Consider the following 65,342-nt stretch of genomic DNA (forward strand, 5'->3'; position numbering starts at 1 on the left):
CCTCTGGACCACTCAGAAATCTGGGCTTTCACTTTTGGAAAAATCATCATCTCTTCCATGACCGGAGTACAGCAAAACCTGAGTGCTTGCTTCTCAAGTAGCCCATGTCTGTGTGGGGCCCATTTTTATGTCAAGGAAACTGAGGCTTAAAAAAATTTATCGCCTGAGGCAAAAAAAACAGTTCAGTATTTAATTCAGGCTGCCTCATTTAGCTTGTTGGTAACATACTTGCATCCCCCAAAATAAGCTGCTTAATAACTTTGTCCATTACAGGTCCTAACATTGCATATCTTCCTAGAAAGTCAACAATGCCAACCAACAATTATTGTAAACTTCTATTAATGACCAATTCCACTTGATGGCCAGAGGCTGGGGTCCACTGGAATGAGACCTAATTTTGAGCTGAGCTTCCTTTCTAGCCTGAAAATACCAGCTGCGGGTGCTTCCATCTCTGCCCAGCCTGCAGTCTGTGATTAGGGGCCCTAATGGCCATAATGCCTCCAATGTGGTGTTTAAGCCAATAAGGCTTCAGAGAAGTTATGGTATGTTTAATAATGGCTTAATGACTCCTTGGGAGATGCAAGGCTTCTGGTTCCTGTTTGGCCTTGATTTACAGCCCAACTCCGGCTGAAGACAGCTAAGAAACCCCTCTAAGCCTCCAACGGAAGAGGGAGGTGTTCACACCAGGGCTCTTGGATTCCTTTAAAAATTGAGGATTCAAATGAAATACAAATGATGCTTGACTCCCAACCTCTCTCGCTAATCCCTGGGGACACTGAAAATATAAATGGTTTAACCCAGACTCAAGGGCTCCTCAATCCGGGTCCTAGGGAGCCTCTGGTATTGCTTCCCAAATCTTAGGTACAACAGGGGTTGTTCACTTCTCAGAATTGCTAAGCTATAGCCCTAATCCTAGGTTTCTCTCTGGCTGGAGGGGACTCAAGACCTCTTAGAAGATGCAGTCCTTCTCATACCCCATTCAAAATGGCAGGCCTGGGGCATCAGAGACCCTGCGGGGGGGGGGGGTACTCTCACTTGTACACAATCCTTCTCCAGTGGTTCCCCAGACTCTCTGAAAGGCATTATTCATTCCAAGGGTTCAGAGGAACCACAGCCCTTCTACTGCTGCTCCACCTGATCCAGTCGGCCTGGGCTGATTCATGTTCAACCCTGGGAATCTCTCTGCTTGGGCTTGCCTGAGCTCTGAAACTCGCCACTAGTGTACAGAAAGATTTCCTGATGCTGACACTAAGTGATGGGTTCAAGGCCCCACAGCTAATTAATGATGGTATCCAGGCCCAAGCTCTTCACCACCCCCACCCCCACCACCCAGCGGGGGGCTCGGTGCTGTTTCCACATAGTGCCCAGTCACTCCTGTCCCTGTGCAAAACATGAGGTGTCTAAGCGACTCGTGCTTCCTTTTTCCCCCCAATTACCAGCAAAATACCCAGGCGGAGGAACAGTACAACTCTTGCCAAAGGTTCTCCTCAGGCTGATGCCCAGAGATCAGGCCTGGAAGAGTTTGCTGTGGGGAAGGGGGGTGGGGGTGCTACCACACTTGCCTCCTCTCTTCAGGGGCAAAAGCCGCTAAAATCGGCATTAGGATCCAGGGCGCAGCTCTGAGCCGGGCACTCACCCTTATGGGTAGACAAAAGGGATCCTGCCCTCCAAAGGGAGCCGTCTTCCTCCTCTCCAACTCTCTGGGACACTGGGGTGAATCCAGGGGAGGTGGGGGTGTTCCTGGTCTCCCAGGGGTTAACCTGAGCGGGGCCGCACGTGACGTGGATGGTTCCAGCATTAAGTCAGAGGCGCGGCCCCCTCTCCTGCCCCCCCAACCCCCCGCGGCGCGCGCCGCTCCCGGGGGCTCCGCGCCCCCGAGCCCAGGTCCCTCCCCCTCGGCGGGCGCTCGCAGGCCGCGCGAGCCCCGGAGCCCCGGCGGCCTGTGCGCCCGGAGCCGGCCATGGACCCCGAGCGCTGCGCGTCCTTCGCCCTGGGGCCGACCGCCGGCCCCTACGCGGCCGCGGGCGACGAGCCTGCGGGACCCCGGGGAACTCCCGACTCGGCGCCTCACCTGCACCCCGCGCCACCCCGCGGCCCGCGGCTCGCCCGCTTCCCGGCCTGCGGGCCCCTGGAACCCTACCTCCCGGAGCCCGCCAAGCCGCCCGCCAAGTACCTGCACGACCTCGGGCCCGGCCCGGCGCTCAACGGCGGCCGCTTCTACGAGGGCCCCGCGGAAGGTAACGCGGCGCGGCGCGGCGGGCGGCCGGACCCTAGGTCCTCTCCCACCCCCGGGGCACCCCGGCCTCCCCGCTTCTCTCTCCCCTCTCCATCGCTTTAGCAACTTTCTGCCCACCTCGCCCTTCCCATCCCCTCCTTCGGCCAGGCAAAGGCCGGGCTGGTGTGGAAGGCAGAGCCACCCACCCGTGACCCCCGGCGGCGGCGGGAACGGGAGGTGGGAGGTCGAGGGAGGGTGCAGCAGCGACATCGCGGGGCCCCGGGCGGCCCCCAAGGACACCGAACCGGGAAGGAGAGGTCATGCCTCCACCGGAATTGGGCCGCAGCTGCCGCAGACCCCAGAAATCCCCGACTGGGCCACGGGCCTGGGAGCCTCGCTGGGCCCCGACGCTACGAGAGAAGCGTTTGGCTTTTGTGTCTGGCGCCCATTAGGGGTGCAGAGCCTGGGTCTCCACTTACATACAGTGGCCAAGCCGGACTCCGTGGATTGCGGCCTGGCCCCACTCACCTCTGCGCCGCCGCCCCGGCCTCCGCGGGAGCGGCGCTGGCCTGACACCAGGGGTGACCGTGGCTGGCTCCCCAGCCTCAAGACCAGATAACGGTGTTCTTATTTCTCAGACTAACCTGGCTTCGCCCGTGCTTAGGCACGGTGACGGTCGCCCTCCGTGCAGTGTTGGCGTCCCAGCGCCCGATGGTCCCCCGCTAGCAGCCCTGGGCAGGTCTAAATCCTGGGGCGCCTCCGGTTACTAGACCAGGGTCGGTGCCTCCTGTGTGCTAAAGGCGAGCTGTACCCTAACTATCACCCCCAGCCCCGAACGCGCCCCCGACAACACCAGCCCCAGGCCTAGCTGACCGATCCGATCCGACGCGCGCTGCATCCGCTGACCCACAGGGATCTCAGCGCCCACGCCCACTCCATCCACGTTTCGCAGCCGAACCGAAAGCCGAATACACCCAACACACACACACACACACACACGCGAGATCCGCCCAGCCCGCCGGGCCCCAGCGTCTCGCCGGCCTCCGTGGAGTGGCTCGGTAGCTCGGGCCTTCGCTCGGTGCGGGCGGGCGATGGGAGTGTGCAAGGGGAGGGCGGGGAGACCGTGTGGGGGTCAGCGGAGGAAATGAGCGCGAGTCCGCGGAGCTTCGTGTCTAATGCCCTTTCAAAGAGGCTTTCCTGATAAAAACCACAGTTGGGACTTAATGAGAAGCAGTTGGCCTGGCTCCTCTGATCCCTGCCAGACGGCGGGCGGCGGGCCCGCGCAGCGCGCAGAGCACCGCGAGGGACAGGTACCAGACCGGGCCAGCTGGCCGCAGCCGGCAGTAGCCACTCCACGACGGGCCAGTGCCCTCACCGGCTACGAGGCATCCTGCATCGACTCACCCCTGTGACTAGACAGGCCCGGGGCTGAATGCAATGCTGAGAACCAGGCAAGCCGGCCATCCTGGGATCCGATGGCGAGGGTGACAGCGACAACGAAATGCGGAGAGAGAAACCCTAACAACATAACCGATAGCCAAGAAGGGAGAGGAAGGAATTGCACAAAACAGCGGAGGAGGATGGCGACCACGAGAGAAAGGAGAGAGAGAGAAAGAGAGGGACAGAAGAAAATAATGAACTAACGAAAAAAAAATCAGAAGCCAACGAAGATCGAAGGAAGCGGGTACGTAGGGAAGAATAGGACGGAGAGGAAGAGGACGTACGAAACAAACGAAAGAAACAGGGACTTCGCAGAAGAATAGAGCACCACAAAATAGGGACAGGAAAAGGAATGGTTCAAGTTGAACCTGAGGACAGACCGAACGGACGGACGGACAGACGCAAGGGAGTCGCAGGAACACGAGCGGAGCGCGGACCGAGCTCCGGGCCACCGCGCGCCCGCCGCCCCGCACAGCCTGGGTCAGCTCTTCGGACCTTGTCGGGTTTCCAGGGGAGGGACAGCCCTCGGGTGCTCGGGTCACGGCAGTGTACTTGGTGAGACGTGTGGAGCGAGAGCGGAACCCGCCTAAAATCCCTGCCTTTCAAATAGCGGGCTCGGAGCGAGTCCAGTTCAGACCAGCGAGCGCGCAGCGGCACCCGGTCTGCTCTGGGGTCGCGGCTGAGAGCCGACGGTTGCGCTCAGGAACCGGGAGAACCGCGCGCGCTTCTTCTCAGAGAGCCTCCAACCTGCATTTGGACGCGGGCGCGTCCCACCCTCTCCAGCCACCCGCGCCCTCCCTGGGTCAGCTTTGAGATCTGGGGAAGTACCTGGGGCTACTTCCTGCTCCCTCGGCGGTTTGTCCTCCCTAGCCTAGCTCCCTGACCTCGGACCGAGCGTTCTGGAAACGACTCTTGTCCCCCACATCTGAGATCCTGAGCCCCAGAAGACTTGGTCGTTAAAGTCCCTACCTGAGCCTTTAAGCCACGGCTAAGAAACCCTAAGGAGCACCGCAGGGCGCTGGGGTCCAGCGCACCGCGCTCACATCCACACTGGCTGCAGGTCTTCCACTTAGAGCTGTGGCCAGAGGTTCAGAAGCCCAGAGAACTCTGGAGCTCACTTAGTGACCCGAGAGTGGCTACAGTAAGCAGTAGGGTGCAGGGCTAGGAAGAAGCCTGAAGGTGAAACCTGAATGCTTCATTCTGCAGCAGCAATGAACTGGTCTAAGCCCCGAAGGGTTCATTCAAAGTCCCAGTCCTGGCTGTCACTCCAGACCCATTGTTGCTGTGTGCTGTGCCCGTGTGGCAGAGGTGCAGGCCCAAGACATCCTGCACTTAGCTTCGGGCTCCCAGTGACCAACATGAGTGCCCACCCTGGGACACTGGTGGGACCGGGTGTGGTGACAGCTGTTCACACTTCAGATGTACCCTCCTTAACAGAGCAACCTTCCACTGAAACTGCTGGCTTCCGGCTCTAGGGGCCCCTTTCCTTGATTCTGCCCTTCATATCTCTGTATCCTCTTTCTGTCCTTAACCTTGCACCTCGAAAGCTGCTCAGGGTTCTCTGAACAGTGGCTCTGTCTCCAGAGAAGCAACACTGAGGATCCCTTGGAATCCTCCAGAAAGACCCTCTGTGGGAGAGAGAGCTGCTCTGAAAAATCCTGGGGCAGGGAGGAGGGGGCCTGCTTTCATTCCTTGGCCTTATCAGTTGGGTAGTTCAAGGCCAGGAGAGCAAGTCACAGCCACCTGCCCCATCCAGTTATCCCTCTGGGCATGTTCTATGGGTCAGACTCCACATTAGGGTGCAGGAGGCAGAGAGCAAGTCCCTGGGCTTCAGGGAGCACTCTGTGGTATGGGTAATATTCCCCAAGACCCCATCCTGCGTTCCTTCAACCCCATTTCTGTTTGGAGTCCAGCACAGCCTCTCTGAGAACCCAAGACATCCAGACCCTGCCCTCTGTAGCCAGTTTGAGGGAGGGCCTGCCATCCTCGGGGTGACCTCTTCCAAGCTCTCTGCTCTCCCTGACCATTGTATTTGGTCAGACTTCCTTGACTTCCCCTTCCTAGCAAATGGGACTACTGGAATCAAAATGTACTGGCCAAGAATGGAAGGCACAGATTGGAGCAGTTCCTGTCCTAAGTGGCCTGTGAGTTGTGAAGGAGAACTGGTGCCTGGGCCATGGCTGTAAGCTGGGTGTAGCCACAGGCCAGGCCCTGTCTGATTGTGCTGAGCCTCCAGGACACACATGGGGAGCTTATTGCACAGCCTGGGTGGTCTGGGGAGGTCAATGATCACTTTCCAGCTAAGAAGGACCTAAACCCAAATTGTCCTCCAGAGAGGGACTCATTGGACCCACATCTTGAAAAGGCCATCTCTCTGGCTGCACACTGTCCCCTCCCCACACAGCTGTGATCTCTACATTAAGTCCCCAAGAAGAAACTGTCTCTTGGTGCCAGCTAGCTGGGCCTCCACTGGAGATGGGCCCAAGGCCAGGGAACGGGCCCTGTGAGTCAGTGGGGCGTCTTTGTGGAGTGGCTGCCATCTCCATGGACTATTGAGGAGGGATTTCATAGGGACACTGCTGGGGGTCCTTGCCAGAGGGAGAGGGCGGGCGCGATTAGGGTGACCTATTTTTCATCATGCCCTGTAGGTGGGGCTCCGCCAAGCTTTCTGAGTAAGAGTACGTCAGAGTGGGGCTCTTGGGAAAGGTTTCCAGGCTGCAATGGAGGGCTCCCTGCTTGTTAATCATGGGTGATGGGGGCAATCAGAAACTTCTGAGAAGTGGGGGGCAGGTGCTGAGAATGATGAGGAGAGGTGACTGTGTGCCACCGTGACACTGGTCCCCCATGTGTCCTCCCAAGCACAGTCTACTGGAGTCTACTTTTCTATGCTAGAGTTTAATTTCTTATCCAGACATCACAACTTTAGGACTAATGGAGATGGGAAATTCCTATGGAATCCCTCTGGTCTCAATTTGCCCTTAAAAAGCCCAGAGCTGGGGTTCTTGATACTAACCTGAGACTTAGAGATAGGAAAAAGAGACCGGGCATGGTGGTGCACACCTTTAATCCCAGCATTTGGGAGGGAGAGATAGGAGAATCACAATGAGTCGGAAGCCACCCTGAGAATGCAGAGTGAATTCCAGGTCAGCCTGGGCCAGAGTGAGACCCTACCTTGAAAAACCAATAAGAAAAAGAAAAAGAAAAAGAGGCACAACGAGACCAGCCCAAGGTGGCCTGTGACTATGTGTCCATAGCCTGTCTGGCCCTGTAGTAGGCATGAGCGTAAGAGACTAGCAGCCAAGGCCAGCAGAGTAGGAACAAGAGAGCTCTAATAGGAGTGGGAGATGTCACCCGCCCCATCTTCACCCGCCCCACCCCCATTCTTGGCCCTGCCAGGGTGGCGGTCCCTGTTGTGGCGCCAATCCTGGCACCTCCACACCCTGTGGGACACACCACCACAGAGCACTTCCCCGAAATGATGCCCCCCTCTGGCCCGGCAGATCCACCCAGACCACAGAGCACATGGTTCCCCAGGGCCCCCTCCCCAGCTCGAGGCTCAACAGGCAGGCCTCTGAATGCCAGGCTCCCAGGGAGGGTGGCTGCCAGGGGGAAAGGAAGGGGAAGGCGGAGACTGAAGCGTCAATGCTCTTTCCCTCCCTCCATTCCACCCACAAAACCCCCTGTTCTCTTTTCATCCTCCTTTTTGTGTTTTCCTTTGCAGCAGAGGAGAAGGCCTCCAAAGTTGCCAGCTTCCCCCAGCTGCCTGTGGACTGTCGAGGGGGGCCCAGAGACGGGCCCTCTAACGTGCAAGGCTCCCCCAGCCCCTGCCTTGCCAATCTGCGTGTCCCCCTTTCTCCGGGACTCTCGGACTCCATGGAGTTGGCCAAGAATAAGAGCAAGAAGCGCCGTAACCGCACGACCTTCAGCACGTTCCAGCTGGAGGAGCTGGAGAAAGTCTTCCAGAAAACCCACTACCCGGATGTGTACGCTCGGGAGCAGCTGGCCCTGCGCACAGACCTGACTGAGGCCCGGGTACAGGTGAGGGCATGCTGGGTACCGGCTTCTCTGGCTGCTGTGACCACTCAGACCATGGTCCGGACCAAGCAAGGGCTGAGAGAGGTGGGGGTCCTAGCGCCTCACAGAGTTACCCCCAACTCCGTCCACCGTTCCTGTCCAACTAACTCTGCTAAGGCCACAGACTTTCCCATCCACATTAAGGCTGACAGATAGGCTTGGGCTTACGGTGTCTTGGAGTAAAAAGGACTGTCTGTGAGTCCTTTGGCTCTAGCTTGCCAAATGGTTTGGGGCATGTCATCAAATATGTCGATTCCCACCTACAGAAAAGAAAATAAATAATCTTAGCAAATTAGGAAGTTCCTTGAGCGTCACAGATGTGGCAGCATTTTGGAAGAAGCAGAGTGCTAAACACTTACCACTGATGGTCCGAGGTGACCGCCCAGAGCAGAAAGGGTCCTGACAGGTGTGTCAAAACCATCAAGAGCCAGCAACCTTCAGCCTTGGCAGCGCCCAGACCCTAGCTCCGAGAACTTGGCTATCAGCTCGTTCATGCCTTGACGAACTCTTCCCTGTAGAGACCAGGCCCCAGGGATTTCTAGGTGGAGCTATGGGCACCACCTTCACATAGTAGAGAACTCTTTCTTTGGGAAAGGGGGGGGGGGAGGTGGATTAGCACTGGAAAGGGGGAAGGAGAAAAAGAGAAATAAGGAAGGTCCATGTCCAAGAATGTCGTTATGTCCGAAGTGACAGAAAACATGAAGATGGCAAGTAGGGTTGGGATGGGGGGAGTTTTGGTATGACTCTGGTCGAGGAGGAAGGCTGGTTATTTGTGGTCTTGCTCTCAGAGAGCGTGCTTCCTCAGCGCAGGCTCCCTGACAGCAGGCAGGAGGCACTGGGTGGGTAGGTTTGGGGTTATGGAAGGTGAGGAGGATACTGTCCTACCATAGTCTTACTTCTCTTACCAAGTGGGATACTGAGTAGGTGCACAGCTCTTGCTTACTCACCCAGCATGGGTCCCTGCCAGAGTCACTGAGAAAGTACCAGGATGTAGGTCATCTCTGATAGTGTATGGAACCCAGCAGGTTAGTGTATAGAGGCCAGCCACCTTTGAGCAGAGACAGCTTGACAGCCAGATCCAACACAACACCAGAAGAGCTTAGGCTGTTGCCTCTCTGCTGAATTCTCCTTCTTCCCTGTTCCTCCCAGGTGGCATCCAGAACAGCTTTCTAAGATTTCCCCCTTCCCCCAGAGCTTTCCCAAGTACTGGAGCACTAGCATAGGGGAATTTTCTCTATTAGGAGCATGACCAACATAAACCTCACCCGTGGAGAGGAATAAACCTAGACCATGCATGGACAATGCAGAGACCAGGTCCAAAGTCCAGGGAGAGGGCCACAGTGGGTACTCCTGGGAAAGATGACTTGGGTCAGGGAAGTAATTACCAATAAAGGCTTCTTTAAAGGAGGGAAGGCAAAGAAAGGAAATGCAGGCTGTTGATCATGCAGGTGGCCTTCTCTGACCTTGGCCAGGCCTGTTCTGGGGTCCCAGCAACCCCATAACCAGTGGTTCAGGAATAGCAATACGTGCAGACCCTGTCTCTATCAGCTGCTTACGTGCCTGTGTGCATAGGGGTGACGATGAGGAGGGAAATGTGAAGGCTGTTGGAATTCCTGTCATAGCCAAAGTAGTTTGTTTTTAGAGGGAAAGGAGAGGGAGAGAGATTGAGAGCTTTTTCTGTTACTACTTCCAACTAGATCCCTGGAAAACTGGTTGGTTTTTGTATTGTTGTTTGTTTTTTGAAATAAGGTCTTATGTAGTCTAGATAGCCAACCAAGAATGACCTTGAACTCTCAATCCTCCTGTATCCACCTCCAGATGCTGGGATTAGAAGCATGTATCGTCACACCCAACTTGATTTGGTTTTGATAGTACCAGATCCTGGACACACAGAAATATGTTTATCAAATGACAGAAATAAACCACATACGCCAGTATGAATAAATATAACAGTACTAGGCATATACCAAGTAAATTTATCACACATGTGCACAACAGTCACCCCACCTACCAAAAAGTCATAAACAGTTGCAAGATAGGTTCCCAAACCAGGCGTGGGTAGAGAATGTGGGGAGCACACTGAGAGAGGGCGGGGCATTATGGGTACCGAGAGGAGGCACCCAGCCTGAATCTCCCGGTTGGGGAGATAGGTGGCCCAGAAAAAACTAAACAAAGGCAGGAAGGAGCACTGTTGCAGCGTCTGAAAGCAGAGCTGGGTAGGAGTTTGGGAGCCACTAGGAAGAACTGAGTACGATTGTTTGGCAGGCTGTGGAGAGGCCAGGGGCCAGACCTTGTTAGGGCGTGGGCTCTGGGCCAAGGTCTCCAGTGAGAGAGCCATTGAGAGTTTAAACAGGCCCATGACCTGAACGGGAATACTTTTACAATTCATTGAATGCTGCGAGGCAGGTCAGCTGGAAAAAACAAGAGGGCCGTACCCTAATACCTAACATGCACCAGAACATGTAAGAGGTGTCCTGGGCCTCAGAGGTCCACTGGGCCCTGTCCCCACAACACCCTGACAAGACCCAGGCAGGCTGGAAAAATCAGAGTGACTCACTCAGCTTCAGTGAGTTGGTAGCCGGGAACTCTTGGGGCTTGTAAACCCTCTTTGGGCTTTGGTTCTTTCTCCCAAACATGTTCCCAAGCTCCCTGGCCCCGAGAACACTGTGGATTTATAAGCTCCTGTAACTTGGATCCTCCAGCTTGGAGCCAGCACCTGGGGGGGGGTGGCAGGAGGACTCTCCCCACTAGGCTCCATTCTTTGGGGCTGCTTTAGCATTCCTCTGTCCTTCCAATTGTCCCTAGGTCTGGTTCCAAAATCGCAGAGCCAAGTGGCGGAAGCGTGAGCGTTATGGAAAGATGCAGGAGGGACGGAACCCCTTCACTGCGGCCTATGACATCTCAGTGCTGCCCCGCACTGACAGCCACCCCCAGGTGAGACTCTAGCCCCTGTGTCAAGGCCTGCCCATGCCTGCTGCGGGTTGCCAGTGAAAACATGCATTCTGTACTGGTGACACGTCATGCACCTCCTGGAACCTTGGGACAATGCATGATGTGATCGAATCACTTACCTACTTCCCTGCGAACCAGAGCACTTACTGCCTCAGATGCATGTGGAGCACAGTAGAGTCACAGAGAAAGTTTCATTTTAAGAACCATGGCAGGCCTTCTGGATGCCAGCGGTGGTGGTGGTAGGAGGTGTGGCCCTGAGCCAAGTTGAGATTTCCTAGAAAGTTTCTGAGGCTTCAGGGAGAACAGGAGAGCCACCAGGCTAAGGTAGGCAGCTCCTGAAACAACTCATGGACCATCTTTTTCCCTCTCTTTTCAGCTGCAGAACTCCCTGTGGCCCAGTCCAGGGTCTGGGAGCCCAGGGGGCCCCTGCCTCGTGTCTCCAGAGGGCATCGCCTCTCCATGTATGTCTCCATACTCCCACTCCCATGGGAATGTGGCTGGCTTCATGGGGGTACCAGCCTCCCCCGCAGCCCACCCTAGCATCTATTCCATCCATGGCTTTCCTCCTGCCTTGGGGGGCCACAGCTTTGAGCCCACCCCAGACGGTGACTACAAGTCTCCCAGCCTCGTCTCTCTCAGGGTGAAGCCCAAAGAGCCTCCCAGCCTGCTGAACTGGACCACGTGATGGGCGGCACAGACATGGACTGAGCTGTCCACCCCCGTCTCTCCGCTCACACCTGCTCCTGGCCCACGCCCGTCCTGCACACCAGACAGCACACCCTCCTGTCTCCGTGCCCTGGGTGGTTCCAGGACCCAGGAGAGCAGCTAGGGCACTCAGTCTCCAGCAGGAAAATGCTACGGGGTCTTTCTCTTAGAACAGGCGGGGCTTTGAAAGGGCTGCGAAATAGGCAGGACTCTTTCTGACACCACCTGGGTCCCCTAAGGCTGGGCTGCACAGGGGGCGACACTGTGCCCTGCTTCCTCGAGACATTGTCCAAGGCCAGGCATCATCTCTCTGACTGAAGTAGTTTAACTGGCTCCTCATTCTGGAAATTCAGGAAAATGGGAGAAGGATGCAGATTGAACTGGAAGAACTCTTTGTGACGCTAACTTGGGGAGCCAGTCTTCCATGGCCATGTAGCATTGGCCTCATCTCCACTTTCTTACCACCAGGGTCAGGTGCCCAGCATCTGAGCTGACCAGCCTAGAAGGTGAAGGTTAGCGTCATACAAGGGTGGCGTTGGCAGTTTCTTCCCTGCTCCAAGCTCCCTTATCCTGCCTGTGTCTAGCCTCCTACCATGCTGTGCAGTCAGCTTCTCTGGAGCAGGGGGAAGGAGTGGAAATTACACCCGAAACCACCATGGATTTGAATTTCCTTCCATGGGATCAGGCCAGGGCCCTAATAGCATAGAAACCATGTCGGATGCCAATCAGAATAAAACAGATTTCTTTAGTTTCTGAGCCCCTGGGATCCTGACCCTAGCTTTTGTAAAAATACTTTTTGTTGTTGTTTTTAAATGAGCTGCTCAGCATTGTAATAAACATGGTGGTGTTCCTTATAGCAGGTGACTATCTATCCCTGGGGCATGGCCTATAGTCTCTTTAGAGTTGGCTTGAGAGGCTAGCTAAGCCCTTCTGAGGGGCTAGCAGGGATCCTGGGGCCTATGGAGAAAGGGGAGCCTGCTGCAGAGACTTCATGACTAATGCCATCTCTGGCCCTGTCACCCACCTAAGGTCTCTGGTTTTGACAGGTTCTGGAAGGCTCTAAGGCTGGGCTCATTTGCCAGGGAATTTTGAGGGAGCAAAAGGGAGTGACAAAGCTGAAATAAATTTGCGGCTGAACTGACCATGGACAGAAGAGAAGGGCAAAGAGCCCACAGAGGCCCTAAGTGCCTGTGGGTTGGGACCCCAAGTGCTGGGGGTGGGGCACTTGTCTTCTCCCAGATGCCCCAAGAGTCCGTCTGAGCTGTGGGGCAGAGACAAAAACCAGAACTCTTTCTTGTGGTTTTAGAATATTACCCCTTCTATCCTTCATCCCCACTTTCTGCCTTATCTCTGAAGCCTGGAAGGCAGGAAAAATGCAGGCCGGCCCTCCCACCCTCCCAGTAAACACAACCACATTGCTCAGAATTCCACTCAGCTCCAAGCCAGCCACCCCCTCCCCATGCCTCAGCTTTCAGGCGGGGAGAAACCCAAGTACACAAAGACACTTCAGAGCTGTGCTTATTTCCCGAGCTGGGAGCCAGTCCCCATCCCGTTGGATTTCCTAGCCACGTCATTGTGAAGGGCATGCCTCCCCAGAGGAATCAGTGTCTGCCTTTTTCCCTTCTCTAGCTTCTAACATCTTCTTTCTTCTCTGGCCTGACACTGGCAGGAAGGAAGGGAAGTCAGGACAGAGAGGGGCTCCCTCAGCTACTTATGATGGCTCTCCTATACCCCCCACTCAGGAAGGGGACGAGTTTCCCCATCTCTATCTGCAGGGTGCATCCTGCTGCCCTAGAAGTCTTTTTTTCTTCCTTCCTTTTTTTTATTTTTTTTTATTTTTCCAGGACCTGGAATTCACTGTGTAGTCTTAGGGTGGCCTGGAACTCACAGTGATCCTCCTACCTCTGCCTCCCAAGATTAAAGGCGTGTGCCACCACGCCCGGCTCCCTAGAAGTTTCTTTACTCAAGGAATGACCAACAAAGTTTTGCACCTTCTGTATAAAAGTTAAGAGCAGTGCAGAAAGAGGTTGATTTGTTCTGCAAACGTTTATTGAAGTTCTGCTGCGTGCCTGGTATTGTGCTATGCCAGAGAACAGCACTGGTAAACCAATAATTGTGAGTTCTTCTCTCAGTTTAAAGAGAACAAAGGAGGAAGGGAAGTGGAGAGGCTCTGTGTAGCCCAAGCGAAGGAGGCTGAAGCAGGGGGTGAGACCTCAGGTCAGCAAGAGCAGTGGAGGCCGTGAAGCTCAGGGCAGGGGCTGGAGACCTTGGTGGGGGGAGGCCTGCTGTGGGGAGGGCACAGGGAGGCCGGAGGCCAGCTACTGGCTTCCTTCCAGGTGCATCTGCCCACAGCTCATATTTTTCTATCCAGTGACAGCTAAATGAAGAGAAAGCTAACTTTACAACCGCCCACTTCACACATAATGAATATGAATGGGTATCCCAGAGCCTGTTCCTTGGGATTATCTGTGAGCTGATGGGTCCTCCCACTGACTGGGCTATCCCAGCCGGCCTGTCCCCAGGCTGGGCATAGGCAGCCCCTCACCTGCTTCCTATTAACCATGTTCCCCTCCTCAGTACCGCTAAGATACAGACCCCAAGGTCTCCAAATGCCCTGCCCCCAGACTTACTCCAGAGGTGACCTGAGACTCCAGCCTAGATCCTATACTTTCCCAAGGGCAGGCTCTGCTCACTCCTGGACAGAGAGGAGGACCTGGCTCCACCAGGAATTCCAACTTTAGGAGAGTCGTTATGTCAAATCTCCCTTTGCTGGGGCTCTTTTCTGTCTCACCGAGGCCCATCCACAGAGGCACGCCTTAAATCCCGGTTGTGGAAGGGCCTGGACACCAGGGCAGGAGAGAGGGACCTGAGCTGGCAGGGGCCCACTGGTCCAGGCAGTGGGGACTGCTTCCCATCAGAAGCATTCAATTGCCTTTCCCCACCTCCCCCAGCCATTGACCCATCAACCTGAATTACAGCCCAAAGTGCAGACCCTTTGCAGCCCCAAAGAGTATCAGAGCCAACATATCCTTAACCCAGAGAGGAAGCACATACCTCACCCCTGCCTCAACCTACTCAGCAGGCCTAGCCTAGCCATTGCCACGCAGGGCAGGGAGTCCAAAGCATCTGCCACAGAAGCCCTTGTCCTGAGGCTCCTTTTTGCTCTGTGACTGCATTATCCCCCACCCCAGTCCCTCATCCAGGGGGAAGCTAGGGGCTGGGAGCACTGAGAGCTATAGCTGGCCCCTCCGATGTCTGTCTCTAGTAGAGACCGAGGTATCATCTTCCCCGGCACCTCCAGGGTACCTTGCACAGTGCCTGCTCCAGAGCAGCCCCTCCAGGTGTGAAGGCAGGACTGCTGAGTGGCCTCCGGATTCACAGCAGAGATTCAAGATAAAGGTTTTGGTCTTTTGGGATTTGTTTTCTAAGGGGACATAGAAGATGGATGCAAATTCTTGGCTAGTTAGGAAGAGTCATTAGCAATGCTAACAACTGCTACCATCCTTTGTTGTCCCTTGTCAGGCAGGTGTGTGACTCTATTACCCATTACCTTATTCAGTCCTAGCAGCAGAGCTATTAGCAAGCACCGCATTAGATGAGCAGGCTGAGGCTTAAAGCCACAGGGCCCTCGATGTGTAACCTAAAGTCAGGGCTGTCTCCCTCCCAAAGGAAATGACCCCTTCTTGTTTTACAGCAGCAGCCAGAGGCTGACTGTGCCAAGTGCCAAATGAACACAGCAGCCACCCGCGTCACTGAGTGGTCCATTTGGTTAGAGGGCAGACAGGGAAAGAGCCTCCAGAGAAACAAACCCAACAGGTACCTGTCCCAGAGGACGGCGGACACATCTGGGACCAGGAGAGAGAAACGGGAGCGCAGAGCTGGCCTTAGTGCACCCGCACTCCCAGCCATCTGGGAGGTTGAAGCAGAGGACTGCAAGCTCAAGGGCAGCCTGGATTACAGAAGGAGGTCAAGGCTAACCTCAGTGAGACAGTGGTTCAAAGTGAAAAGTAGAAAGGCTGGGGGGTGTGATGCGTTGTCCAGCATGTGTGAAGTCCTGGGTTCAGTCTCCAGGGTGCAGAAACAAAACAAAATCGCGGCAGCAGCAGTGACTTTGAGGGTACATTTGGGAAAACTAGAAGCTAAGCTGGGGCCGAGTCTGGGTGGCCGAGTTAGAGTGAATCTGTGTTGCCAGGGACCATGTGAGAGCCAATACTAGGTATTGGCTATGGAAACACATGAGCAACTGAGAGCGCCAGCCCTGAGCGCCCGGGGCTGACGAAGATCGAGCGAGGAAGGCGGGTGGGAGAACACGCACGCGGCGGACGCTGGCTCCGGATCTCGGCCCTCGCCCTTACTGTCACATGACCATGGGCAACTTTCTTACCTGTCCCGTGCCACAAGTTTAACATCTGCAGAATAGGGACTGCAATAGCATTGACCTTCCAGGGTATATTAGTTCATTTTTCCTATTACTGCAACAAAATACCTGATATAAAAAAGCAACCTAAAGAAGGGCTTGGGGGCTGGAGGGATTGCTTAGTGGTTAAAGCGCTTGCCTGCGAAGACTAAGGTCCCAGGTTTGTTTCCCTAGGACCCACATAGGCCAGATGTACAAGGTGGTGCATGCATCTGGAATTTGTTTGCAGTGGCTGGAGGTCCGGGCACACCCATTTTCTATCTGCCTTTTCTCTCTAAGAAATTAAGAAAATGTCTTTTCTTAAAAAAAGGGTTAATAGCTGGGCGTGGTGGTGCATGTCTTTAATCCTAGCACTTGGGAAACACGGGTAGGAGGATCGCCCTGAATTTGAGACCACCCTGAGACTACATAGTGAATTCCAGGTCAGCCTGACCTAGAGTGAGACCCTACCTCAAAAAGCTAAAACAAAACAAAAGAACAGAAGGGCTGATTTTGGCTCATGTTTGAGAAGATACAGGCCATGGGGACAGGAGTGTGCGGCAGCTGGTCACACTGCTTCTGCAGTTGAGAGAGCGGAGAAAGATGAATGGTGGGGATCAGCCACCGTTCTCCCTTCTCTCCTTCCATTCAGTTGGGGCCCCAGGCTGTGGATGGCGCCACTCACATCTTGCAGCAGGTAGGGGTGTCTTCCCTTGTAAGTTCAGGCTCTCAGGAAACACCCTCACACACATGCTCAGAGGTGTGTCTCGTAGGTGATTCTAAATCCAGACAAGTAGCCAGTGAAGATGAACCAGCACCTAGGGCTATTATAGGGCAGATATTCTGTATGAAGCGTTTTAAACAGTACTCTCATATTGAATCCTCATTTGTTATCTACTGTATACAAAATGTTACCTTCAAGAAGCATCTAATAGTGAGTGTTGTTTGGTCCCTGTCTAATATCCAGTAAATGGTATTTAGGACTGAGAAGGGATGGTTCCCATTTTCAAGGTGATGTAAACCTTGGGGTAATCCATCTGTCAGTGCATTAAGGATCACTGGATTCCCTCTCTGTAACTCAACTATTTCAGGGGCCTTCATGTAACCTGCCCAGCTCATCACCCAGACGAGATATAAAGCCAGAGACTGGGTGGCTCCAAGACGTGTCTGTACATCAAGACCCATCCCAGGGCAGGCTCAGATATGACTGAATTGGAACCACAGTTTGAATCTAAGAACCAACAAAGGAGACTTTCCCCTTGAATACTTCCTGTGTCAGTCAAGAACCCCTTGGAGAACTAAGACCTCATACATGCTGCCTACATGTAGATAAGAGCTTCCAGCAGATTGGAAAAAGGGTCAGTCCCTTTATCAACATCGCAATGTCACTCTCCTGAGGCTGAGCCTGAAGCAAGGTAGGTAAATGTGAGCAGGTAGGAGAGTGAGTGAGGTTCCAGGAGGCCTCAGCCACAGGAACCTTCCAGGCTCCCCAATGCATTCTTTTCCTACCATGAAGCCAACTCCTGATGGCGCTAAGCTTCCAAGTTCCTTCCCAGTCTGTGCTTCAGTGAGGGCCTGAGCAAATGCCCCCCACTTTTACCTAGCACTGAAACTGGATTGGCTGGTGGCTCAGGGGTGTGATCCTGAGAAATTTGGGATACTATGTAGCATAGGATGGCCATAAATATTTGATTCTCCTATCTCTACTTCTTTAGTGCTGAGATTACAGGGGTGGGCTACCATGCTTCGTTTTATGAAATATGGGAATGAACCCAGGGCTTTGTATATGCTAGGCAAACACTCTACAAAACGGGTCATATCCCCAGTCTCAGAACCCTTATTTCTTACAGATAAGGCGTTAGGGATTATTTTTGCTTTCTTTTAATGTAAACAGAATACACAAACACATTAAAAACCCCATCATGACACAGAAGAACACAGAGATTTATATATTTACAGGCCCTCACAACCCAAGAGTAAACTGGCCCCTCTGGTTAAGGGAACCCTCTTTACCTTCGACCCCATACACAACCAGAGAGCAGTGGCTGCAGCATTGCTTCTGGGGGAAACTCAGCAGGGGCTGGATGACGTCAGAAACCCCACAGCACAACCAGGATGGCAACGTTCTGGTCTTGGCTCTCTTTCCCTGGCAAGTTGACATGTCAAAGCTGAGGAGTCAGCACGCCCCTAAAATTCAGATGTCACTGAGGAGTGCACCCAAGCTTTTACAACAATCATATCCACAGAGCATGATGGAAACTGGTGGAGTGAAGGAAGAGTAGATCCCAACTGAGAGATGACTGCTCCTGAGAAGGGTGCTGGGAATCAACCAGAGGCCCAGGGCTGGCTGTGGAGGACGAAATGGGGCTGTGCTGCCACCTGGGGGAGGACGGGAGCTCTGCAGCAGTGAGGCCAGTCCTCAGGTCTGTTCTTCTCATCCCCTGACCAAGCAGCCTCACTGCAGCAGCTCCTCCCAGGAGATGGGCTTAGAGAAGACCTCCCTTTCCAGCCAGAGGTCATAGTTCATCTGAAAGTCCTCTGGAAGATCTACTCTTTGGCCCAGGACACTCTGCAGGCAATTGTCCACTGGCAAGAAGTCAGGATTGCTGTGGGCTCGGTCGTAACGCCGGGCATTGAAGCGTTCAATGTTGGCACGAAGAGCACACTCCTCTGCCTGGAAGTCCCAAGGCCGGGCATCAAGATCTGGGACAAAGCAGGACAACAGGGTTAGGAGTCCAGCACTGTAGCAGCACCCCAGGGGCCCACTGCAGTTCAGGGGCTCAGCCAGCCAGAGCTGACAGTGATAATTGTCAACTGGCAGCAGGAACTCCCAATTCCATCCTCAGGAAGACTAGTAGGGATTCTTTCCTAGATGCAAGGGAGAGTCAAGCACAGGGAGAAAACCAATCTGGATCTATTGAGAGCAAGGCTTGTCCCTACAGCATGTAGACCAGACAGGAGAGCCACAAGTGCAATACACTCCTATGAAGGAGACATCTCCATAGCCCCTAGGATCAGAGGCAGGATTCAGAGATTTACTCATCTGCACATCCTCTTGCCTCCCTGGCCAGCGTCATGTACCACCTTGACACACGGGCTGGGAGTAGACAGTTATACCAGTGCACAACTATAACATCATAAGATGCACAAACACCTAGACAGAGAACAGCTGGGTTGGAAGAGTCACTGCAGGTAGAAGAACAGTGCATGCAGACCCAGAAACAGGCAATGACACGCTGTTTCAGGACTAAGTGCACCCAGCCCGCATGCAGACACAGAGGGAAGACTGAAGGCCTTGAGCATGTGTGGAGGGTGGTACCTGAGCGATCTGGAATCAGTCCCTGGTGAGAACTGAGGGACTGTACTCTTTGTCCCTGGAGCCATAGGGGTAATAGAGGCTGGCTGCCAGGAGGTAAGAGGACTGAAAAGGAAGCTAAGTCAGACTACGGGACAGGAGGAGGAGGAGTAGGCCCTGCATGCCTTAAGAGCCTGCCTGTAGGGGAAATAAGAAGCTAACGAGGAATTTAACTCAGAGAGGAGACAGTACAGGTTCTCTGTGTTGAAAAGATCACTAGGGCCAAGTCTGAGGTACTAATGCAGGGGATGAAATAGAGGCAGGAGGCCAGTCAGGAATCAAGGGCTTTAGGCAGTTGGAATAGGATGAAAAGGGGCCAAGTCATGTGGTGACTTTTAGAACACACAAGGTGCGGAGTAGAGGAACAGACAGAAATGGGATGGGATGACCACATGCTGAGCCTGGCAGGCTTCCCACCATCCTTCCTCAAGCTCTCCCCCTGGTGTCACGAAGGCTACAGCTGGGCCCTTTCCTGGGCTCAATGGGCAGGGAAGAGGTGCCTGAGATACCGTGGGCAAGAAGTGAGAGATACCACCTTCCTCTTCTCCCCAGCCCTGCTTCGGGAGTGGCCTCACCATTGCCATAGGCCCAGTCGTCGTTGAGCCGGTGGCGCACCTTCTGGTAGATGGCGGACATGGTCTTCATGTTGCTCTTGCGCCACTGCCGCCCCAAGTACTTGGTCTGCACCTTGAGCAGCTTCAGCACGTACAGCTGCATCGCAGCCTGCTTCACCTTCAGGGCCCGCTTCAGGATGGGGGCTGACTTGAAAACCACCAGCATCTAGGCAGGCAGTGGCAGCCACGGTGAGGACAGGACGAAGTGTGTGCACTGCCACGTGGCCACTTAATACTTCTGGAGTGAAGGACAGGGTGACAAGCCATGCAAGTTTCCCTGGGATTCAGGATTTTCTGGTACATGGGCTTTTAACCAGGAGTTCCTGGTAGATCAACAGATCACAGGGAGGGGAAAGGCCTAAACGAGGCCAGGGGAAGAGAGTGAGTACAAGAAGGGCAGGGAGGAGGGTCAATCAAAATTCAAGATATTCTGAGTAAGACATAGGAAAGCCTACTTTTTAAAATAATGGCACACTCAGAAGCTATAAATTGTTACTAGAAAATTTTCAGTGCCTGGGATGGGATACCTTCCAGTGAGTTGTTGGCCAGAGAGGTCTCTGTTGCCTCCAAAATATTACAGACTATTGCCAAGGCCCTTGGTTTCCCTTGAGAAACAGATGGTAAGACCCTACTGCTGAAGACTTCACACGTCTGAGCAGCAAAGTCACTGAGAAATCAAGCAAGCTGGGCTGTGCAGAAAACTTTTTTCCTGTAGACCAGCCAACTGAAAGCTAGAAAAAGCTGCACTGTACAGCCCTATGGGAAATAGAAGTCATGAATGGTGAAAACAGTGCACACTGGAAACCTCAAGTTTGGCCAGACAGGCCAAATGACCAAACAAGTGCAATAGTGGCATGTCTGCTCTGGGGAAAACCAACTGTTCTCTAATTGGACTGAAGGCCAATATCATGGGAGGGAATACAGTGCCTGATACTGAAAACCAAACCAAAAGCCTATGGCAGGGGAGGTCATGAGCCTTCAGGGTATAAAGCCTGCTCTTGTCTAGATAAATGCCTATATTATTCTCACCAAATTGTCCTGAAAGCACTACACTTAATGTTCACACTCATATATTAATGCTAGTCTCACTTCTGGTTAGAGAAGCTTTTCTTTTCCGATGGCAGTAACCACTGAGATGACCCAAAAGGCATAGTGCTGAGAAGAAGGGATGGAGGAATGTCTAGCACTGAAACATCTCTATCACACCCTCCAAGGCTCAGGGTCCATTATGAAAGAGGTGGTGGAAAAAATGTAAGAGCCAAAGGAAGGGTACCACTCCCTACATACAACTGTCCAGACAGAAATTGGTCTCGATATCCATGACCTCACAGTACCTAGCAATACCTATACAAGACCCTCATAACAGGAGAAAAAGACGATGACATCAAATTAAGGGCTGGGGGAATGGCTTTAGTGGTTAAGTAATTTTTGCCTACAAAGCCAAAGGATCCAGGTAAGCCAGATGCACAAGGGGGTGCAAACGTCTGGAATTCGTTTGCAGTGGCTGGAAGCCCTGGAGCACCAATTCTCTTTCTCTCCCCCTCTTTCTCTATCAAATAAATAAATAAGGTATTTTTAAAAAAGAGAGACTAATGGAGATAGGGAGGGGATATGATGGACAGCAGAGTTGTAAAGGGAAAAGTGGGGGAGGGGAGGGAAGTACCATGATTTATTGTCTGTAAGTATAGAAGTTGTCAATTAAAAATATACATATATATACATGAAATAAAAGTTAAAAAAAAAAAAAAGAAAGCTGGTCACCGTAATTATGGGTCACTGGAATCTCATTTCAGAGAATTCCTCCCCATCCCCAATGTGCCCCAGAGTAAAGAAAGACTCCCAGATCCCTGATTTTGTTACCAATGAGGACTAAGGATAAACAGAAGGAGTCTGTGTATAGGTTTGTTTCAAGGCATGAAAGCCCTACAGCTTACAGGAGCTTACTCATGAAGGAACCCGAAATCCACCCTTAGAACACAAGGATGTGCCTATGGCCAAGGTGAGTGACAAGAACAGAGCTGCCCAGCAGGCCCCATACTGGGGACTGGCCCAGGTGTGGGGAAGGCACACAGGTGTGGCACGTTCCATGAGGCCCCAATCTCAGGCCTGCGACAGCACTGACTCACCATTGTCCTTGAGTGCTTCCACTTTGTCAGCTTGTTCAAGATCCGGAGCAGATTGATACAAGAAAAGAGATTCCTCCAGCAAAACTGGTTGTTGTCACCCGCTTCCTGTGGGGTGAACCCAGGAACAAGTGTAACGCTCAGCAGCAAAGTGCCAGCAGTGCCCAAAGGCCATCAACAAACACAGACCCTCTCTCACAACAACCCAAATGGCACTCTATCTCACAGGCAGGCAGTGTGCACAGGGGCTCAATATACTTTTCCTGTAAAAAACACGGGCCAGCTGGGCATGGTAGCACACGCCTTAATCCCAGAGGTAGGAGGATCACAGAGAGTTCAAGGCCACCCTGAGACTACATAGTGAATTCCAGGTCAGCCTGGGTTACAGTGAGACCCTACCTTGAAAAACAAACAAAACAACAACAATAAACGTGGGCTAAGAAAGTGGGAGCGGGGAGAGGTAAGCAGCTCTAGGTGTGAGCTCAGGGTCGGCCACCCCTACAGCCCATGCTCCCTAACTCCTGACTACCTCCTATACATGAATCTTTCTGCCTCACCAGGCCCTTCCTTCTGCTCTTCTGGGACCTCTACTGCCTCCGAAGCCAAAGGTGACCTGCTCTGGAGAACACCGCTATTCTTATGGAGGAGGCAGCCCTTGTGCCAAAGGGACAGCTGGGAGGTGCCCAACACTCACCAGACTCTCCGCAGTCAGCTCTGGCAGCTCGTTCACCACACAGTGAGGGTAATCCAGGACAGAAATGCTGCAGAGGATGAAAGACCCAGGTGCCCACTGTGAGCAAAGGCTAGGTCTATAGAGGAGCAAGACTGAAGTGAGTCCTGGCTTTTCCCTCACATGCTAACAATGAAAGTAGAAATCTGTCTTGTTGGGGCTGGAGAGATGGCTCAGTGGTTAAGGTGCTTGTTTGCAAAGCCTGATGGCCTGGGTTTGATCCCTCAGTATCCATGTAAAGCCACATACCCAAAGTGGCCCATGCATCTGGAATTCACTTGCAGTGGTGAGAAGCCCTGACACGCCCATACTTACTCTGTCTCTTTCTCTCTCTCAAATAATAGAAATCTATCAAAGCCAGGTGTGGTGGCGCACGCCTCTAATCCCAGCACTTGGGAGGCAGAGGTAGGAGGCTCGCCGTGAGTTTGAGGCCACCCTGAGACTACGCAGTGAATTCCAGGTCAGCCTGGGCCAGAGTGAGACCCTACCTTGGAAAACAAAACAAACAAAAAAAGAAATCTATCTTGCTTACTTATCCTAGTTCCCCGACTATGAGAAAACACCTGCTACAAGATAGATGTGAAGGTCCCCCAGGGACCAGGTTCTGTTTTTAATTCTGCAAGGGCCACAGATAACTACTGCATTAACCACACAGCAATGACCCCATGGCCAGGGAAAGAGCACTCAAGGCAACCAGTCTTTGCTAAGTCCTCCAGGGAGGGGAAGCTGGGTGAAAGCTTCTCCTCGCTCCCCACCCTGATAAGCACATGCCATATGGGTATGAGTATGTATGAGCGTGTGTTTAAGTTAGAAGAGAGAGATTTACAGTGCCCATGGTCAAGCTTCTTACAGACAGCAGGGTGTTCAAACAGTCTACTGAAAAAGTTGGGAGGGGGGCTGGAGAGATGGCTTAGCAGTTAAGGTGCTTGCCCGTGAAGCCTAAGGACCCACGTTCTACTCTCCAGATCCCTCATAAGCCAGACACACAAGGTGACATAAGCATGCAAGGTTGTACATGTGCACAAGGTGGAGCACACCTCTGGAATTCGATTGCAGTTGTTGGAGGCGCTAGTATGCCAATTCTCTCCCTCCCTCTCTCTCATTAAAAAATTAAAAAATAAAAATAGTTGGAGTGGGTTGGAGCAGAAAAAGGACAGTGAGGACCATCCTAGAGCCAAGTGGGAACCTCCTGGTTAGATATCAACAATGCCACCTGTCATTTGACTAACTAGTCTCAGATCTGATGCACCCTTTATTCATCTCCTGGTGCGTGGCAAAGTGCTGGCTCATAGGAGCTGGACAAAGGTTAACTGAACAGACTCTGTGGGAGAGACCAGCTGGGAGCTCTGCCATTTGGCCACACCACCCTTTCCTGGGCCCCAGTCTCCATCACCTGTTCTTGGCAGTGATGTAGGACATGATGTTTTGATTGAAGAACTTTAGGATCAAAGGGATGCAATTGGCAAAAACCAGGTGCTGAGCCATGTATTCAAACTGAAACCAACAGAAAAAAATGAATAAGCCTACCTCCTGGGGTCTAACCCCATTTCCCTAGCAGTTAAGGCTTTGGTTGCAGGACCCTGCCTTGGAATATTCATGCAGAGCCAGGAGGGTTCAAATGCCAAGGCCCCATTCTTGGACTGGAGGAGCTGCACTGCCCAAGGCCTGGCCCTGTGCGCAGGAGGAGGGAGACCTGCAGGTACCTGGTAGATGTGGTTCAACTTAAAGTGCTTGAGCAGCAGCAGCAGCACAGCAGAAATGGCCTTAACAATGACCTCTTTGTGGCGGTTCACATCCACCCCCAGCTTCATGCTCTGCAACACTGTGGTGCTGGAAACACAAGTGCCTCAGTGAACCGCCACACATGCAGCACCTGCCTGCTAGGTGTCCACCGCAGAGACGGATTCCTGAGTCCACTGGGCACAAGTCCCCACCCCATGGACATCTCAGAAGTCACTCTCAAGCCCCATCAACCCAACCGCCAAGAAACCTAGCTTGGCACAACTTATCACTTCCCCATGATGTTCTGTATACATTCTCATTCTGTTTTTCTACTTTTCCTCCAAAACTGAGCTTCTTTTCAAAACCCCTCTAAGCTTCGGTCACTACATTAACTTCAGCTCTCCAAAGTGTATTCTAATGGGACACCAGTAGATCAAAAAGTTTCAATCTACTGGGGAGGTTTTCAAATCAACCTGAAAACCACTAGCACTTTTCCTCCTACCCTTGCCTCAGAGCTGCTTCATTCACAGCAATGACACTCACGGCATCTCCTCAGGCAGGACGTCAGCAAGGATGTTGATGGAGTCTGTTTTGGCTTTTGAGGTGGGAGCTGCAGCCAGCAGGATCTTCAGGAGGGCGATCTGGGAAGAGCAGACTGCTCAGACACACACCAGAGCCCAGGACCAGAACAAAGCCCTAAGAGGTGATATTCCTGCAGGCCCAAGGAGGCAGGAGTCTTGTGGGTGTGAAGATCATCCAGTGGGAAATCCCACTACAGTACCTACTGATGGCCACTGAGAAGCGTCCTAGACCCACAGCACTCACCATATACTGAGGCAGGCTGGGAAGCAAGCCTTGGTACAGGGTTTCTGCAGGGACTTGTTCGACTTCCTCTTCTCCCTTTTAACACAGTGGGCACAAACACAAAACCCCAGTCCAGGCGACAGTCTCCTGAGCCAGCATGACAGCTAGCTACAGGAGAACACCTAAGCACCAAAGTAAACAGTGACAATGAAACATATAACAAACAGAAACATACAACACCTGGAGTAGCTCAGTCTTCAAAAAGGAATGTAACACACCAGAGAGACAGCTTAATGGTTAAGGGGTTTGCCTATGAAGCTTAAGGACCCAGGTTCGATTCCCCAGTACCCACATAAGCTAGACACACAAGGTGGCACATGCATCTGGAGTTTGTTTGCAGTGGCTGGAGGCCCTGGTGCACCCATATTCTCTCTCTCTCTCTCTTAAATAAATTTTAAAAATAAAGAAAGAAATTGAGGGCTGGAGAGATGGCTTAGCAGTTAAGGCGCTTGCCTGTGAAGCCAAAAGACCAAGGTTCAACTTCTCAGGACCCATGTAAGCCAGATGTAAAAAGACAGCACATGCATCTGGAATTTGTTTGCAGTATCTGAAGGCCCTGGCGACCCCATTCTCTCTTTCTCTCAAATATAATGTTTCTTGTTATTTTTTCTTTTTATATAAAAAGGAAATTAACATGATTAGATGTGGTAATGTGCCCTTGTAATCCCAGTATTTGGGAAACTAAGGCAGGAGCATTGCTGCAAGTTTGAGGCCAACTTGAGTCAGACCATCCTGGACTAGACTGAGATGTTATCTGAAAAAAATATACTGGGGTTCAGTAGGTAAGAATGCTTCCCACACAAGCATGAGGACCTGAAGGAACCCAAGACTACCTAAGTTCAATTTCCCCAGCACCCACACAGACAGCAGGGCGTGACCAGGAGCATCTGAAACCCTAGTCTGGCGAGAAGCAGAGACTGAAAGAATCACTGGGGATTGCAAATATGGAAACCTCCAGGATCAGTGAGGGATTCTACCTTAAAGGAAACATGGAGGAATGATGGAAGGAGGAATACCCAATATTCTCCTCTGGTCTCTGCATGGGGCATGTATATCTATATACATACACACAAACTTTAGCAACACATTAGAATTATATTAAAGAAAAGGCAGAAGGTTGGGTTACCATTCTTTTACAGGCAGGAAAACAAAGCACACAGAGATCCAGTTACATGCCCAAGTTACCACCGGCTGACTGGTGGAGCTGGACATGCTCTGGGAGCTTTTTGAAGTAAGGTTTGAGCACTGAGGCAGTTCTGTGGGCCTGGCCAGTGGGCCTGGGGAGCAGCTGAGGACCCTATAGGTGGTAGGCCTCCAACTCACCCCTGAGAGAGGAGAGCGAAGGTACTCCTCCTCCATCTGTGCCTGGACCTCTGCGATGGACGTGTACTTGTGCTGGAGAGAGATGAGACAGGAGGCGCTGGAGGAAACACCATCACCGTCTAGCTGTATGCCCCCCCCCACAAAGATTCATATTTTTTCCCATCTTCTGAGAGAGGACTAAGTTACCACTTAGATCCCTAATTAACATTGCAAACCCAAAATATTTTTCTAAGCAGATACATACTTCTTACAAACTGAGTGACAAAGTCCACAGTAGATTAGAAAAAGCAAACTGAAATGGGAGAAAAAGCTTTAAGACAGCAATAGTGGGGGCTGGAGAGATGGCTCTGAAATTAAAGGCACTTGCTTGCAAACCCTGATGACCCAAGTTTGATCCTCCAGTACCCATGTAAAGCCAGGCACACATAGTGGTGCATGTGTCTGGAATTCATGTGCTGTGAAGGCCCTAGCTCACTTATATTTTCTCTTGTAAATAAATACATTTTTTTTAAAAAGATAGCAATAATGACAGAACAAATGCTACTAAAAGCAAAACCAACTATGTACTTCAAAAAACCTAGGTGTACAAAGACAACCTGGTACTACAAATTTAAAAGTGGACATAAAACAGTTACACCCAAGACATGAATAGGGAGACATCCATCCTTGCTATCAGAAGACAGCTCCTTCCTCCCACTCGCCGCTCCCAGCTGAGTGGCAAATTCGTGAGGGTAACAGGGCAGTCTTGGCCCCAAGCCTAACCTGCGGCACTCACCTACACGCCCACTGAAAGCCTGTGCCTTTTCCAGCCCTGTCTGGGTCTGGGTGAGTGAGCCCGTCTGACTTCTGAAGTACGGTAGTAACACACGTAGTGCAGTGTTCTAAGCCTTGTTCCTCACTGCTCTCTAAACAGGAAAGCTGGCATTGGGATCTCCATCTGCCTCCTCCTCCCCCTCTCAACCACCTTAGAACTTGAGCAAGGAAAATGGAGGGTCACCCACAAGCTCCTAAAGCTCTGAACACTGGCTTGTGATAGAACCAGCCAGAAGACGCCAAGCCTGTGAAGAACTGCTGCCTGGGCTGCTGCCAGACAGTAGTCCTGAAAGGCTTCTCCCTCAGCCCAGGTTCACTTTACCCACTTGGGACCAAACAAGGCCAAGAGACCTCACCCAAACCTACTTACCTGTTTCAGTGTCTTGATGCTTTCGTGGATTGGCCTTGGCAGCCCCACCACTGTGTTCGTGTCACTGGATTGAATAAAGAAGGCCTTGTGTTGAGCCCAAATACCCGCTCGCCTGGGTTCCCACACCCAAAGGCCAGCAAAGCGAACTTCAAAGGGATCTCAGCTCACACTCACCTGCCCAGAGTGTAGCCTATGAACTTGCTGCGGCTAGACTCAAGGAACATTTCAATGTCTTTCTCTCTACCAAAGAAGAGAGAGAGAAGGTTTTGTCAAATGTTTCAAGGCACTCTGACTTGCATATACCTGTATACTAACAGAAACAGACATCTAGAAATTGCGACACCAGGAGAAGGAAAGATCTCTCACAATTGTTTCTCTTTTTTCAAAAAGAAAAAGAAGGAAACCCTCTAGCTACTTAGATTTTTTAAAATAATTTTGTTGTATTCATAACCTGGAACTACACTAGATGTGACCAGTTTACTCATAATATTAAGGTGATGCATCTTAAAACATCATTGAAACAGCCATAAGATTTTTTTATCAGAACTTCTTAAATATTTAATATGTTTTTTAATTATTTTAAAAATATTTTTATTTTTACTTGAGAGAGAGAGAGAGGCAGATAGAGAGAATGGGCAAGCCAGGGCCACTAGCCATTACAAATGAACTCTATACGCACACGCCACCATGTGCATCTGGACTACATGGGCACTAGGAAACCAAACCTGGGTCCTTAGGCTTCCCAGGCAAGCACCTAACAGCTAAGCCAAGACAGAAGCTTTTCATGTGGGTCATTTTTCTGTCTAACACACCTGTTGGCATTTTCTAATGACCTGTTCTGCCTTCCTCTCATAGAACACTGACAACTGAGGCTTTTCCTCCTCTTTCCCTTTAAGTACTCCTCTACTTCTTATGTTACTGCCTACTAATCATACCATTCTCTTTTTGTTCTTTCTTCCTCTCTTTTTAGGCAGGGCCTGACTCTAGCTCAGGCTGATATGGAACTCACTGGGTGGTCCCAGGGTAGTCTCAAACACAGTGATTCTCCTACCTCTGCCTTCCAAGTGCTAGGATTAAAGGCATGTACCACCACACCCGGCTTCGAGATACCATTTTTATATATCCTTTTTATCCACGGATGCACCCACATAGATCGCAAATAGCTAATGTTTTCTGAAACTGTTTTTTAAAAAACTATTTATTTGTGTAAGTATGTATATGATATGGTACATGTGTTGAGGTTGTTAGAGGACAACTTCAAGGTGTCTGTCCTCTGCCATCTGTAAGACAGGGTCACTTGCCACTAAAAATGAACTGCCTGACTGCAAAAGAATGTCAGGCAACTACAAGCCTTGAATTCAACTGGCTCTGCCTCTCATTGTTGTATACACATTGGGATCACAAACACAGACATATGTCTTTACATGGGTGTTGGGGAATTGAACCCAAGCTGGCAGGATTTGTAAGCAAACCCCTTTAACCACTGAGCAATCTTCCCTGCCCCAAGAAATTCTTTTTTAAAAAATATTTCATCTATTTACTTATTGATTGATTGATTTTTTTGAAGTAGGGTTTTGCTCTAGCCCAGTCTGACCTGGAATTCACTACTTAATCTCAGGGTGACCTCAAACTCATGGGTGATCCTCTTACCTCTGCCTCCCAAGTTCTGGGATTACAGGCATCACCACCATACCAGACTAATCTATTATTTTTTTTTAATGTTAAAAAAATATAAATCCAAGATAAGTAGGATAGTTTGCCTAATAGTTATTTTATTATTTTCTCATCCTTCACTAGCAAATCTGACCAAGAGCTAATTCAAATTACTGACACAAAAGCCATACAAAGGCCACTTAGTGTGACACCAACAAGGACATCCTGCTGAAGTCCTCAGGACAACATGGGTAATTTTTAAGAGCCTCTGCACAAAGCCAAGGTCAGGGTGGTCTTGCAGAGGACTTCAGGTGCTGGCCAGCGGCTATGAGGGCTCTAGCGTCAATAGTATTCTAGAGTTCTGAGGCTCACCTGACCTTGGGAGCCCAAGGAAGCCCCTTTGGGCAGGTAAGCCTGTCAGTCTGGGGATGCTGTAGTGGCGGAGGCATCACCTCGTCACGCTCAAGGGGAAATGTCTCTCCCTCCAGACTGTTGTCATCATCATTTTCTTCTTCCTCTTCTCGAGAGTCATCGGCCTTGTAGGGATCCCGTTCATTAAAGGCATCTAAATTGTCCTGCTTTATCAGAGCCTAAAAGCAGAGGGGAGATAGGTAAGCGTCAACTGATGAGACAGCAAAGGAGAACTGCAGGGAGAGTGGACAGACAGAAAAGAGTTGGGTACAGAGCTGAGGACAGTAGAAAAAGCGGAGCTGAAGTCATCTCGTGACAAGTCACTTTCCTAAGTACTCGCTACACACCAGGCCTGGGGACGGAGGCATCCCTTCTGATCAGGTGACCAGAGCTGAGTTCCACACCCTGCTTGTCTGGGGACCATGTCCCTGTGTGTGCCTTGACATCTCTCAGGAGTCCTGGGCTTCCTGCTGCCTCACCTTGTGTTCCCGTCGGCCCCGTTTCTGCTGCTGCTCGATCAGGTCTGAGGCAGAAGCTGGGGGGGAGGCAGCCCTCATGTTGCGGATCACTTTGATGCTGTCCTCAGGCAGTGGGGGGAGGCCCAGGAGGGTGCGCTTCTCAGCCTTCATGCTCTGTAGCTCCTCAAAGCCACCCAGTGTGCACTGTGTCAAATGGGGTACACAGCCAGGATCACCTTATCTGCAAGGTCTCTTTGACAATGACATGAGGCTCAAAAGCACACATGACACGATCATGACCCAAATCTTTAGAGACCTACATACCCTCTGAACAAGAAACTAAATCCACCCAAAAGAGAATTCAGTGACCTCTACAAAGGAGAGGAGTAGAGAGTGAGAGAAACCTCAGTTGATAGAACCTATACTCAACACGATACACTTAACTCTGTATGCATGATTCACTCTTTAATTTCAAAAACAAGCAGATTGGATAGGACACAGTGGCACAAATCTATAATCCTAGCACTTCAGATGCAGAAACAGAAGGATCACACTAAGTGTCTACACAGCAAGACCCTGTCTCAAAAAAACAAAACAATAGCTGATTAAAGTCAGATCTTATAAATATCAGCAGACTCATGATTCAAAAGTTGTACATGTGAGTCTTTCAAAGTAAAACTGGAATATGATAGAGTGGATTTGTCAGGGGGGAAGGGAATTATGGTTTATTGTTTATAATTATGGAAGTTGTCAATAAAAAAAGCTTAAAGCTGGGCATGGTGGTACATACCTTTAATTCTAGCACGTGGGAGGCAGAGAATCACTGTGAGCTCAAGGCTACCCTGAAACTACATAGTGAATTCTAGGCCAGCCTGGGGCTACAGTGAAACCCTGCTTCATTAAAAAAGAAAGAAAGAAAGAGATTTATAGAGGGAGGGAAAGAGAAGGGAGGGAGGGAGGGAGGGAGGGAGGGAGGGAGGGAGGGAGGGAGGGAGGGAGGGAGGGAGGGAGGAAGAAAAGCTTTATCTAAACCTCCCTAGAAGCGACAATTCCTGCACTGTCATCATTTTAGGCTGCTTGGTGTCGCTGTCCCTGAGCAACACCATTTCCTCTCTGGCTTCAGTTAGGCTACCTGAGGAACCAGTAAGAGGTCTAACACAGAGCAGAAAGACGAACTTCACTAAGCCCCGGCTGAAGAATCAGCCTTCTCCAAAAGAAGTGGAGACACAGTGTGCTCCCAAGCATAGCTCTCCTCCGGCGGGGAAAGGCTGTGCTGCTCTGACAATGGCCTCATGCCAGGTATAGGTCAGTCCACCCCAGCACTCATTCCCCCCCAGCTAGAAACAGAGTCCATTTCACACCACACCCTCAGGAAAATAAAGGCTAGCTCAAGCTCACTCTTGCTTCTTTCAACTGACATCTGACCAGCGGGCTGCACTACCAGTTCTCTCTGCCTCAGATCACTTTACACACCCACGTTTGGCAGCTGCTTTCACAGAGGCACCTTGTCTGATGGTAAGGCTGTCCTATGACTGAGAAAAGTTTTGAGGAAGCAGAGAACCAATCTATTTTGATAGAAGGACTTTTTTGTTGTCTGGTTTCAGCTTTTAAAAAATATTTAATTTATTTGAGAGAGAGAGAGAGAAAAGGGAAAGGGAATGGGCATGCCAGGGCTTCTAGTTATTGCAAATGAGCTCCAGATGCATGCACCACTTTGTGCATCTGGCTTACATGGGTACTGGGGAATTGAACCTGAGTCCTTAGACTTCACAGGTAAGTGCTTTAACCCTCCAGTGTGCTACCAAGCATAGCTCTCCTCCTGCGGGGAAAGGCTGTGTTGCTCTGACAATGCCCACATGCCAGGTATCCCTCCAGCCCCATTTTCAGCTTTTAAAAATACTTTAAAACATATTTCATTTTTATTTATTTATTGAGGGGGATGGGTGCACCAGGGCCTCTAGCCACTGCAAACAAACTCCAGATGCATACTCCACCATGTGCATCTGGCTTATGTGGGTTCTGGGAGTTGAACTTAGGTCCTTAGGCTTTGTAGACAAGTGCTTAAACTGCTAAGCCATCTTTCCAACCTGAAAAAATATTTTTTAAACCTAGGCATAGTGGCATAGGCCTGTAACCCCAGCTATTCAGGAGGCTGAGGTAGGAGAATTGCAAATTCAAGAGCAACCTTGGCTACAGTTTGAGTTCAAGCCAGCCAGAGCAACTTAGTGAGACCATGTTTCAAAATAAAATGTAAAAAGGGGGCAATGGATACAGCTCAGTGGCAGAATGCTTGCCTAACATGCATGAGGCCCTGGGTTCAATCCCCAGGACTACTAAATATTTTTTTAATTTATTTATTAGAGAAAGAGAGAGAATGGGCAGACCAGGGCCTCTAGCCACTGGAAATGAACTTCAGGAGACTACACAGTGTATTCCAGGTCAGCCTGAGCTACAGTGAGGTCCTGACTCAGAAAACCAAAATAAACAAACAAACAAAATAAATAAATAAACAAATGTATGTATGTGTGTGTGTATATACATACACACACACACACAATACATACACACATATATATATATGTCATTAGAATCTTTGAATTTTGTTTCTTGCTTTCCTCTCCACTGTGGCAAACTGTCTTCTCACTGTGATTCTGTCCTGGTTTGAATTTCACAGCTCATTCTAACTGGATCTTTTCTTTTCAGGAAGGTTAGGACAGTGAATTCTTTGAAATATATATATGAGGGCAGTTGAGTTCCTCATATAAAATTCAGTGGTACTTAAATATAACCTATGCATATTCTTTGATAAACTTTACATCATCTCTAGTTCACTTGTAGTAACTAATACAACATACATGCTACATGAATTTTTGCTGTATCATTGAATGACATGGAAAAAAGGTCTTTACATGTTTAGTAAGTATAGACACCAACTTTTTTCTAGGATCTGCATGTGACTTCATTTGCAGATTTGAATCTGCAATGCAGAGGAACAATTGTCAAGATGTCTCCCTCCTACCTCATCCCCTAGCATCCAAGTACCCCAACAAGGTGCTCACCAATACTGTTTTCCAGAGCAGCAAGAGAACTTTCTTCATGGGGAAGTGAGGGGCATGGCCGCTGCAAAATTTGGTCACCATCCCAAAGAGCATGATGGCAAATGGCTCATTGTTGTACAGTGGGGAGCCTAGAAGTGAACAAAAAGGTGTCAGAACCACAGGCAGCAACAGGACCCTCCCAAACCCTGCTTCAGATCCCAGCCATGGCCTCGAGAGAGGATCACAAGAGACCTACCCAGTTCAGCCCTGAAGGTCTGCCGCACTGTCCTCCACTCAGCCTTGTCGCCCTCACAATCCTGGTGAACAGTCTCCACAATCAGGTACATGATGTTGAGCAGGACCCTGAGCACAAGAACCAGCTTGTCACAGAGTAACCCAGGGAAGCAACGAGCACCTCAGCTGTAAGTGGTGGCACATGCCTGCCATCTCGGCTTTTGGAAGGCTAAGGCAGGAAGATCTTAAGCTTGAGGGCGGCCTGGGATACATAGCAAGTTCCAGGCCAGCCTAGACTACACAGCAAGACCCAGTCTCAAAAAAAGAAATCAAAACAAGTGTAAGTGGCACCGTTGGGTTCCTCACTTTCTAGCTATGAGAAAACAATCCTGTGCACAAAGGCTGCCGACAGAGGAAGGATAACACCCTGAGCAGCCCATGGAGAAAAGCCATGCTTAGATCTTGCCCTGCTGGCATTTTCCGTCGCTCTTTCAGATTTCTCAAGATGACACTAGATCTTATTCTGCGTCTCCAGGGCCTAACAAAGAGCCTACTCAAAGCTGAATGAGTATCAACAAGAATGGCCAAAGAATTTACTGTCCTAACCCTCCTGAAAAGAAAAGACCCAGTTAGAGTGAGCTGTGAAAGTCAAACCAGGACAGGATCACAGTGAGAAGACAGTTTGCCACAGTGGAGAGGAAAGCAAGAAACAAAATTCAAAGATTCTAATGACAGTAGGGAACACCACAAACACCCCACCTGAAAAGCTTCCAAATTCAAAGAAACAAATTTCACCCCTCCAATAATGACTGTTTAGCAGTTGCTGTTACTTCCTCAGCAGCCATAAAACATGATGCTGTCAGGACTAACCCAGTGAGGATGGGCTTCAAGTCATACCCATGAGATGGGGTAAGCCCTAAGAGCAGCATCCCAGCTGGCGGATACATAAAACACTCACAACCAAGTTCACAGCAGCATTACTAGGGGGATGGATCTAGACTTCCCAGGATTTTCCAGCTCTCCTCTCCTGAGAAAGAGTCCTGCGCAGGGCTCACTCATCACTCCCCACTGAAGGCATCACACCTGCAGGTCCACATATGCAGAAGGGCACACACACAGCCAAGAGACCGGAAGACCCCTCTTGGCTCTGCTCTGAGCTCACTCTCTGGCTCAGAGTACTTGTGTCTCACCTCAGGTCTGTGCTATCAGCCAGGGAGATGGCAGGCTTCCTCACTGCACTGCTGCATGCGGCGCTGTTACTGCAGGGGAGATTTCAGAATCAGCACCTTGTCCCAACAAAGCAGGGAGTGACACTGACAAGTACTGCCCCATGGTGAACAAAATATGACAATGTGTCTACACTATAAGAGATCTCAGGACACAACGTTGGGAACTCCAGCCCCAGACTCACCAAGTCTCCAAGTTTGCATGCTGGCTCTCACACTTACTAGCTATGTACACTTGGGCAATGTTGATAACTTCTCTGTGCCTAGTTTCCTCATGTACAATGAGAATGATAAGAGCACCTATGTCACTAACATGTATTAGTACATGTAATATCCTTAGAAAAATATTTGGGGGCTAGAGATATGGCTTAGTGGTTAAGGTACTTGCCTGCAAAGCCAAAGGACCTAGGTTCAATTCCCCAAAACCCATGTAAAGCCAGATGCACAAGGTGGCATATGCATTTGGAGTTTGTTCGCAGTGGCTAGAGGTCCTGGTATGGCCATTCTCTATCTGCCCCCCACCCCAAGAAATAAAAATAAATTAAAAGAAAAATACTTGGAAGAGCCGGGCATGGTGGCACATGCCTTTAATCTCAGCATTCAAGAGGCAGAGGAAGGAGGATCATTGTGAGTTCGAGGGCAGCCTGTGAGTTCGAGGGCAGCCTGGGCTAGAGTGAGACCCTACCTCAAAAAAACAAAAACAAAAACAAAAAAAAAAAGGAAAAATACTTGAAAAATAGGGTACTTGATGGCTGTTCTTAGTTAGTATAGTAGCTATTTTTAATTTTAAAAAATCTTTCATTTTCATTTATTTATTTATTTAGAGACAGTGTCTTGTGATGTAGCTTTAATTGGCTTGGAACTTGCTATGTATACCAGGCTGGCCTCCAGCTTGAAGTAATCCTCCTGCCTCTGCCTCCTCAGTGCTGAGATTACAAGTGTGTGCCACTATGCCCAGCCTTAACTATCATGTATGATGGCTTTATCCTTAAATGAGGAGAAGCTGACCTGTCCCTGAGGCAAGCAACCAGTGCTGACACAGGCTATCAGATTTGTCTCAACTCCTACCAAAGGGAAAATGCAGGGCAACATAGGGAAGTCTTCAGGTTCTAGAGTTTGAGATAAGAAGTCTCTTTCTGAGGTGTTTTGAACCTGGGGAGAACTTGCACAGCCTGGCATAAGAGCTCCAGCATTAGGGAGCACAGAGATCCAGCATGACAACCTGGCATTCCTCTCTCAACTCCTACCAAAGGCAAAATGCAGGGCAACACAGGGAAGTCTTCAGGTTCTAGAGTTTGAGATGAGAAGTCTCTTTCTGAGGTGTTTTGAACCTGGGGAGAACTTGCACAGCCTGGCGTAAGAGCCTCAGCATTAGGGAGCACAGAGATCCAGCATGACAACCTGGCATTCCTCTCTATTATTCGTCAAGGTATGGTCAAGCAACTTCCCCATTATTCAACCCTGGGTGGTCAGAACAGTCTGGGACCAGACTCTCCACCTCAGGTGGCCATTGACTTGTCTCAAAGCAAGTTAGTTCTATAAGCTCTAGCCCCCGTCCCGCCACTGCCTTCCCTTCCCTACTTAAACCCATCAGCAGAAGTGCTCACTCTATTTCCATGTTCAGAAGCTCCACCAAGGCATTAAACGTGCCCACCTCCAGGAGCAGAAAGATGTTGTAGCGCATCCAGAACTGCACCTCTGCTTCGGAGCTACACTCTCCAAAAGTGCCTGCAAACACAGGGCCAGCTTTACCCAGACCCTCCACACATACGACGGGGCCCAATTTACCCAGCTCTTAACACACATGACTGGGCAGACCCAGGGCCCAGCTCACCCAGCCCTCCACACATATTACTGGTCACTGTCACTGGCAGAGGTCCCAGAGGTCCCTAAGGAACATTCACACAGTACCTTGGGCAACATAGAGAATTGCTCGGGCCACCTTGAGTCGCTTCTCCCTGGCAGTGACTTCCAAGCCATCCAGGAGTCTCATGGCATGGGTACGGTGCTGATTGGTATCTAGCTCAGTCCACTTCTTGTCTGTCACTATGAGGCAAGAGAGCTGCTATCAATGAGCTCCCTGTGTAGTGCTGGCACAGCATGCACGAAGCCCCGAGTGTAATCCCCAGCACCACATAAACTGAGCATCTTGGTACATGCCCAGAATCCCAGCAATTGGGAGGTAGTGGCAGAATGATCAGAGTTCAAGGTCATTTTCAGCTACAGAGGAGTTCTGGGCTAGCCTGGACTACATGAAACTCTGTCTTGAACAAACAAAAAGACCTCAGAATAGAATGGACTCAGCCTTAAATCTTCCAAGTTCAGGACAGTCACCAGTCCAGAACAAGTTATTCTTTTGTAAGGGAGAAGGTCATACTACTGCTCTATGAATTTGAATTTCCTAAAATACCACCACCAAAATGCCTTGAAGGTCCATCCTAAATGTTACATCTGTCCTTGAGCAAGCATGGTGCAGCAGGTTTCTCCCACTGACTTGGGTCAGTCAGATGACTAAGCGAAACCTTGCAGATTTTCTAGCCCAGTGTGAAGGGAGTCAAGTACAGAGTGGGGAAAATGATCTCACCATGGAGCCGGAAGTCTTCCTCAAAACATTTCCGATTCATCAGGAATTCCGGTCCTTCTGTATAGCTGTAAAGCTCTGTCAAGAACAAAGTCCCATCACCATCACTACATTTCAACAGAGTGTCACACGTAGCAAAGAAGTTAAGGATGTGCTTTAGTCCCCGAATGTGTCCTAAGTCACAGTGGTTCTTAGACTGCTTTCTAATAACTAAGTGGGGAGGATCCTAGTTGCTCTGGCGTGCACGATGAAGAGAATGCTAACCTATTTGTAGCTGATAACCAGAATGCCAGGGGAACACGAATCTGGGCACTTCTAGCCTGAGGCACATCCACAGTGCCATGCCAGAGGTTGACCATAACCCTGAATATGTCCCTCCAGTGCCACCTTCTGAACAAGACTTGTGGTGGGGAGGCTGGAGAAGCAGCTCATGCTGACCTCACATGACACATCAATTGCAGTAGCAGCAGCAGGTATGCAAAGATACAAACACAATTGCCAGCCCTCCTCAAGATGAGAGATCACTGGCAGGGGATGGTGTGTGGCCAGGGAGCATCCCTAACTGCCTTACACTGGGACTGGGCTCTAGCTAACTGACTACAACAGACACTTCGTAAAAGTAAAGGATAATCAGTTATGAGAGACACAGGCCTGAATCAAATAACAAATGTGTTTTATACACCACTGATAGCAATAACTAGGGAAAATTTTAATTCATCTTAATTTTCTTAAAGATAAAGTAAAAACCTATCACCAAATAACATGAAGGCTTTACCTGAGAGCTCTGCAGTCCACTTGTCTGCATCAGCATACTCAAACTCAAGGTCTGGAGACTCCGAGTAGCCCTGTTGACAAAAGGAGAGCACTATACACAAGGTTATGCTAAGTGGTTTTGAAAAGGAAAAATGAATGCTTCCAGAGACACTGTTGTGGCATAGATAAAAATCAGTGCCTCCACTTTTTTTGATGTGTTTATCACAGTGTTTGTCTCCTGGGCTAGCTCAGGTCCCTATTAAGTTCTCTCAGAACACCTTATATTTTATCTTCAAAGCAATTATTATAAACCATAATTACATACTGGAATGCTTGTTTAGTGTCTGCCTCTCCATGAGACTGCAAATTCCTTGAAACAGGAGCATTATCTATTTTGTTCATCAATGATCTTACAATGCTCAGCACAGTACTTAGCATGAATGAAATGGATGAATGGTTTATATTCAAATATATACCTGTTGAATGAACAAACACAAAACTGCTATCTATTTTGTGCAGTATAGCAGTGGAAAAGAAAGATCCATATAGTACAGATAATCCAGAAGCTTCGTTGCATAGTGAATTATCAACAGCTCAGGCCAAAAGTGAGTATTGAAACTCAGCATCCTGCCCCTGTCTCAATTTTCAGTGAGAATTGACAGAGAAGCTAGAAATGGAACAGATTGGCCTCTTTCCCACATACAGGGGAGAATGTGACAATGAGAATCTTGTTACTGCTGGGAACAGGTGATTACTGAGAACATGATACCATCTTGGAAAGCTTGTACTGGAAAGAGAGGCAGCAAGAAAGGGTAAACTCCTTAGTCTTAATTAATTAAAATACTTGAGAGGCCATGGGTGTAAATCAGTGACGGAGTACTTTGCATAGCTTGTATAAGGCTCTTTCTAAGCTTCACCTCCAGCACTGGGAGAGGGAAAGAGAGATACAAAAAGAGATAGACTGTAGAAATTAGAAAGAAATGTCCACTGATAAAATAACATAGCATACTCATTAACAAGAACTCTACTCCTTATTCACAGACAACAGTATACACTTTCACAAATTACTAAGCCTCTGAGCTGGGGATATAGTTCAGTGGTAGAATGTTTGTCTAGCATACGTGAGGCCCTGGATTCAATTCCCAGTACCACCAAAAATAATAAACAGTAGTGGGCTGCAGATGTAGCTCAACTGGTAGAGTGCTGACCTAGCATTTGATCCCCAGCACAAACTGGGTATGCTTTCCTTACAGCTGTAATTCTAGCTCCTGGGAAATGGAGGTAGAAGGGTCAGAAGTTCAAAGCCATCCTTGGCTACATAGAAAATTCAAGACCAGCTTCAGATACATAAGACCTCATCTCAAAACAAAACAAACAAGGAAAATATAACAACACGGGTAACTGAAGTCTTAGCTTTTTTTATTTACGGAATGGGAATGACAAAGATCTACTTTAAACCTTTTTTTTTTGAGGTAAGGTCTCATTCTAGCCCAGGCTGACCTGGAATTGACTATGTAATCACAGGACGGCTTCAAACTCACTGTAATCTTCCTACCTCTGCCTCCTGAGTGCTAGGATTATAGGCATGCACCACCATGTAGGGCTTAAAAACTTTTTTTTTTTTTTTGAGTCAAAGTCTCACTATGCAGTCCTTGAACTCTGGATTCTCCTGCCTCAGCCTCCTGAGTGCTATGATTAGAAGTATGCACTATTATGCTTGGCTACCTTGACTGTTTTTGAGGACTAATCAAAATAATGTATCACATTATTGAGTGCTCATCAAATGTCAGCCTCCCTATCCTCCCAGCACTGATCAGGTTCCCAGTGACTGCTTTCAGCTATGACTATAAATGCATGCAGCTCGGCATCTCCAACAGATCTAATAGGAGCTCCCCATCTCCCAGTCTACTTGATTACTACTGGCACTCCATATGTTGACTCCATTGTGAGATGAAAGGGTAGAAAGAGAATTAAAATGCATCACAGGAGTTGACAGTATAGCTCAGCAGTAGAGTGTTTGCTTAGCAAGCACAAGGCTCTGAATTCAATCTGCAGGATCACAAGTAATAATAATCAACAATAAATAAAATGTACCAAAAGTATATATAATCTCACCATTTGCAGCTTATAAAAATTTAAAATGTAGAGCTGGAGAGATGGCCTAGTAGTTAAGGCACTTGTCGTGGAAACCTAAGGACCCAGGTTCAATTGCCCAGTACCCACGTAAGCCTGATGCACAAAGTGGCTCATGCATCTGGAGTTCATATGCAGTGGCTGGAGGCCCTGGCACACTCATATTCGTTCATTTGCTCTCTCTCTCCATATATATATACACATACATACATACATACATACATATATATATATGTATGTATGTATATATATATACACACATATATATTTCTTGCTCTCAAATAAATAATAAATAAAATTTAAAATGTTGGGCTGGAGAGATGGCTCGGTGGTTAAATGAACTTGCTTGCAAAACCTGACAGCCTGGGTTCAATTCCCCAGTACCCCATGCAAAGCCATATGCATAAGTTTATTTGCAGTAGTAAGAGGCCATGGTGCACACATCCTCTCTTTTTGCAAATAAATAAACTATTTTCTACAAATTTAAAATGTAAGCCAGGTGTGGTAGTTTGCGCCTTTAGTCCCAGCACTCAGGTGGCAGAGGTAAGAGGACTTCCTTGAGCTCAAGGCCACCCCGAGACTCCATAGTGAATTCCGGGTCAGCCTGGGCTAGAGCGAGACCTCGAAAAAGAAAGTTAAAATGTTTTTAAAATGAAGGCATCTCTGTGCCCTCCACTTGCAAAAAAATAATGCAACTCCACTCACTGATGATGAAGGTATGCTTACAAGCCCATCACTTCCAAAATCCTCTACACTTGAAAAATTATAAAAGCCCTGTCTGTTTGCTTCTTCAAATAATTCACTTTAAGCTTAACCCCTGTACTTTGGGCTTGATCATTTTTAACATGTTTTACCAATGTTCGATAAAATGAGCATGCAACAGAAAACAGACATTTGAAGGGAACCGATTTCAGAGGTCTAAAGATACTATCATGCTTGGCCAGTGAGGAATTCCCTCTCATTAATAAGTGTTTGGCAGCTGGATTAGCCTGGGAGTTGTCTCAGGTGGAGGAGATTGCATAGTAAGTGCTCTGGGAATGTGCTGATTAAGAAACCCTAAGATGCCGCGACAAGCGTGTGTGTGTTCATTCATGAATTCTGCAAAGGGAAGCAGTGGGAGGAATTTTAACTTGGGGCGAGGTGAATAGTCAGCTCCAGACTACGGTATCTCAGTAAAGTGGGACGCAGCTCACGAGCAAGAGGGCGAGTCCCGCGCCCTAGTGTGCGTTTCTGATACCGAACTGTTCAGCTTTGGGCACCTACAGGGGCACGGCATCCACAGGGCACCGTCGGTCGGTGGCCGGAACCTGTGACTCCCAAATCCTCGGACCTCACAGCACCGGTTATAATAAATTCCGTCCTAGATCTAAACTCTCCTCGGTCTCTTCCCTGCCCACGCTCGCCCAAGATGAGAGGCCCGAAATCTCTTAGGGGTCGGGGGCGCAGCCGGGCAGGTTTCGGGGGCGCACGCGGACCCCCCGCCCCCCCCCCCGGGCACGGTCTCAGGCCACGCCCACGGCTCGAGCCTCAGGGTTTTCACGGCACCGGGGACACCTTCGCCCCGGCCGGCCGCGGCGGGCTTCACTGGCCCGGCCGCGCTTTCTAAGGTGACGAGTCCCCCGCCAAGCCCTCCGGAAGCCCAGCGTGGCGCAGAAGCGTCTCGGGACCCCGGTCCCCCCCACGCCCGCCCGCCCAGTGCTGGCCTCGCCCCCCGAAGCTCCTGACCTCGGAGTCTTTGCGCTGGTTGCGGTTGAACTCTCGGGCTTTGCCGCCGGGCAGGAGACCCCCGCCGGGCCGCGGCGCCCCGGGGGGTGCCTGGGCGTTCACGGGAGGCGGAGGTGGAGGCGGCTGGGGCTGCTTGTTGTTCACCATCAGCGGGCCCGGCCCGGGGCCGGCGGCTGCCAGCTCCATCTTGGCTGCTCCACACCCCCGGCTCGACTCGCGGACCGGATCCGTCATGCAACTCTCGCGTGATTTCTTCCAGGAACGGTCCTTGGCCGCCATGTTGAGTGTGGCGGCAAGCGACGAAAGCCATCTTAGCTTCCCGGTAGTGTCCTAAACGTCCGTCTTCCCGGGAATCGTTCTCTTCCTGCTCATTTCAGTTTCTCCCTAACTTTTCAATTCCGTTTAGGTGCCAATTTCATCTTGGGAGTCCTACCTTAGCATCAGTTCCTTCTCTCAGTTTACTTGTCCCTTCCTTTAACTTCACTTTGTCCTTACCACTGTCATGGCCCTGTTCAAGGTCCTGTTGGGGAATATAATAGAATGGACGGGATCGCAGGATCTGTGTGGAGTTTATACTCGCATAGATATATACGTATATAGATATTAGCATAGAGATATACAAATGAATAGATAAAACAGTAAATTTATTATTATTATTATTATTAGAGAAGGGAGAGATGGTTAATGAACATACGAGGCACTTAGAAGCTGATTTTGCCAAAAAGCATTACCTCTATTTGGGCCCACAAAGTAATCAAAAGGAGGATCAAGGCTGACATCTCTGCCTCCATTTTGTATCTGCCTCATCTCCTATTCACGGAATGTCTATCTAAAAATCTATCTATCTGAAACTCCTTGCTAGCTGTATGTAATTGTGCTCCACTTGTTTGTCTCATGGTCTTGTGAGGGGCTGAGTCTATAGTGTGTGGAAGGTTAACAGGAGGAGGGACACCATCTATGTAGCTAATGGATTAGTTGTCACAACGCTGGGGTGTGACATTTTGAAGTTAAGGTTATCCACTTAGATGGATAAAGCTTTTACCATCTAGATACATGGGAGCTTTTTTTTTTTTTTAATTTGCTCACTTTCCAAAAGGTTCTTTATCCTCCCACCCCTAATAAATTGTCTTCTTGAAATCTGAATTCTTCCATGGGATATTTTTTTATAAGCATGGAAAATGTTAATAAAAATTTAAAAATTTAAAAAAATTTAAAAATAAAAAAATGTGAATTCTTTATTAATATTTTTTATTCATCTGCATTGTGTGTGTGTGTGTGTGTGTGCGCGCGCGCACGCGCTTGCATGCATGCCAGGATCTCTTGCCACTACAAATGAATGCCTATCTGCCTTTACATGGATGGCTGGGGAATTTAACCCAAGTTGGCCGTCTTTGTAAGGAAGTAAGTGCCTTTAACCACTGGGACACCTTCCCTGCCTCTGAAATCTGAATTCTTAAGGATAGCTCTCAGATCCTAGAGAAGGTAGGGATAGAACATTTATAGCTGAAACACAGAGGAAGGATGTAAGTTGTTTTTCTTTTGTATGTTTGCATGTGTGAATGCTTACAAATGTGTGAATATTCGTGTGTGTTTGTGGGATTTTTTGTTTGTTTGCTTGTTTGTTTTGGCTTGTCTTGTAGTGATAAAGGCCAAACTTGGCAACACATCCCTGCTGGGAAAATACAACTGACCTACATCCCTAGTCCTGTTTTTTTTTTTTTTTGTTTGTTTGTTTTATTTGTTGGGTTTTGGATCATTTAAGAAGGAGTTTGGGGCATATTTATCTATTATTAGAGGTCAATTCCATGGAAGTTCTAGACTTTAATCTAGGTGAATGAGGAGGAATGAAGTAGTGGCTGCTTGCATGTCTCCAGAGCTCATCTGAATGGATAAGAGACTACTTGTAATTAATCTTTCACTTTTCAGCCTCTTTGGGGTCCATGTATCTGTTAAAGTCAGAGGGACCTGAAGATCAAATGACTTGAGATCCTGAGCAGTAGGAAGGAAAGGTCTGACAACGGCAGGGTGACTGAAGAAGAGGGCATTGGAGAAGATCATTCAGCCAGTTGTGAGGTTCCCGTGGGGAATGAAGGATAAATAGGAGAACAGCGAGGCTCACAGAGAACCAGTAAGGGCTTTCAGCCAAGGGAGTCAGGGAATAATCCCCATTCAGGAAGGAAAGCAAGAAAGACCTTCTTGCCTAGCAGGTGCCTTTCCAAAGAAGCTTGGTACTCTTCCCCCAGCTGCAGAAACTACACTCAGAATCATAAAAATCAAAATCTCTCTTACCAGGCATGGCGGCACATGCCTTTAATCCCAGCACTTGGGAAGCAGACATAGGAGGATCGCCATGAGTTTGAGGCCACCCTGGAACTACATAGTGAATTCCAGGTCAGCCTGGACTAGACTGTGACCCTACCTCGAAAAACAAAAGAAAAAAAAATTCTCCATAAAGGGAAGAGAAAGGAAGGGAGGAGGGTACTTAATAGGTTGATATTGTATATATGTAAGTACAGTGATTGAGATGGGGAGGTAATATGATGGAGAATGGAATTTCAAAGGGGAAAGTGGGGGGGGGGGGAATTACCATGGGATTTTTTTTATAATCATGGAAAATGCTAATAAAATTTAAAAAAAAAGAAAAGAAAAGAAATTCTCTCCTTGCTAACTTCAAGGGAGGTTCATCAGTCTGGTTCATCACTGGATCTTTAATTATACTATTCATTTTTTTTTCCTCATGAAGGGAAGGGTTGGTTTGGACTCACATTTGGAAGATATGGTCTATCATGGCAGGGAAGGTGGCAGGAGGATGAGGAGGCTGGTCACTGGTACCCACCATTAGGAAGCATAGAGGGGTGAATGCTTCTACTTTTACCTTTTCATTCCAGTCAGGTCCTAGAACAGTGCCATCTACATTCAGAGCTGCTCTTTGCTCCTCAGCTAAATCTCTCTGGATATAAGCAGAGGTTTATCTCTGAGGTGATTCTAAATTTAGCCAAGCTGACACTCAAAGCTAACTCTTACATTAATCAATCAGGAATGAAGACAAGGGCTTCAGTTGTGCACAGTTGGAGTCCTGAGTGAGAGGCTTAAGGGTATATGATGAATAACATCTTAACAGAGCCACAGCAATGGAACTGTTTAAAAAAATTATAGAGGGTGGGCTGGAGAGATGGCTTAGCGGTTAAGCGCTTGCCTGTGAAGCCTAAGGACCCCAGTTCGAGGCTCGATTCCCCAGGACCCACGTTAGCCAGATGCACAAGGGGGCGCATGCGTCTGGAGTTCATTTTCAGCGGCTGGAGGCCCTGGCGCGCCCATTCTCTCTCTATCTGCCTCTTTCTCTCTCTGTCACTCTCAAATAAATAAAATTTAAAAATTTAAAAAAAAATTATAGAGGGGCTGGAGAGATGGCTTAGCAGTTCAGGTACTTGCCTGCAAAGCCAAAGGACCCAGGTTAGATTGCCCAGAACCCACCTAAGCCAGATGTATAAGGTGGCATGCACGTCTGGATTTCATTTGCAGTGGTTTGAGGCCTTGGTGCACCCTTTTTTTCTCTCTCTCCATTCCTTCCTCTCTCTCACACACAAGTAAATAAAAATATTTTAAAAAATTAAGACGACTGTTAAGGATGGTAAGTAAAACAGACATTACGCCATGTGGGACATGGCAATAGGCATAGGAGCCACTGTGTCTGGGTCTTTCAGTGGGGGATATGTTAGATCTAATTTTGATTCCAATAAGAAGTTGGAATTGATAATGAAGGAGCAGGGTGGAGGTCAGTAGATGGAAAACTACTAGGAGAAAACAACAAGGATAGGGTTTTCAGGATAAATTAATACAAGATTAGTCAGTCAATATGTGCTGCTTATAATAGAGGTAGCTGGAATGCCTACATTTAGCAGGTTATAGTAGTCAGGATACCATTTATATCCTTATAGGTTGTCTCACCTAAGACGTCTCTGGACTGTTGACCAACTTTTTCAGAGTACAGTTTAAGACATTCAACTAAAATCTTCTAAATAAAACCTTTTTTTTTTTTTTTGTTAAAGTAATTTTGAGAAAGGGGGACTCACCCTATTAGCCCAGGCCTGCTTAGAATTCATTACCATGCCTAGGCTAGCCTCAAATTCACAGCAGTCCTTCTGCCTATGCCTCCTCAAGATTAGGGATTACAAGTGTGTGCTAACACACCTGGTGGTAATCTATGGTTGTCACTAATAGGATTTTGAATCACCATAGAAATAAATCTCTGGCAATGTCTGTGAGAGATTTTTCTAGATTAGAGAAACTGAGGTGGGAAGACCCATGCTGAATGTGAACAGCAGCCTTCTGTGGGCTGGGCTCCAGGCGGAGAAATCAAGGCGAGCACCAGCATTCATCAGTCGCTGCTTTCTGGCTATGGACTGACTGTGAGCTGCTGCTGCAAGCTCCTGCTGCCGCGCCTTCCCCACGGTGATGGGCTGTAACCTGGAGCTATGAGCTGAACTAAGCCCTTCCTCCCGTATCTGCTTCTTACCAGGCATTCAGTCACTGCAGTAAGAAGTAATACAGATGCCCAACAAGAAGACCATTATCACATGTAGTGACTTGGCCTTGGACCAGAACCATGAGGCAAAACAAACTTCTTTTCTTTATAACTTAACTAATGGAATCTTGTTATTAGCAATGGACAAGCACAAGTAGGCAAAGAATTCCAAATGTGAAGGTGCAAAAGCACAGGTGGAGAGCTTATGCCACCAATTTGTGAGGGAACTTTCAGAAAAGAACAACCCAGTAGAATGGAAGCTATAGAAGCACTTCAAGCATTTTTTTCCTCATCTATAAAATGAGGATAATTCTACCCCTCATTTTTATGAGACAGACAGACAGAGAGAGAGAAAGAGAGAGAGGGAGAGGGAGAGAATTGGAATGCCAGGACCTCTAGCTTCTGCAATTCCAGATGCATGCACCACCTTGTGCATCTGGCTTATGTGGGTTCTGAGGAGTCAAACCTGTGTCCTTAGGCTTTGCAGGCAAACACCTTAACCGCTAAGCCTTCTCTCCAGTCCTCTACTCCTCTTTTGAAGCTACAGATCACATGAGATAATTAATGCGAAACCATTCTAAAAATTGGCTTTTTTTAAAGGGAGAATGGGCCAGGCATGGTGGCACACACCTTTGATCCCAGCACTTGGGAGGCAGAGGTAGGAGGATTGCCATGAGCTCAATGCCACCTTGAGACTACAGAGTGAATTCCAGGTCAGCCTGGGAGACCCTACCTCAAAAATCTCTTGGGCTTGCCTTAAAAAAAAAAAAAAAAAAGACTGGAGGAAGAAAAGTTGAGCCATTATAGTATTTATTGCGGGGGCGGCAAGAATCTTGTGGTTGTTCCACTTAGGCTGTGTAAAAGGAAACTGGCTGTATGTCTATAGGGTGTCAGATATTGGGCAATGTGCTGTACAGCTCCTGTGACTTAAGTGCATACTGGAAGGCAATTGGCTTGTTTCTAGCAATTTTCATCACATACCTGGCTAAGATATTGCTATTCACTGACATGCTCAAAAAAATCATGACCCATAGAGAACAGTTTTCTCTATTAGTGGCTATGAGAAGAGTAAAGGATTGATAATGTTCTAATTAGATAAATAAAAGGACAAATATATTCCAAAGGGATCAGTTTGTCTCAGTTAATATTAATTTCTACCTTTCAACTCTCTCTCTCTCTCTCTCTCTCTCTCTCTCTGTGTGTGTGTGTGTGTGTGTGTGTGTGTGTGTGTGTGTGTATGTGTGTGCGTACATACACCATGTGGCACATATGTAGGGCAGAGGTGTTAGTCCTTGCCTAGCACCTTGTTTGAGACAGGGTCTCTTGTTTGCTGCTGTGAATACCAGGTTAGCTGGCCTGTGAACTTAAGGATTCCTGTATCTTTTGTCGTATCTTTTATGATAAACTGTAAGATGTAAATATTCCCCTGAGTTCTGTGAGCTCCTGTAGCAAATTAATCCACCGTTCTTTAAAAAGAAATTTAAGGGCTGGAGATATGGCTTAGCAGTTAAGCGCTTGCCTATGAAGCCTAAGGACCCCGGTTTGAGGCTCAATTCCCCAGGACCTACATTAGCCAGATGTGCAAGAGGGAACACACATCTGGAGTTCATTTGCAGTGGCTGGAGGCCCTGGTACGCCCATTCTCTCTCTCTCCCTCTTTCTCTCTCTGTCTGTTGCTCTCAAAAAAAAAAAAAATTTTTTTTAATGCTAAAAAGAAATTTTAAAAAATGATACAATTTCCAATGCTATCTCTTTTTTATTTATGTCTTTGGAGATAGAGTCTTACCATGTAGCCTTGGCTAGACTGTATGGCCTTAAATTTCTGATTCTGCCTCCTAAACTTTTTCATTGACTTCTTTTTTTAAAAAAAAATTATTTAGTTATTTATTTGGCAGAGAGAAAGAGGGAGAATGAGAGAGAGAGAGACAGAGAGAATGGGCATGCCAGGGCCTCCAGCCACTGCAAACAAACTCCAGACACGTGTACCACCTTGTGCATCTGGCTAACATGGGTCCTGGGGAATCGAACTTGGGTCCTTTGGCTTTGCCGGCAAACACCTTAAATGCTAAGCCATCCCTCCAACCCATCATTGAGTTCTTCTCTCTTTTTTTTTTTTTTTTTTTTTTTTTGAGGCAGGGTCTCACTCCAGTCCAGGATGACCTGGAATTAACTATGTAGTCTCAGGGTGGCCTCAAACTCATGGTGATCCTCCTACCTCTGCCTCCCAAGTCCTGGGATTAAAGACATGCACCACCATGCCCAGCTCCACTGAGTTCTTTTAAATTACCAGTTTTATCATTTTTTTTTTTCACTGCAGCTTAGGCTGACTTAGAATTCACTCTGTAGTCACAGGCTATCCTAGAGTTCTCCTACCTCTGCCTCCTGAATGTCGGGTGGGATTAATGGCATGTGCCACCATGTCCGGCTTCAGTTTTATCATTTTTTACTAGATGATTTTACATTTTAATTAAGTAGGCTGTCCCCTTACAATATTTAGTTCTGTTGCCCAGGTCTTCTAGTTTAGTGTGCATGCACACATACACATGTACACACAAAAACAATTTGGGAATACCAAACATTCCTACTTTTTTCAATTACTTACAAGTTAAATGTTCATGATTATTAAATATGAAACCAGCTGGGTTAACAAATAGTTTTTCTCCAAATACTTCTTGAATTCCTGTTTTCTATTTTAGAGTCTTAAAAAAAATTTTTTTTTTGGATTTTTTAAAATTGCAACCTTCTCTGTTAGGTAGAGGGATTTATGTTTTGGAAGAGTTCATGGAAGAAGTAGCTCCCTTAGGTGTCACCCCAGGGTCAGTTCCCCATAGTGCCTTGGATTGATCCTGCACATTTATGGGAACATGAAAGGGCTCACGACACTGGGTTATCACCCCTTATTTATGGTTCAGTTACTGAGCTAATAAGATTTCCTCCAAGTCAAGAATGAGGTATGCTGTCTTGGTTTTCCATATGAGGCCATTCCCCATTTGGGAAATTGCTCCTGACACCTCTAACCTTATTGATTTGGAGGGAACAAGTGCCTCTTTGGCACCTTTATGATTAGGCGTTCATAAAATCTTTAAATGAAAAGGGGCATTTGTAATAAATAGAGAGGACAGAACAAACACAGATATTGAAAGAGCGGCAGAAGAGAAAGGACAAATGCTGGAATACAGATATTCTGACCAAATACTCTGAAACAAAAAAAAAAAATATTCTCTGGAATGAATAACAGGATATCTAATAAACAGCTCAGAATAAACCAACAAGCCATGGACCAAACCAAAGGGGAGCTCTGGGCCCCGGAATGAACCCACAAATATCCACGGCCCAAAGGTCTGGTGGTTGTACCTGGCACCAGTCTGTGTGACTCTTCTGGTAAAAGTGGGTCATCTTTGGGGCTCCATGTTGAGCACAAGAACTATTAATAGAAAACATAGCTCAAGTCTTTTCTTTGGCTATAAATCTCCATTTGTCTTTTCTATAATGAACTAAGGTTTTGAAAACTTGAGGGGATGAGTGAATAGAATATTTTTAAGAATAGGTATCAAGGGCTGGAGAGATGGCTTAGCGCTTAAGCGCTTGCCTGTGAAGCCTAAGGACCCCGGTTCGAGGCTCGGTTCCCCAGGTCCCACGTTAGCCAGATGCACAAGGGGGCGCACGCGTCTGGAGTTCGTTTGCAGAGGCTGGAAGCCCTGGCACGCCCATTCTCTCTCTCTCCCTCTCTCTGTCCTTCTCTCTGTGTCTGTCGCTCTCAAATAAATAAAAATAAAAAAATTAAAAAAAAAAAAAAAGAATAGGTATCAACAGGCCAGAGAGATGGCTTAGTGGTTAAGGCACTTGCCTGCAAAGCCAAAGAACCCAGGTTCGATTTTCCAGAACCTACATAAGCCAGATGTACAAAGTGGTGCATGTGTCTTCAGTTTGTTTGCAGCAGCTGGAGGCCCTGGCATGCCCATTCTCATTCTCTCTCTCTCTCCCTCCTTCTCTCTCTCAACAAATAAATAAAAATATTAAAAACAAATATCTATCAAGGATATGGTGGTTCAAATTAGGTGTCCCCATAAGCTCATGTGTTTTGAATGTTTTTTCCCTAGCTGGTGGCAGTTTGGGAGGCAGAATCTTGATGGAGGAGATGTGTTGTTAGAGATGAGCTTAGGGGTGTTACAGCCAGCTTCCCCTTGCCAGAGTTTGGCACATTATCCTGTTGCTATTATCTGATGTTGGCAAGAAGGTGATGTCCAGCCTCCGCTCTACCATCTTTCCCCTTCCATCATGAAGAGTCCTCTCAATACTGAAAGCCAAAATAAATCCATTATTTCCATCAACTGCTTTTGGTCAGGTGCTTTATCCAAGCAACAAGAAGTCACAGCAACAAAGGGTGGAGAGATTCTCACAAAACCAACTTACCAGGATTCTTACTGAACCTGAGCTAGGCACACCTGGGACGAGACGGTGTCGGAGGCCATGGTCAAGGACCAGTCTATAAGAGGGCTCAGAGAAACCTGAATTTGGTCAATTGGGGGTTGTTTTTGCCAAGTTCCCTCATGATGTGATAGTTGAATTATTGATCAGGGTTGTGGTTTCATTGAAGGTTAAACTTGGGGAGCAGAAGATGATAAGACAGATTCAAATAATATTTAAGAGGTGAAGTGGTATGGTTCCAGCATTTTCATCTGCATAGGGATATTTTTATATGGTTCACTTTGGTTTTAAGAAGAAAATTAGAAAAGGGAAAAAAGAGTTTTGTTATTAACCATTGGCAAACTCAAGGCAAACGGGACAAAGCTACTGTTCTAGATTGTTCCTCAGAAAATGTGTGAGAAAACCCTGTTCTCTCTTTATCCTTTCTTATCCCTAGACTAAGATATAGCAGCCTTGCTTTTAAAAAGAAGTTACTCAAACCGATTATTGCATTTCTTTTCCTGAGGAGATTATCTACTCAGGCCACATAGATTACCGACAGAGCAAAGAAACATTCCATCTACATCCAATTTGGTGTTTATTGGTGTAACAGTGTTTTTCTGGCTGCTGGTATAAGACACGTGACTGGAAGATGCTTGTGGAAGGAAAGAGCTCTCCACTTAAGCTGACCTCCTGTCAGGACCCTGAAGCTGGGCTTTGCAGGAAAGAGATTGGACATTGGACCTATTTATTTGTTCCTCTCTCCCAGCATGCCCACATTGACTAAATCTCCTTTCTCTGTTTTCCACTATTACTTGTCTCCCTAACTGACCTATCAAACATGGATGGCTGAGCCTCACTTGCCAGGGCTGCCCGGGTCCAGGCTTTGACCCTCACAATGCCAGTTTCTGTAAGGTACTTTGGTCACAGTGATGCAAACGTAACTTGGTTAGCATGTATAAGGTACCAGGTTCAATTTATGACCACATACACACGCACACACACACACACACTTCCCAATCCCCCCCGCCCAATAGGCACAACCCAAAGCACACACTTCAGGGTTATTTGTTGAAATGAGTCGCATCCACCAGGGGTTTGGACAACACATCTTTTGGGCAAACTTTAATGAAGGGGAGGATTATTTATGGATGCAAGTGGGGAATTTCCAGAGTAGGTTGTAGTTTTCCTAGTAATAGAGTTTGCTTCCCTTTTCTGTTCCTTATATGTGGTTTTTCTGGCCAAGTCATGATGGGAATGGTCAAAACCACAGTGCCAATAATAGGGAAATGCAATTATGATGAAGCAAAGGAGTTAGGATGCGTCTCTGTTTGGTCTCTACTGGTTCTGGCAAAGTCTTGTTTTTTACTACTTGAGTGGTCACATGCTATCATGATGCAATGCATCTCTGTGGTTTGCATCTGCCTTTATCCATTATGTGGCTGTTTCTAGTCTATGCCATCTAGTCTGCCTCATTCCCCCCCTCAGAGGTTTTTATCCCTTAGTCTTTACATCTTCCTCCTTTAGTCTCTTTTAGCTAGAATCTTACTCTAGTTCAGGCTGACCAGGAACTTATTCCATGGCCCAGGCTGGCCTTGAACTCCTGACCATCCTCCTACCTCAGCCTTCAGAATGCTGGGATTAAAGGCCTGTGTCACCATGCCTTCATCATTAAATGTTGGAAAAAGGGCAGAGACCTGGCATTCAGAACTTCTTCCTGCTAAGGATAAGGTAGTTAATCCTGCCTGTCTTGGGAGTGGAAGACTCTGGCTAATCTGGGGCAGCCAAGAGGCACAAGTGGCTCTGAAATTGGGATGAGCTAAAAATCCTTGCAGAATCATCATTCTAGCACGGAAATGTTGAACTTTGGAAGGCACCAGTTTTTCAAGATTAAACATGCAAGGAGTTGGACAGATGGCTTAGCAGTTAAGGCACTTGCCTGCAAAGCCTGACAACCCAGGTTTGTACCCACGTAGAACCAGATGCATGAAGTGGTGCATGTATCTGAAGTTCATTTGCAGTGGCTGGAGGCCCTAGCATGCCCATTCTCTGTTTGTCTGTCTTCTATCTATCTCAGCTTGCAAATAAGTATTTTTTTTTTTAATGCAGGGATCAAGTACTGGAAGTAGAATAATGGCCACCCTAAGAATAATAGAAACCAAGTGATAGAAACTGACTTAATGGCATCATGTTGTGGTTTGAGTCTGAAATGTCTCTCATGGGTTCCTGGGCTTGAACACCTGGTCCCTCATTGATGGCATAGTTCTGCAAGGTTGTGGAACATTTGTTGCATGGAGCCTGACAGAAATAAGTCATTAGGAGGTTATTCTCTCTTCTGATTCTGCTCTGTGCTTTGTGTCCTTAACCATGTCATGTGAACAAAGAAACCACTGTGCACTTCCAGGAGCACATAGCCACTCTTGTTCTCATACTTTTCTCATAAGATGAACTGAAATCCCTCTAAAGCTGTGAGCTAAAATAAATTCCTTCTCCCCTAAATTGTTTCTGCCCACTATTTTGTACCACTTTTTGGTGTTTTGTTTGCTTGATGGCTTGGGAATTAAACCTAGACCAGCAGGCATTGCAAGCAAGTGCCTTTAACTACTGAGCAACCTTCCAGCTCTGCCCAGTATTTCGTTACAGCAGCAGAAACAACACAACTCCTAAACATGTCTCCCAAATTGAACTGGTCATTGGATCTTTTTTGGTAAAATTTTAGTATTTATTTATTTGAGAGGAAGAGGGAAAGAGTGTGAGAGAGAGAGAGGGAGGGAAAGAGTGAGAGAGAGAGAGAGAGAGAGAGAGAGAGAGAGAGAGAGAGAGAGAGAGAGAGAATGGGCATGACAGGGCCTCCAGCTACTGCAAACAAATTCCCCTTGTGCATCTGGCTTACATGGGTCTTGGAGAATTGAACTGGGATCCTTTGGCTTTGCAGGTAAACACCTTAACCACTAAGCCCTGGATATATTTTTTAAATCAAAGGGAACCATTTACATTAACTGTAGAGCTTTTGTACATCTTTCTCCATCTGATTTAATGCACATGCAACAGGAAATGATAGCAAGTGCACCTACCGAACCTTGTTCTTCTAATAAGTAATCTGATGGGCAGAGGTTGTTAAGGTCATAGGAGCCAATGAACCAGATGACTTTTGAAATGATCATGTGAGTTTTAAGATGCCCGGGCAGGCCCTCCATGCAATGGCCTTTCATATGGTGTAAGTAAGCGCTGTAAGACATTCATCTGTTTTACCTAATGCCAGGGTGCTTGCTATGACTCAAGTTAGGATTAGTCCAATTATTAGTCCAATTATGGCTAAAGGATGAAACTGTTATAGGGGGAAAGACTGGTCAGAAAGAATTATGGTCTTATTTGAGTTAATTGTCCTGCCATTTTGATTCCAACTGATACATAGCCTGTATTAACCCTTATCCTGGAGTTGTCACAGAAACATCACACCAGGCCTGAGGCAAAGGAGACCTGTCTATGGAAGGTTTACATTTGGATATAAGGTGTTTTTATTTAAATTTTATTTTTATTTATTTATTTGAGAGTGACAGACAGGGAACAGACAGGGAGAGAAAGAGGCTGATGTGGGGGGGGGGTTGGAGAATGGGCACGCCAGGGCCTCCAGCCACTGCAAACAAACTCCAGACGCGTGCGTCCCCTTGTGTATCTGGCTAACGTGGGCCCTGGGGAATTGAGCCTGGAACGGGGATCCTTAGGCTTCACAGGCAAGCGCTTAACCACTAAGCTATCTCCCCAGCCCTAAGGTGGTGTTTTGAGAGAGGACTAGTAAGAAGGAGACTGAGCCATTGCACCCAGGATGTAGTCTGGTGAGAGTCATCTTCTTTTGGGGCTTATGTTCTAGGTCCAGTTGGGCCTCTATGCCTTTCTGGGATACTTCCAACAAGCATGCTTTGGTAGAGAATGGCTTATGGGCAGACACCAGCACACATATCTGAGGCCTTGTGAAGGAAAGACAGATGGCAGACACCAGAGGAAGGTATGCTTTTTGAGGACTGATTACAGTAGCTAGTAAAATTTTGTTCATGAGTACTTGAAAAGGTTTTAGGGCCTCCTGGGGTCACTTGCATGACGTGGGTTCTTTTACAAAAGCAGTCTCTAGTGATGTTGAAGCCAGTTACGGTGTTAGTAACCCAGATCAAAGGTTTGGGTTGAAAACAAGAGGAAATTGGTTTGGGGTAAGGGGCATTACATGGTTAGGATGTTTTCTTAGACTATATCTAAAAGACATTTTTCCCTTTTTATTGACAGCTTCCATACTTATGGACAATAAATCATGATAATTCCCTCTCCTCCCCCACTTTCCCGTTCACAAATCCACTCTCCATCATATCCCACCCTCACTCCATTAGCCTCTCTTTTATTTTGATGTCATTATCTTTTCCTCCTATTATGAGGGTCTTATGAAGATAGTTCTGGGCACTTCAAGGTCGTGTATATTGAGGCCAATTTCTGTCTGGTCGATTGCATTGTAAGTAGTCCTACCCTTCCTTTGGCTCTTATATTACTTTCTGCCATCTCTTCCAAAATGGGCCCTGAGCCTTGGAAGGTGTGATAGAGATGTTTCAGAACTGAACATTCCTCCATCACATTTTCTCAGCACTATGGTGCCTTTTGGTCATCCCAGTGGTCACCACCATCTGAAATGAGAAGCTTCTCTAACCAAAAGTGACAGTAGCATTAATATGAACATTAAGTGTAGTGCTTACAGGGAAGTTTGGTGAGCATAATATATGTATTTATCCAGATACGAGCAGGCATGCTCATGATCTCCCCCACCATAGGCTTTTGATTAGGTTTTCAGTACCAGGCATGTATTCCCTCCCATACAGTGGATCTCCATTTAAATGAAAGAGCAGTTGGTTTCTCCCATAACAGGCATGCCACTGTTGCACCTGTTGGCTCATTTGGCCTAGCTGGTCAAACTTGAGGCTTGCAGTGTCCAGTGTTTTCACCATGGATGGCTTCTGTCTCCCATAAGGCTGCATGCAGTGCAGCTTTTTCCAGCTTTCTGACAGCTGGTCTACTGGGAGGTTTTCAGCTCAGCCCCAGTTTGATTTCTCAGTGACCTTGCAGTGGAGTCTTCAGCAATAGGGTCTTATCATCTATTCCTGGCAGGAAACCAAGAGCCTTGGCAATAGCCTGTAATGTTTGGGGGGTATCAGGGACCTCCCTGGCCAACAACTTACTGGAAGGTATCCCATCCTTGGCATTGAAATGTTTTTAGTAATAGTCTATGGCTTCTGGGGGTGCCATTATCCAGAAAAGTAGGTTATCATGTAGCTTATTCACAATATCCTGATTTTTGATTAACCCTCCCCCCATACTCTTTTTACTCAATCTCTTCCCCTGACCTCACCCAGGCCATTCTACCCCCAGTAATCTGTCCATTAATTTACATATATATAGTACTATCCCCTTAAGTCTACTCCTCTCCTCCCTCCCTTATATCCCCATTCTAGCTTACTGGCCTCTGCTACTGATTTCTACTCCAACTCACACTTAAGTCTAAACATCTGTACTAGGATCCACATATGAGGCAAAACATGTGATGTATAGCTTTCTGGGCCTGGGTTACCTCACTTAGTATAATCCTTTCCAGATCCATCCATTTCCCTGAACAGTTCATAATTTCATTTTTGTTTACCCCTGAATAGAATTCCATTGTATAAATGTACCACATCTTCATTATCCATTCATCAGTTGAGGGACATCTAGGCTGAATCCATTTCCTAGCTACTGTGAATAGAGTGGCAATAAACATGGTTGTGCAAGTATATCTAAGGTAGTGAGACAAGTCCTTGGGATATATGCTTAGGAGTGGTATAGCTGGATCATATGGTAAATCTATTTTTAGCTGTCTCAGGAACCTCCATACTTATTTCCACAATTGCTGCACCAGATTACATTCCCACCAGCAGTGTAGAAGAGCTCCTCTTCTTCTGCATCCATGCCAGTATTTGTTGTCATTTGTTTTCTAGCCATTCTGACAGGAGATGGAATCTCAGAGTAGCTTTAATTTGCATTTCCCTTATGTAGAACATTTTTTTATATGTTTATATGCCATCTGTATTTCTTCTTTTGAGAACTCTATTTAGTTCCATAGTCCATTTTAAAATTGGGTTGTTAGATATCTTATTGCTTAATTTTTGAGTTCTTTGAATATTCTGGATATTAATCCTCTGTCAGATGTATTGCTGGTAAAGATTTTCTCCCATTCTGTAGGTTGCCTCTTTGCTCTGTTCACAGTGTAAAAGACATATTTTTATGGTAGGAAGGATTTTAATTAAAGAGGGCCTGATTTCCAGATGTATTTGCTGATAAAAAACCCAGCAGTTGGACAGATTTTTGCCCGCAAATAAGGTTTAGATAATGTATTAGATACTTTTCCCATCACTAGGACAAAATATTGAGCAGAAGCAACTGAAGGAAGGAAAGATTTATTTCAGCTCATGGTTTCAGCCCATCACAGTGAGAAAGGCATGTAATGGAGGCTTCCCACATCTTGGCAAGTCAAGAAGCAGAGAGCAACAGTGCCTGATGCTACCACACAGCCCCGTATAACAGGAGGGAAAGATGATGGCATCAAAATAGAAGAGAGACCAGTTGGAAAGAAGAAGACATTCAGTGCAGGAGGGATAGGGGAGGGAGAAAGAGAGGGAAGTAGGAGGGAATTATGATCATGGTACACTATGTATAGGTGTCGATGTTGTCAATCAAAAGCTATAAAAGAAAATAAAAAATAAAATGTTTATAAAGTAAAAAAAAAAAAAAAGAGAGCTAGATCAAAACAGGAAATGTGATAGAAGAACCTAAGTGGGTATTTTTGAGATGGGAACTCTCCCCCCAGGGCCACTTCCTGACTTACAGCTTCTATTGTGCAAGTCCCCACTAAAGAAAGTATGACCCTGGGGCTTCCTCCCTCTCGGTGTAGCCACATCACTGCAGCATGTCTTCTAGGTAGCACAGCCACAGGCTGACTCCCCTGAGCAGAACAGCTTCCTGCTTCTGCACACTGCTTACCACTGAAAAATTTCCCTTTGCAGTCCCTGGTCACATGGCCCAGGAGTTCAAACCCACCAATAACACAAAAAGTTTAAAGTGATGTCAAACTAGTTACCCATTAAACTGCCTATAAAAACTCTGACCACCTGGAGCCCTGGGTCCAGAGCTTAGCATGTTTAACTCTTCTGGGCTCCCCAGCGTAATAAACCTGAGTTCTCCAACCTCTCTGAAAATTGCTTGGTTTGCTTGCTGACTCAAACCTGATTTTCTGCAACAGAAGCAGGTATAACCTTCAAGGCTCACCCCCAGTGACCCACTGATACCAGCTAGGGTCCATGTCCCAAAAGTGTCACAAACTCTCAAACCAGTGCCATCAGCTGCAGACAAAGTGTTCAAACACATAAATGTGGGGGTCAATTCAGACCCGAACAGTAGCAGGTGAGGAGGATATAGGTACTAGCTAGCACTCCACTGTTTGTGTGTGAGGGAGCATCCTGTGCAGGAAGAATTAGGAACAGAAGTTGGTTGAAAGGGCAAGGTGAGCAGTCACAGCTGAACTTGGACAAACACGCACAGGGAGACCAGTGGCAGCTGGAAGCATGCAGGAGTTTGCAAGAATCTAAAAATTGTTAATAAAAACTATTCAAGGACTAGAGAGATGGGTTAGCAGTTAAGGAACGTGCTGGCAAAGCCAAAGGATCCAGGTTTGATTTGCCAGGACCCACGTAAAGGCCAGATGCACAGGTGGCACATGCATCTGGAGTTGGTTTACAGTGGCTGGAGGCCCTGGCATGCCCGTGTTCGCTCTCCCCCCCCCCCCCACTGTATCTGCCTCTGGCTCTCTTTCAAATAAATGAATAAAGTAGGCACTTGTAGACAGGGACCCTTGATAATACGTATTTGATGATTGCCTTTTAGGATCCCTTGGAAGAAAAGCCTTGGGTCTTCCCCTGGGTTGCAGGTTCAGTCAGAATAGTCTCCATCTTTGTTCATGTGAACCCTTAAAAGAGACAATTTTATTATCCTAAAAAAAAAAAAAAAGTGAGCCTAATTCACCTTAGCTTCAAAAAAATGGGAGTATTTTTTCAATAAATATTTTATTTATTTATTTATTCATTTGACAGAGAAAGAAGGGGAGAGAGTGAGAGAGAATGGGCACGCCAGAGCATCCAGCCACTGCAAATGAACTCCAGACGTGTGTGCCCCCTTGTGCATCTGGCTAATGTGGTTCCTGGGGAATCGAACTTGGGTCCTTTGGCTTTGCAGGCAAACACCTTAACCGCTAAGCCATCTCTCCAGCCCCAAAAGTGGGAGTATTTAAATGCACCTGGTATGACCTTTCCATTTACAGACTAATTAATCAGAGGGTGATTCTTCAAGTTTTTGGTAGAACCCTATCTCCTGGGGTTATCCTAGTTGAGATCACCTCTCTATCAGGAGATGAAAAGGTCTCATTTCCATTTTCAGATAAAGCATGCTATACTTGTCCTGGATTGGTTAGGGTAGGTTCTTGGGTCTCTGAGTCAAAAAAAGTAAATACAAAGTCTGGAAGGGCTTCCTGTCTAGCCTGTCCAAGCACTAGGTTGTAAGGAATCCTCAGTTCTTCTTATCCTGAAAGAACATATGGGTAGCAATTTGAGACAGGCTCAGAATTTTTCAGATATAACTTAGCTAAGACCTTTTAAGGGTATGATTAGTACTTTAAACATTTTTGGATGTCTGGAAGTGATCCCACAATTCAGTACAGACCTGTGGATTTTTTTTTAATTGTTTATTCATTTTTTATTTATTTGAGAGAGAAAGAGGCAGGTAGAGAGAGAATTGGTATGCCAAGGCCTTCAGCCACTGCAGACTAACTCCAGATGCATGTACCAACTTGTGCATCTGGCTTATGAGGGCCCTGGGGAATTGAACCTGGGTTCTTTAGCTTTGTAGGCAAGCACCTTAACCACTAAGCCATCTCTCCAGCCCCTGAGGACTATTTTTGCTGCAAAAAAGGTTCTTCCTCTGTAAGAACCTAGGAAGCTCAAGGAAAAGGATGCCCGACCTCTTTTAATAAAACCTTAAATGCCAGGTGGCAGTACACACCTGTATCCTTAGCACTTGAGACGCTGAGGCAGGAGGAGTGTGAATTTCAGGCCAGCTTGGGTTACAGAATCAGACTGTCTCCAAAAACAAAAACTGGGGCTGGAGAGATGGCTCAGTAGTTAAGGTGCTTAGCTGCAAAGCCTGATGACCCAAGTTCCATTCCTCATTATCCACGTAAGCCAGATGCGCCAAGTGGCAAATGTGTCTGGAATTCATTTGCAGTGACTATAGGCCCTGGCGCTCCCATGCTCTCTCTGCATCTCTCTGCTTGCAAATGAATATATAAAAGTTTTTTTTTTTTTTTTTAAAGCAAGAAACAGTATGCCCCTTTGGTTCTTGCAATGAAGGCCTCAATCCATCCTGAAAGCTGTTAATAAGAACCAGAAGTTATTTACAGTTGTGATCAGGGCCTCCCACAGAATGGTGGTGGCAAATGAGACAGGCCTTTTTAAATTTTCTGTTATTTTTTAAGTATGAGAAAGTCCTTTCCCCATGAAGCTCCTGCAGACTGCAGCATTCATAGCATCCCTCCCCCAAGTAAGAGGAATCCCAAGTTTCATTTATTTCCATTATAAAGTTTTGGAAAGCATTACTTTTATCTGCCCCCCTTCCCCCAAGGTAGGGTCTCATTCTAGTCCAGACTGGCCTGGAATTCACTATGGAGTCTCAGGCTGGCCTCAAACTCAAAGAGATCCTCCTACCTCAGCCTCCTGAGTGCTGGGATTAAAGGCGTGCACCACCACTCCCGGGTAAGCATTGTTTTTAAATCTAGGGTCCACTCTACTTCTGGATTCTTCTATAAACCTTAGGAGAGCCCAGTTGGAAGTAACTTGGTCTATATTCCATCTCACTTGCTAGTGGGAGAAAGGCCATCTGCAGCTGTCTTTGTGGCTTTTCTTGTTTCCCTAAATGCCAAGTTGCATTTGTATCTCTCTTGATAACATTTGTTTCTCTCTCCTGGTGACTTTTGCAGTGATAATGGCCACTTTTCATGGCTCTTAAACTGCTAGTAGGAGGAAAAGGATCTTTGTGCCATGTTGTATTGAGGCAGTTTTTGCTATAATTTCCTCTCTTCCTATATGGTAATACAGGTATATAACACAAGATATATTTAGAATACGTAAATACTAGCTTGCCTTATATAAGTGAAATGAAGGTTGAGCTCAGCCTGCCTTTAGGTAGACAATGCGGGGTATTAAAAGCCTTGCATAATAGCCACCTGGAACTTTAACTACCAGTATATTCTGGGGTTTTCCACCCCATCTTTTTGTTGTTTTGTTTTTTGAGGTAGGGTCTCAGTCTAGCCAAGACTGACGTGGAATTCACTATGTAGTCCCAAGCTTCCCTTGAACTCACGTTGATCCTCCTACCTCTGCTTACCTAGTGCTGGGATTAAAGGCGTGCACCGCCACACCCGGCCACCCCATCTTTTAATAAAGCTGCTACTGTCAGTAAACCATTCTTCCTCTACAGCTCATCTCTTAAGTCATGTCTGTTGGAACATATCTGCTCTATTTTTTCTTCACATGAATGAGCCAACCCTTTGCCCTGAGAAGCCATGAAGGTATCTGAGAGATCTTAATTGTAACAACTGGAGCCCACCAAGAGGGCCTAGTATTTGGCTAGGCACTGTCCAGTTGGTCACGAGTGGCCTTTAACCTGCAGGGGCTGTCCCAGACTTGCTACAACCTGGAGGCAGCTTGGCTACCTGCTGAAGAGCTGAGTTGCTTTGAGAAATATGCCACAGGTTTGGCAGTAACTCCATTTGGGAGTCAGTGCTCTGAGGAGGCAATGAATCCTTTACCTTTTGGCAACATATAAAGAGTGAGCAATGTTTTCAAATGAGGGAGGTACAAGATTGGGGTCATTGTTACCTACCTTCTTTTTTTTTCTCCCTTTCTGTTCTCCTCTCCTTTCCCCCATCCCTTCCTTGTTTTTTCAAGGTCTTGCTAGGCAACTAACTGGCCTGATACTTTCTACATGGGTCAACCTGGCTTCAATCTCACAGCAACTCTCCTACCTCAGCCTCCTGGTGGGTTACAGGTTTGCACTCCCATGCCTGGCTCCATGGTTAGTAACTCTTTTTTAAGGGCCCATTGTCTTCTGGGCCACTCGAATAGCTCAATTTCAGATGCTTTCATGATCTCATACAGGGGTTTTGTAAGTTGCCCATATTCTCAGAATCCAGTTATTTCTAAAGAGAACTCTACATGTTTCTTAGTACGTTTGGGCTTGACTTTTAATGGCGACATTCTTTCATTGACTGACAGTGTGCTTACCTGGGCTCAGAATTTGCTTTGAAATCTGGGCTTTAGATGGAGTGACTAATAACCTATCTTGCCTGAAAACTTGAGGGTTATCATAGAATTGTCATCTAAGTCTGCCTCCATGGGGTTACGCATCAACAGATGGCAAACAAATTTGTAACTTTAGCTATTAGTTCTCCTGTTAAAACACTACCAAGTACATGGGGCTGTATGAAATCCAAGGCAATCCAGTTCAGGCATACTGAGTGGCTAGTTTGTGGGTTTATCCATTTAAAAATAAGTGCTGTGAGCCAGGCTGAAGAGGAATACAAACATGCATCTTCAAGATCAAGTTCTGTGCACCAACTCAGCTTTCTAAGAATTTAGGTTATGTGTGGTGTAAGGGTTTGCAGCTATAGAGTAGGGAATTACAACCCCAGTCATGGTCTTTGAGCCCTGAATGAGTTATTTCTTATTGGGTTCTAACACAGGAAGGGCTGGTGTGTTCCAAGGAGATGGACGTGAAACATGTAGGCCATAGCCTAAGATTTTATCTGAAATAGCGTGTAGGGAGCTAGTCTTTGTTCCTTAATATAATTTTTACTAATTGAGCATGTGTTGACTTTTCCAGGGATCCTGATCCTAAAACCTAGAAATCTACCAAGGTTTCCTGTTCTTTATTCTGTTAGGCTGGTAACTAGTGTCAACAGTCTTTTATTTATTTATTTATTTGGGTTTTCGAGGTAGGGTTTCACTCTAGCTCCTGGAATTCACTGTGTAGTTGTGTAGTCTCAGGGTGGCCTCAAACTCACAGCAGTCCTCTTACCCCTGCCTCCTGAGTGCTGGTATTAAAGGCGTGCACCACCACACCTGGCTAATTTTTTAAAAATATATTTTATTTACTTGAGAGAGAGAAAATGGGCTTGCCAGGGCCTCCACCCACTGCAAATGAACTCCAGATGAATGTGCCCCCTTGTGCTCTGGCTTATGAGAGTTCTAGAGAATCAAACCTGAATCTTGCAGGCAAATGCCTTGAATGCTAAGCCATTTCTACAGTCCCAACAGTCTCCCCCCCCCCCCCACCTTAAGGTTTAGAGAGACTGTATTAGATTAAAAGAGAAGAGAATATGAAGAGCTCCTTCTCATGAGAAGGCAGGAGGGATAAAGCCTCAGTCTCTTGTTCCAGACACATGTGGCACCTTGAGCATCTGGTTTAGGTGGGTCTTGGGGAATCAAACTTGGATCCTTTTGCTTCGCAGGCAAACTCCTTAACTGCTGAGACATCTCTCCTGCCGGCAGTCTCACTTTTTGAGACAGGGTTTTGCTATTGTAGTCATTGATGGCCTGAAATGTACTATATAGACCAGACTGCTTCTAACTTACGGTAATCTTTCTGCTTCAACTTCCAAATTACTGGGTAGGATGACAGACATACACCACCATGGCCAGCTTCAGTAAGTACCTTGGTGTTTTTTTTTAAAGTATGTATCGACAGACCAGGAAGAAAAATACCTACTAATAAAAGTGGTGGGATGTTTAAGCATCATCAAAAACTCTTGAACCAAGAATGTTTCATTCTATAGCTGAATTTTAAGATTTGAAGTATCCCACCTTTGGGGTTACATCAACCCTTATGCAGCTTCCAAGGGGACAGAGGTCAGAGATGACTAGTCAGAATGGCATCCACAGATCCATTTCCTTACCTGTTACAGTGAGGGTGACATGAGGCTCCTTATGAGCAGTGCTCGTGGGAATCAGCAGAGACCTCAGTCCTCAGCCATCACAGGGTTGGGAAGACCCTTCTTGCTTTGCATCTGAGGACAGAACTTCTCCCAGTGACCCTTTTGTTTGCCTAAGACCTGCATGGGTGGGTGGGGGGGGAGGGAAGGTTGGAACATTCCCTGCTCCCATGTGCTAGCTTCCTGCAACTACAGGAACACTGACTTCTCTTGACCTGCTGTCGGGCAGTATAGATTGCTGTTTTATCATTGTATTTTAGAAACATGAAATTCAACATAGGCTCCCAGCTAGATAGCAACTGTTCTCAGGATGAACTGTACCTTGAGTATTACCCATCTGAGCTAGATGAGACTCTGAATTTAGACTATTAAGTTGGTGCTGGTATGAGTTAAGCCTTTTGGAGCTATTGAAGAACTTTAGAGCCTAGGGCAGAATGTTGTGGGCTGAATGAATTCCTCCTAATTCATCTACTAAAACTGAATCCCCAGTGTGATAATATTAAGAGGTGGATCTTTACAAGGTGATTATATTATGAGACCTGAGGCCACATGAATGGGATGAGTAAGCAGGCTAGGGGGAAATGGCTAGGTCCTGGGTGGCTTTCACCATATGAGGATGCAAGAAGCACTATCTCAGAATTATCTGATTCCTCAATAGTGGACATCCCTGCCTTCAAAAACGTGAGAAGATGAATTTCTGATCTTTACAGAATACCCAATTTCCCATATTCTTCTTCCTTTTCCCCCCCAAGGTAGGGGCTCACTGTGGCCCAGTCTGGCCTGGAGTTCACTTTGTAGTCCCAGGCTGGCGTCAAACTCACCTCTGCCTCCTGAGTACTGGGATTAAAGACATGTGCTACCACGCCTGGCTCCATATTCTTTTACAATGGCAAGAACTATGAAAGATATGGTCAGTAGGATCTAGGAGGTGCTTAGGTAAGTAGAGATGTGCCCTTGGAAGGAAGTGTGACCTCATCTATTGCTTTTACTCCTTTTTGCTTTCTGGCTGATGAGGTGAGCAGTTTTGCTCTACTTTAATTTCTCTCTTGTTCTGCCCTAACCAGAGGCACAAAGCAATAGAGGCAATCAGTCACAGACTAGTATTCAGCATCCAAACTAGAGCAAATTTTAAGTATTAACGACAGCTTGGTATAGTGATGTACTCCTGTAGTCCCAGCTAAGAGCCCAGTGTTTGAGAACAGCCTGTGTAACATAGTGAGACTCTACCTCAAGAAAACAACAACGAAAACCCTCTGTATGTAGCCTCTAATAGGCCCTCAATAAATCTATTAAAATTAATGTTGAGGGCTGGAGAGATGGCTTAGCGGTTAAGCGCTTGCCTGTGAAGCCTAAGGACCCCGGTTCGAGGATCGGTTCCCCAGGTCCCACGTTAGCCA

General features: G+C 47.6%; 2 protein-coding genes across 2 annotated transcripts; one reads left to right on the top strand and one right to left on the bottom strand.

Annotated features, from left to right (window-relative positions):
* The first annotated feature begins 1,960 nt into the window (after positions 1-1,960).
* Alx3 (ALX homeobox 3) lies at positions 1,961-12,090 on the top strand. The gene is made up of 4 exons (XM_004658913.3): positions 1,961-2,237; positions 7,377-7,693; positions 10,535-10,663; positions 11,058-12,090. Exons 1-4 carry the CDS (start codon positions 1,961-1,963, stop codon positions 11,364-11,366), a joined length of 1,032 nt encoding a protein of 343 aa, XP_004658970.2. The 3' UTR covers positions 11,367-12,090.
* Positions 12,091-17,647: 5,557 nt separating this feature from the next.
* Strip1 (striatin interacting protein 1) lies at positions 17,648-42,109 on the bottom strand. Its single transcript, XM_004659015.2, has 21 exons — positions 41,909-42,109; positions 38,073-38,142; positions 37,301-37,375; positions 36,628-36,762; positions 36,324-36,444; positions 34,681-34,749; positions 33,513-33,619; positions 33,278-33,405; positions 30,240-30,422; positions 29,722-29,939; positions 27,871-27,936; positions 27,697-27,760; positions 26,514-26,585; positions 25,152-25,226; positions 24,870-24,967; positions 24,308-24,434; positions 23,998-24,098; positions 22,569-22,635; positions 21,878-21,982; positions 19,713-19,917; positions 17,648-18,485 (listed from the first exon to the last, which is right to left on the bottom strand). Exons 1-21 carry the CDS (start codon positions 42,092-42,094, stop codon positions 18,238-18,240), a joined length of 2,520 nt encoding a protein of 839 aa, XP_004659072.1. The 5' UTR covers positions 42,095-42,109; the 3' UTR covers positions 17,648-18,237.
* Positions 42,110-65,342: the final 23,233 nt, after the last annotated feature.

Source organism: Jaculus jaculus, chromosome 19 (assembly GCF_020740685.1).
Source record: "Jaculus jaculus isolate mJacJac1 chromosome 19, mJacJac1.mat.Y.cur, whole genome shotgun sequence".
Taxonomy (NCBI): Eukaryota; Metazoa; Chordata; class Mammalia; order Rodentia; family Dipodidae; genus Jaculus; species Jaculus jaculus.

Bases quoted from the DNA above. Each gene is read 5' to 3' on its own strand.
- Alx3 (XM_004658913.3), top strand. From the start codon at position 1,961: ATGGACCCCGAGCGCTGCGCGTCCTTCGCCCTGGGGCCGACCGCCGGC. The intron at 2,238-7,376 runs GTAACGCGGCGC...TTTCCTTTGCAG, and splicing joins CTACGAGGGCCCCGCGGAAG to CAGAGGAGAAGGCCTCCAAA. The intron at 10,664-11,057 runs GTGAGACTCTAG...CTCTCTTTTCAG, and splicing joins GCACTGACAGCCACCCCCAG to CTGCAGAACTCCCTGTGGCC.
- Strip1 (XM_004659015.2), bottom strand. From the start codon at position 42,094: ATGGAGCTGGCAGCCGCCGGCCCCGGGCCGGGCCCGCTGATGGTGAAC. The intron at 36,763-37,300 runs GTGAGATCATTT...CTTGCCTCATAG, and splicing joins GGAAGACTTCCGGCTCCATG to TGACAGACAAGAAGTGGACT. The intron at 33,406-33,512 runs GTAGGTCTCTTG...GTTCACTTCTAG, and splicing joins GACCTTCAGGGCTGAACTGG to GCTCCCCACTGTACAACAAT.